The sequence below is a fragment of the Falco rusticolus genome, chromosome 15 (genome assembly GCF_015220075.1).
Source record: "Falco rusticolus isolate bFalRus1 chromosome 15, bFalRus1.pri, whole genome shotgun sequence".
NCBI classification, from domain to species: domain Eukaryota; kingdom Metazoa; phylum Chordata; class Aves; order Falconiformes; family Falconidae; genus Falco; species Falco rusticolus.
The window spans coordinates 5668251-5726496 of record NC_051201.1 but is presented as its reverse complement, the minus strand read 5'-3'; the positions used below and the strand labels follow the sequence as shown (position 1 = coordinate 5726496).

Here is a 58246-nt window from a genome sequence, read left to right as displayed (position 1 = left end):
ATGTTTTCTAATAATGCCTTGTAATTTACCTAGCCTTACAGTATTTCAGACAATTTTCCACCAAAACCGCATCTAGTCACTGGTTGTCACAATTATGAAAAATATATATTTATAAACCTGTAGCTTCTCGTTGTCATTAAAGATTAATGATAGAAATTATGAGCACATGGTGAATATAAACGTCTTTTATTTTTTTAACTGACAAACCTTGAGTTGTTTTCTGTGAAGAATGAAACAGCTATGTTCCAGTTCATCCCTAGTGCGTGTATGAAGACATGTTGGGATGGACCTGCACCTCTGAAGACAAATACCTAATATTTGGGCCAGATTTTCCAGCCAGCTTGTCTTCAGGCAGTCTGCATTAAGGGTGCCCTCAGTGGAAGCTGCAGTATACCGAGTGATGCTGGCAATCTCATCTTCTGAAGGGTGACCATCTTTCAAGAAGATAGGATGAGATTAGCGGCGTACGTAAATGTCCGTAGCTGTTTTTATAGTCTTGTGTTGGTAACGCAGTTTCAGATGTAGTTTAGCAGTCTGTAGTTTAGAAGGGGATGCCTGTCCTTCAGCTGTTCGTGGCTTTACTCTTTCCTGGCTTTGCATCGTTACGCTTGCTAGTAACAGTTGAAACAGTCTCCAAATGCGATTCAACATTTAGCTGCCAAAAAAGCCTGCGTGATGTGCTAGAAAGCACAGTCACCAGTCTTTCAGGAGAGGAGGGGGTGGCTTTCATAGAGGGGAGAGATGAGGTATGTGAAAAGAAGGGTGATTTTTATTTTGAAAAAAATAAGTTTAAATTTTTCAGTGCTGAAGGACTAGGAGGAACGTTCCTAAGCCTGTGTGTGTTCATCAGTAAGTGCAGTCAAGCTGTTTCTTTAACCAGCACTTGGCTTTTCCTCCAGTGGTGACGCAGAATTGAGGCTATCTAGGTATTAGCTAAATTATTCATATGGACTCTTCCATATATTCTTTCTCTGTTAATTGCTAAGTTCAAAATATTTGTTTCTTGCATAGTTATAATGTGCTGGTTTTCTTAGCCTTTCACTGTAGGCAGCATCTTACAACGTCAGGAACAGCTTTCAGTTTTTCTTTAACACTTTTTAATCCTCTTTTATAATACAGATAAAAGCCATATAGCCATAAGGAGAAAAAACGTTATGTGTTTGTTCACATGTAATTAGAACAATTTATTTTTCTATACTCTTTCAGAAACATCTGCTTAGCTGTCTCATTATTGTTAATAGTAATAATATTTCCATGTGGTTTTTTTTAAAGGGCAAAGTAATTAAAATGTAGCCCCAGATTTCAGGGTTTTTTTTCCCAGAAGCAATGTGTTCTGATTTAATGTTTATCTAATCTTTTTGTTCAAGTAAAAATGAACTCTTAGCTCACATAAATTACAGAACCCAGAAGTCTTTTCTTAGGGTACCATAAATATTAGACTGTAATAATTAAAATAATAGTGTAATTTCCATTTTCTTTTTGGTAAGGCCTATGGTTTGAACTGAAAACTGCTGTTATGCTTGAGTGGTCCTGAAGTGGTGAGATTTTTGAAAAAAGGAACAGTTTTACATTGTTCTTTTAGTTTTGGATTAATTTTTTTCTTCAGTCTTACGTGGGACAAAATATGACTACAGTTATTAATCTGATTATTAATCAGAATTACATACAGTAGATAGAGTCTTTATTAATAACAAGTGTTAAAATGTGTGTAGTATTCATGTAGTAGTACTGCTGCTAATAGTGATAATAACAATCCCTACTTCTTAATGTCCCTCTCTGGGCACTTCTTGAAGTCTACCAACAATTTTTGGTCTGAGCGATGATTGCGTTGGCTCGGGACGTACTGAGTGCCATGGCTGTCTCAAACAGGAGAGCCCCTGTGACCCGCAGACGTGGCACGAGCGAGGAGGATGTGGTACAGGGAGAAGGGAGGTACGGCGAGGAGGGAGGGCGAGCAAGAGCCTGGCCTTTCAGCAGCAGGGAGCTGCGGAATCAGCTCAGGTTCTCAGGCACCCTCATCCCAGGAGCTTGTGCTTGTGATCTAGCCTACGGTTCCCAATCTTTTCCCTGACCTCAGCGCGACTGCCTCTTCTTCCTTGCAACTCATCGTGTATACAGGAGCAGGCAGAAAGGAAAAATGGGGGCTGTCTGTGCTACCGCTGAAGAGCGGCCCTTTGCAAGACTGTGTTAAGGTTCCCCATTGGAAATACTGCTTTAGATCACATAGAAGCAGGGGCGTGTTTTGAAGGACCATGTTGTCCTTCAGTTGCTCTTTAAACCTATGGAAGATATGGGAAGCAGACAACAAAATTCCTATCAAGGTTTTGAATGGCTGAATTTTCTTTTTCATTGTCTAACACGCTTACCAGGCCAACCTGATGTAAGACCAGCCCCTTGGTTTAAAAGAAAGCTGAAAAAGTTCCCGTTGTAGATGAGGATGACACATTGCAGGGGAAAAAAAAAAAAAAAAAAAAAGAATGAAAAAAAGCACCATGCAGTGGTGGTGTTACACCAGTTTTATCACCGGCGTTGCCTTACCAGTTGTGGCACAAATGAGGGATTGTCAGCACAGACACAAGTTGCCAAGAATACTTAATTCTCTGTCATTTTCTCTTGATACAGACCTGTGCAGTGAAGGAGGGAGAGGGGTGATGGCTGAAACCCAGGAGTACTCTTGGGTCTTAAGAAGTGCAAACTCATCCTCCTATCCTGTGGCTTGATTTTCATGGTTAGCGAAAGGTACAAGTGCTGTACCTCCATTAAAATACATCTCTAAGCAAAATAGGTTCAATAGCATAAATAATTAAATGCTATAAACAAATGACAAGTAAAACAGCCTAATAGCAGAGGATGTAGTGCATTAAAATAGATCAGGTCTGAAGTGATTGAATTATGCTTTGTCAGGAACAAAGGGATATCGTCAATATTGAGGCAAACACTAACCAATCCAGATAGCACAGACTAAATTATCCTGCCAAGGACTCTTCCTCTAAGATTGTGCCTCAAGTAGCATGGGGAAAGTGGAGAAAATAACATTGAGGATACTCCCAAGCTGCTCTCAACGTTTGTCTGTGCCATCTGCAGCATGTCTTGCTGGTAATTGATGCTGATGGACGTTGCTCAAGAGTCTTGTAGTACTGTCTTACATCCGTGAGCTCACATTCCCTGGAAAGGGCTTGCCAAAGGTGCACAACTTTCCACCAGCCCGGGCACGATTCCCCCCGCAGAGGCTCGTTTGCAGAGGTGGCCCTGTGCCACGTAGGTGGCTGCTGCGGTCTCCCCAGGAGTGGAGCAGCTTTGTTGAGGTGAAAGCAGTTTCACCCCTGCTTTTGGTGGAAGAACGTTTTTCCCAAAGCTCCCGGTCGGTCTCCGCTGTGCTGTTGGAGGCTCCCATTGACCTAAGGGCTGGCATCACGTTTGGAGCTTGGTAAAACTGCAGGCTGGCCGTGCGCACCCCGCTTCTCCACCAGGCCAAGCTGCAGGTGTGCTGCGAGAAGGGGGAAGAGGAGACTGGGGGAAAAGAAAGATGGTAAGGTGATGGGTACAATTTATTTTAATTTTTGGCTTAGATTTTATGGAGGTTTAATACGGGGCTTAAGTGAATTCCTTTGTTATGCTGTGAGGAGTGGGTTTTGAATTTTATGGAGGTTTAATATGAGGTTGAAGTTAATTCCTTTGTTACGTATAGTGCTGTGAGGAGTGTTTTTTAACCATTTGCAACGAAGCAAGCTGTGCTTAGGGGTTTTTCTGATCCTGAAGCTGACCGAGGCGATGCGCTGGAGCTGGGAGGTCACGTCGGGGCTGCGCAGCGGAGCAGGGAACGGCACCAGCCGTGGCCTGTGGGGCGCCACCGTGTGGTCACACCGTGCAACAGCGGCTTTGTAACGTGCAGTGACCGAGACGGGCTCTGCGCCGCTGGGCAGCTGGAGCATCCCACCCGCTGGGGCTGGCGCTGCTCATCAGGCACCGTGCTTAGGGTTTGCCTTCTCTTCCTCAAAATATGCAGCGCAGGAGGCGCGACTTGCTTTGCCTCTTGCTGTGTGATGTCTCCCAACATCACAGCAAATGCCACACGTGCCCAGCTGAGGAGCTGAGGATCGTTTTTGATTGATTTATTGGTGCGGTTCTGTATTGATGTGACTAGGCTGATGTGGCAATAGATGTTAACGCGCTTTATGTGTCAGTTTGGCACAATAAAACTCTGCGATGGGAGCCATTACTACAACAAAATTCCCGATAGATCAGTATGGAGAAAAAGGATCCTGATCCCCAGGACATCAACTGTCCGGAGACACCAGTTAAGGGGAGCGTTAGAAACTGAGATCTTCTGTTCATCAGGGCTGCTTTGGTAATTGTCTTGCTGCTAATCTAGTGACAGTGAAGTTGACATTGCCCTTATTTTATGCTCATCAAAACACCACCAAGTGTTATTTGTGTATTTTTGTTCTTTCAGTTCTATACAGTTTATTTTCCCCCCCTCTGGTGAGAAGCAACAATTGCATGATGTGTATTTGTACACATGACGGGTCAGGATTTGCAGAGAGGGGCAGTGCTTCATCGGTTGAAAACCAGAAGAAATTGTAGGTATGCATCTTTTCAGGACTGATGTCGATAAAAATCTTAGAAAACTAAATACAGACTGAAAAAATTAGCCTGAGTTTAGCTTATATGATTCAGTTAGATAATTTGAGAGATAAAGGGGTTGGTACTTGTGGAACAGAAAGGAAGTGTTGGCAAGAGGAAAGGTGATGATATAATTACCTCTAGGAGATACAGAGACATGTTTGTTGGTTGCGGGAGAAGTATGAAAAGCATAATTTCCCGTAAAACCAACCTCTCTGCTGAGTCTGTAATGTTTAGTATCCAATAATTAAGAGTGTTAAGTTCATAAGCTCAGGATCAAGACTTTAAGAGTTCACAGATAAAGTGGTTCTTTTGTAAACAATCATCTCCTTTATTAATTTTCTGTAGGAGCACACAGTGGTGAACAAGTTTGATGTTTTCCCCTATGATTTATACAAAAGCATTTAAAACTGTGTCATAGACCAAAGCCAATACACATTCACTCCATCTTTTTATTTTGATGAAAGGCATTCATTACGGATTCATGATGGCAGGTTTTGCATTCATGCTCTTACAGAATCGGGCTCCACGCAGTGCATGGTGGTCTACCTGAGGCTTCCAGCTGCTGCTGAATGTAGTGAATTTATGGATTATTGGAAAGCTAGGAGCTCTGCTTGGGTGGCACACAACAAGGAAGAACACATCCTTTTGGCAGCACAATTCAGGTAGTGGAGTGGATTGCAGAAAGATACAAATATATTTACTCCAATAGACGTCCTTTGGCCTAAATAACTACAGAACGCCAGAGCTCTCTGCGTAAACCACACAAGAAAAGCACTCAAGTATTATTGTTCCTATTTTAATTTGAATTGGGAAATTCAATAAAGCACTTGAAGTTCATACAAAATCCTAAAAGAACTAGAGATAGCGAGGTCCTGGTCCTCCTCTTTAAGCAAAAGAAATCCATTCTCCAGTTGTACACCATGAAAGAAGGGTTGAATCCAGTCTCAGATGGTTTCTTCAGAAAGTTGTCATTTATCCATACTCACGTGTAACCTTACAAGCTCGACTGATAGACGAGGGCAAAGCTTGAGGAAGAGATCAGATTTGCCAGTTTTTACTATTCCCCAGGTTTCTTAGGGGATTACAGAAATGACTGTTTCATCTTTCATTGATCAAAAGGAAAGAATACAAGCATTTTAAGGGAAAAATTATATCAAAATGCATTACAATGCTCTGGACTAACCTTTCAAGGGAGATCCACAAGGGTCATATATTACATGGCAATGAATGAAGGGCCTATGCCTCTAGTAAAACTGGAAAAATAGGGTGGAAAAACCAGTACCAAATTGAAATCTTTTCATGCATTCCCATCTCCACTTGCCTGCAGTCATTCTGATTTGAAACAAACTTTCTCATTCCCTTTGAAAAGTACGCAGGGAGTCTGTGAGAGGTCAGGATCAAGCTCCCAGCTCTCTGGGCTCTGAATGTGGTCACAATAAATACTGCATGATACTGTGAATAATGGATAAGTACTGACAGTTTTTAAAGCATTTACACTAGGTTTACTGGAGCCTTTTGTTTATAAACCACTGCCAAGTTAGGACTCTTGTGGAACAGTCAAATTCACTCTTCCCTCTTAGTCATTTTGCTGTTTAACTCCTATGGAAAAGATAGTTTTATCTTAAATATACAGTGGAGTCTCTCTTGGCAGGCTTTTTACCTATGACCTTACGTAGCAAAAATTAGCTCCTAGGATTTTATTTTTTTTTTTAAAACCCAATTACTTTGGCATCCCTTCAGCTAGTAAAAGGCAGCCCTACATTTTAATACATAAGAAAGGTTTCTGTATAACCTGCAGCGTATTTTTGCCCTGTAGGAGGGCTGTGCTTTTGAAAGGAACTTCCAAAGGAGTATGAATTTTGCCTTTGTCATCTTATACAGATTAAACATTCCCCTTAGATCTTAGATCTAAGGTCTTCCTCTTAGATCAACTTACAGATACTTTGCTTGCATGCCTGTTTTGTGCTTAGCTTCTAATCACCATTTTAAAATTGTGGAAAAAAGTTTTAGACCAAAACTTTGCTGTACTATTATATTTTCCTAAAGCACATGTCCGTACAGCTCAACCTTACCCTTAGATGTCACATCAACTTTGAGTGCACATTTGTGGATTCATTAAATATTAAGTCTAATGGAATCAGCTATTTTAGTTTACTTGTTTGCAAAGTGAAAGTTTTCATTCCATTCCTGTGATGTCATTACAGCAGCGTGCCTACTTCATTTTAAAGACAGACATAAGTGGACACATTCTATGTCAAGCTATTACCGATCACACAATTTTCACAAGTATCTACTCTTCTGAAATCACCACAGTCGCTAGGCACAAGATGCCAAATTCCTTATTTACTTGTGACATAGGTAATGTTTACTAGACAAAAAAAATACAGCCTAAACAATCCCCTCTAGAACTTTGACAAACTACCATTGCATGAGCTTTGCATACTAGGAAAGTATATAAATCAGAAGACAAGTACCATACCTTCTGCCTTAAAGGCACAACTGTTTGATTACACAGTAAAATGAAGAAATAAAACAAAGGATTAATAAATTCTGTAAAGAAGTAAAAATCATGCAAAGAGGTAGTTGATACGGCTTCTCCTTTTTTGGTGTCATCTTTGCAACTACAATTAGGAAAAGTATTAGGAGGTGAAGGAGACACTGCTTTTCAGTATCTTGGAAGCAACAGAAAAGTATTTCAGAGAAAGCTGTAGTCCAGTTATGAGAACAGTCATGTGCCTACTACAGCATTACCATATTAAGGCTGTTGTTACTGAATTTGATTGTCAAATGAATCTTGGGAAGTATATGTTTTAGCAAATAAATTTTGTTTCCCAAAATATTACAGGTAACGTCCTGAAGTTACATAAATCAGACAACAGAATAAAAAAACTTGGCAGGTATACAGATGTTAAATGTTTTTATCACTGCAATTATTTATGACCTTGTATATGTGATCAGAAGTGGTATTTTTCAGGTTGCCAAAGCTGGATATTCTGCACTTCACTGATTGATGACAAACTACACTGAAGTATTTTATATGGATTTATTTCATTATTCCAGCTCAGTCCTCAATGGATTTTATGTATTTCTCATAGGCATCTTCATTCATCAGTTCATCAAGTTCAGCAGGGTTTTCCACAGTCATCTTGATAAGCCAGCCTGTAGTTAGGAAATTAAAATCAGTTGCTAATATCCTACAAGAAAGATTAATTCCTGTTACTGTCTTAGAAAAGCACCCCCAGTAGGCATGCAAGCTCTGCAACACTGGCAGAATCAACAGGCTTTCTTGTGCAGGGAAAATAATGTTTCAGTACTTTAAAAAATAAACAGCCTGCCATAACAAATGGCCTTTGGAGTCAGACCAGTTGTCTAATTTAGTACTGTCTCTGACAGTGGCATTATGGAGACACTGTCTAGGAAGAGTAGAAGAGCCTGACCTCTCAGTGTCATGAGCTGTTACAAGATCAAAAAAAAGAGAAATGCAATCAAGGAAAATATCAGGCACAGTCAATGTCTGAAAAGAACACACTGTAAAACAGCTGTCAGCAAAGACAAGACTACAGTAGTACTTCCATGTTAAATTTTATTGGGCTTGAACTGTAGTCAATATATTCTCTTTAAGCCTCCACACCATTAAACTGGAAGACAACCGCACAGCTATTTGTGATAGCAAGGATCCAGGTGGTATTCATTACTGAAAGATAAAAATGACATCTTACCATCTTGATAACAAGATTTATTGACAAGCCCTGGATTATCTGCAAGGGCAGCGTTAATCTCGGTCACTTCTCCTGAGAGAGGAGAGTAGAGTTCACTAGCAGCTTTCACACTTTCCAAAGCTCCAAACTCATCTGAAACACAGGATATGATTGAATGCTTTTAAGAGGAAAATATAAAGCGTTTTAGTTTGTTTTTTTTTTAGTCAGGCATTCTGGTGATGACCTAGCTGTTCAAGAAGTTTCTTGATGTTGAGCAAGGAAAACTGTCAAAGAAATCGAAGTCGCCAACTTTATGACAAAGATCAGCAGTGTTAAGTTTAATGTTTACTCTCCTCAACTTTTCTGGGGAACTTGTATAATGTTACCTAGATGGCTCCTACAGAAGAGACAGAGATTTCTTACACTTGGCTAATCCTTTGGCTAAAGCCCAATATATATATGATGTGAAACTGTGTTAGAAGGAAACACATCCAGCTCTTGCTGCAAGATACCTAAATATGCTTTTTATCTACAATTCAAACCTTTTTATACATAAATTGGTTACGAAATAGACAGGCATAATTTCAGGACCCCCAGTTTTTCTTCAGAAACACTATCAAGTGTTATGTTTGTGCTCCTTGGAAAACACATAATTATTCAGAAGCACCACGCTGGAATCACCCTGCTGCTCTTCCCTTGTTTCTGATTTGTAGGCACTTATGGAAGTGGTGCCTCGTTAGTCCAGAGCAACTCTAAGCCACAAGCAAACACGACAGAGGCTGAAGGAACACGGAGCTGTCAGAAGAGTAGATAGGCATCAGCACAAGGAATCAGAGAACAACATGTTCTGGGAAAGCTTGGAATTAGACTAAGGGCAGAACGGGTAGAAGAGAGGAAGAACTAAATGGAAATGAAATTCCTTCAGCTAAAACAAAACCACAAGTTTGTTAATTAAAACCCAAAGCAGAAAGGCCTCTTGTCTAACATTCACCATTCAATGGGATGCAATAGATTTGTCCAAAACAGTTAGATACGGACCTATTCCACAAGGGGGATGGGGAAAGAAAAGCCTGCTACTTTATCTCAGTAAATCTACCTTTTTTTTTTTTTTGCAATGTCTGAAGCTAATGACAATCTTTTCTTCATATACTACTAGCAAGACAGCTCTCCATGTAAATACAGGAATAGGCTTTTCCTTTTACCTATTAATGCTCACTCTTCTTAACATGGACCATTCTTAATCATTTGTTATGTAATTTAACAATTTCTACGTTGCTCAGGAGCAAAATCCTATGATTACAGTTGATACCCCAAATTACTGAGTCTGTATATTTACAGAAAAATTAGAGCTTGATATCAATTATGTGTTTCACTCATTTCACGAGTTGCACAATGTAACTGCAGAATTACAAACAAGCTAGCCTAAACACTAGCAAGTCCAAATCAAAGCGCAAATATTTTAAGAACAGAGTGTAGATAAAATTACTACCAAAGTATTTCAAATATTTGATTTTTAAATAAATGTCTCCAGTTTAATAAGCAGGTATTTTCTGCTATCCTGCATGATCTGACAGTGAGTGAAAACTTGAAATTAAAGCAGTCTCTTGTAGAAACTCCTGAATTTATTTTGCATCTAGAAGATTTATCATGGTATTAATGAACATAAAGATTACTTCATAAAAATCAATCTTTGCAAAGGGATGAGGAGAATAATTACTTCATTGGCAATGAAGAGCAGAAACTTACCATGTTTACTCAATTTTGTCCCAACTTCTGGAAGACTACAGTAAACAACATCTCCTAATGCTTCCTTAAAAGAAAAACAAAAGCATCAAAGTATACATTAAAGAAACTACACAGGAGAGGTCTGATACAGTAACTCTAGAATCTGTTAGATAGGTAATGTCGTCTCAGATTTAGTTCTCATTCTTTAAGGACTATGTATTTTTCACTTTTTCTTTTTAAAAACCTTCAACTTCAAAAGAACTTTTTATTATCATGCCCCAAATGCTAGATTATTGTTTATCTATTACAGTGTTAATAGCCCTCAGGCTGAATTACAAGGTTTATATACAGATTTCTTCAGGCAGAATGAGAAATAACATCTGCTGATCTTATTAGCGTCAACTAGAGTAACAACTGTTTTAAGGACAAGTTCCCAGGGAATTGAGGGAATTACCTTTTTGTTACCAAGCAGAGGGGATTGACTTCTAGTGCAATTTGAAAGAAAACAGTGATTCCTCCCCAGAGACATGGACAACTGGCGAGCTATTAGCTACAGTTTGCCCTTACGACTTAATAAGGGGGTCTGATCACCATAAGAATCAGCTCAACCAGAACCGGCTTCTGCCTCTTCACTAACTCGTGTACCCTGTCTCACAAAAGACTAGGGCTCTTACAGAGTATTAGTGTTATCTACAGAAAACCGAGATTATGGGAAATACCGCTTGTCCTAAAAACATCAGTTTCACTTCACCGATAGCTTCTCACATTAGATTTTCTTAAGTTTCAGGTACAGCAAGTCTCTAACCTCAATTTGCCTGTGACTATTGCAAATCAAGTACTTGCACAAGAACAAAAGACAACAAAAAAGCCAAAGGAATTCCTATCCTAGAGCAAGAAATATATGCCGCGTTCTACTTCTATTCACAATTGCTCTTTAGCCAGAGGGGTTGCACCATATTCACGTTCGTGGGAAATTTGGCCTGAAAATTGCACGATATTCTCTTCACATAGCCATGGATTCCTCAGGCCTGTAAGAACTGAAGTAATAAAGAAGGTTTTAACTTCTGCTGAACCACTGAGTTTCTTCTCAAGTTCAGCTCTCCCTAGGCTCAATCTCAAGTGATTAAGAATTTATCAGAACGCTGAAGGAGCATTCACCTCACAAATTAATATGCTAGATCCAAGTCCAAAAATCACGTTCAGCATATAGCATATGCAGTTAGAACAATAAAAACCAGGAACTGTCCAAAGAGCAAGGACAAGAGCAGATATGCATAAATAAATATTGCAGACTTGGGTAAGGGGGGAAGAGATCAATACCTGTGCAAAATTGCTGATTCCTACTGTTCCAATGCCATTTTCAACAGATATCCATTCATGCTTGTCTGTGAATTTACGGGCTACAACAAAACAAACTTGATATTTCAGAAATAAGTGACACGCTGCTCACTTGAATACAACAACACATTTGCAGGCTTAAACTGTGTTTTGTTTTGGTTTACTGAGTTTAGTTTTGTTCGTTTTTCTTGGAAAATGTTAAAGAGCACACACAATTGACAGAAGCGCTTTGTTCAGCTGGTGGGTTCGTGATGTGGTAGATGCTCACTAGGTGTTCTGCTGAGAGCATGACTAGTTCCTGTGCAACCATCCAGAGACTGGTACAGTACAGGAGCAAAAGGAGTAGTTCCATTTCAAACAAAAGTATAAATCTAAAGCAAGTATGTGTACTTTACTCATAGATACGCATTTCTATGATAGCATAGTGGCTTTTCAAGCATCTTTAGTGTTTGCTCCTGACAACCACTTTATTATTTCTGGGAAGGCCAGTGTTAATGACTCTAGAAACAGTATCAGTGTCACAGCACCTCATTCAAAGTACTTAAAGCCATCAGCTGAAGTACAAAAAGTTGCAGCAAAACAGCCGATTCCCTTACCTCCCCCAACATTGCCTGAAGAGTCTATTTCTCCCTTTTTAATGTTGCCACAGATCTATGTAAAATTAAGGCAAATTCCTAAGGCAACTCATACAGGCAACTGTTTCTTAAGAGAACTTGCTCTCCGTTATACTGTAAGAACACCACAGTAGTTATTCTGCATAGTTTTAAAACAAACATATTGAAGACTCTGTTAAAGTCTTTTCACAGCAATCTTACAATTCTCTATATATTTTGGATCTGTAAGAGTCAGGACAACTTGTACTGGCTTTTATTAGAAGCAATTCTTTTTACAAAGTCATACAGAGAAACTTCAAAAGTAATAATTAATAGGCAACGTTTTTCTTGCTAACATTTTACCTGGAGCTTTTCTTACTCTGAGCATTTTCAGCCTGCTTTCTCCGTTTTCTCACTTCCATCGTTTTCCCATAGATACACATCATGCCCCCCCCCCCTTTTTTTTTTTAATTATTTATTTATAATTTTCACTTTTAGCATCTATCCAATCAGGCAAGGGATGCTCTGGAAGCCAGAGGAGGTAGCTTCTTAAACAGAGCTCCCTGTGTGAGTAGTGCCAGAGTAGCACAGCTGGACCTTCCTACAGCTGGAGCTTCCTTTGGAGTTTAAAATTCTCCTCTCGGGCACTTTTTCTAGGCTGGCCTCCTCATACCTGCTACAGAAACTACACTTCTGCAAATCCTGGTATATTTTCTAAACTTGTGCATGAAGGAAAAACAGAAGTTCTCCCTGTAGACTGCTATAATCTTTCCATTGCAAGCCAGTCGTTTCAGCCGTAGTTGATCCTCTTTATTTATGTCTGAATACATTTAAAAGAGAAGCAAATCTCAGATAAAATGGTTTGTCTCTGAAGATGGCCTAAGTTTTACAGGCCTCAGTAGAGCAATATATGTTTGTGCAAGTACAGTACAAAAAACTTCTGACTGAAATGCAAATATTAAGTATTTTTCCATGAATTATCACTCAGAAACCCCAGAGAATTTCAGCTAGCATTATTTATACCTACAAAAATCTCTCAGGACACATTCTAATGAACAGAACAAATGAAATGTCTTAAATCATTTGAGGTCAAGCCATTAAACCCATAGAAATTTCACTGGGAATGAGTAATGAACCGTTAAGAACAAAGAATGACACAGAATCTCCAATAGAAGCTGAACACTTGTGACATACACAGAAGCCAACCAGTATGTTTTTATGTAGGACAGTTACATTGTATCAGATTTTTTTATAATGCAAGGTGGAAAAAAAACCAAAAAGACCCCAAACCAGATGGCTTGCATGATCAGTTTGGAACACGGCTGTAAAATGTTCCCAGGGGTTAGAAGAGCACATCGCTTCTTACAGGGCAAAAAAACCAAGTGAAAAATGAAAAATTCTAGCTGTGCAACAAAACCCACTGCAAATAAAGTAAAGGTCAAATTAAAAACAGTTAATGAGTAATCTCTAAATTTGAACTTTGGGCTTATGTGATCAGCCCATTAAATAAATCTTATTAAATGAATACAGAATGTCAAAGCATACCAAATCTCTTCTGTGAGCATACTTTTTCAGAAGAGCAACTGAATTTACTCTAGCTGCATTCATTTCAACGTGACTTGGGTTTCAGCTTGACTAGCACATCGCAAATTCCGACCTTGGTGTAGTTTGGCCTGCCTCTATTAAATATTCCGTATCTGTGTACCTGAAGAGTGAAGGAAAATTCACACCTCCACAGAGGCGTACAACCCTTTTTCCTCTCTGCCTAAAACAAAAGTGTCGTTTATGTTATTCCTTCAAGTTCTGTCTATAGAAGAGCAGTGGGTTCAGTTAAGAGCGAGAAGAGCGAAAAAAGCTTAGCTCTTGACTGACTTAATTTGCAGATAATGCCTAATGAGCGTCATTGCTGTCACCTGCAGCAGAGGCAGTCGAACAGATAGGTCAGGACTGTCTGGAAGGAAATTTACGACCTGTTCTCGGCGGCGGTCATTACTTTTATAGCACGTTCTCCTCCTCTCCTGCCTTTTCAGCGTTTCTGTTGGCTGCAGTACGGCAGATCCCGCTTTGCTGCCTGCTGCGGCTCACCGCCACCGACCGGGAGCTCCCCGGCAGCGGGCACGGCCACAATTAACGGCGCTCCGGTGCAAACCACACCGAGCCCGCGCTGCGAGGAGCCGGCGGGGCAGAGCGCAGCCGCGGCGCCCCCAGCCCCCGGTAGCCCAGCCCGGCGGAGCTGCCGCTACTCGCGGTTGCCGCTTTTTTTCGCCAGGTTCACGCTGTCCCCGCTCGGCCGCGGCGCGGAGCCCCCGCCTGGGGCTTTGCCGCACGGCCGGGGCTTCCCGCCGGCTCCCGGGGCGGCCTGCGCCTCACGGCGGGCGGGACGGCGCCGGCAGCGGGGCAAGGGGGACCGGCACGGCAGCGCTCACCGCCCCGGCGGGGCTCCAGCCATCTTGCGAGGCTCCTCCGCGCCCCCCGCCGGGACACCCCCGCCCCGGCGCGGCGGAGAGGCTGCAGCACCCCGCGACGCCCGGCCGCGACCCGCCTCAGCGCGTCCGGGCGCTGGTGCCTGGCTGCCCGCGCAGGGCGCTGCCGGACGCGGGAGCGGGGTCCGGGCCGGCGGCAGCCGCCCGCCCGGGATCCCTCAGGCGGCAGCGGCGGCCCCCCTCAGCGCCCGGCCGCTCTCCCGCTGGCCGCCGCCCGCCACAGCCCCGCCGCCCCCCCAGGCGCCACTCACCGGACAGCACCAGCGAGCTGGTGGCCAGCCGGCGGGCCGCGGGCAGCCGCAGCGGCGGTAGCGGCGAGAGGCGCGGCGCCAGGCACGGCCCGACCCGCCGCAGCGCTCGCCACGCCATCTTTGCCGGGGGCGGGCGGCACCGGGGGCGGCCGCTACAGCGCGGGAGGGGCGGCCCCGGGCTCCGGGGAGCCGCTCAGCAGCGGGGGCCGGGCCCGCGCTCGGGGCGGGAGCGGGAAGGCAGGCGGGGCCGGGGCGGCGCCATCTTGGCGGGGCGAGGTATTAGCCAGAGGGTGCAAGGGGCGCTCGGTGTTTATTAAATACGGATGCTGCGTCTACAGGAACGGCACGTGGGGCTCGGCATCGGGGGTTTAGCGCTATTTCTTAGCTAATACTCCCGCACGACACGTCAGCGATCGCTTTTTGAGCGAAGGCCACAGCGCAGTGGTCTAAGTGGAAGCGGGTGGCGCGGCCGTGAACCTTCCACACGACGTGACTTTTGGCCGTGGTTGTCATCCACGCGTTGAGCGGTTATTCCTGTTGGTCACTAGTGACCGGCTTCTCTTCCTTCTTGCATTTAACCCCAAAGAAACTGCAAAGTTTCATCAGCATTAGGTCAACAATCTCCTCTTCTTCTGAGGCCTGGAATAACAGGAGAGGGAAGTTACTGGGGCACCTGGAGCTGGCAGTATGGGCTCTGCTGGAGCCAGAGAAAATCTCTGCTGGAGGTGAAATAAGCCATCTTTTGCCCTAAGCACAGCACGAGTGACTGCCAAAGCAAACCACTGTGCCCGTGGGTTTAGCAAGACCAAAGTCCCAGGTGAACATGGGTGAGCGTGGGCATTACAGAAGTTTTGGCTCTGTCAGTACCCATGGAAGTCTTGCTACAGGAGTCTGGAGTTCGCCTTCCAGCTACCGTACAGCTAGTGATGTATGCAATGAGCCCCACACCATTTCTAGATGAAGTAAACAAGAAAAACTAAACACATCTTGTTTTCTGTTGGCCATATCCTTTGTTTTGATCTCCCTCGACTTTGAACTATAGAGAAATTTTGGACAGTACTGGAGTACTAAGCTGGCTTTCATATTGTGCTATCAATACCTTGAATGGGTCAGGCACTCAAAGTGACATTTTTAAAAGGAACCGTATAGTCCTCACGGACTGTAGTAGCAGGTTTGGTTCTGATTCCAATGGAAGGTCGGGCATGAGTCTAAGGCTTTTTGTCTGGATTTTGTATTGTGAACAGAAGGCCACAGATCAGATTCTTTACTGACCTCGGAACAGGGACTTGTCTGAGCAGGAATGGACAGTGCAAATCTGGAAAATCTGAAGTATGCTTTATGAGTTAATGTTGACTTCTCAAGACCTGAATTGAGTTACATGAGTTTCATCCAATGGTGGCCTACGGTGAATCCTGAGTAAGAACTGCACAATGAATGCTAAAAACGGCAGGAGAACTTAGAGGTAACACACCCTGGTCGTGCTTCTGCTCCTCGCTACAAAGCAACCAGACTCACCTAAATGAACAGATTCAGTACCACAAATGTCATGAAAATTATGCAGGATCCAATTAAGAACGGAGCCTAAATCGGATGGTAGTCCAAGACCTGTAGCATTCATAAGGTAAGACATCATATTTTGATTGTAAAACAATATGAACAAAAAAAGCATACATACAAGCAGTTAAAACATGATAAGGAGTTTGTCTCGACATGCTTGTGGCTAAAAAATTATGCTATTTGTATTATACAAACATATATAAAAATTTTCTCTTTTACTCACTTTCCTGGGTTGATATGATATAGTACAAAGAAGACAGAATGTTTTTTATATATGCTATATGAATATGGGCAATCTTTGGGTTTTTTTAAGCATTTGCATTTGATGGTAATGGTATGAAAGTTTAATGTGAAAAATGACAAGCCTCGGGATCTGTTTATCCACAGAACAGCTGAAGCTCCATCATGTCTCAGATTTCAAAGTATAGGCAAAATCTCTGTAGGCTTTTATTTTATTTTATTGTACACTTTACAAAGAAGCCAGTCAGACACTTCACAGACACATAAACTAAGGGTTGTGTAAAAATCCCAAAACCTAATTTTCATGTATGGTATCATGTAGGAATATATGTTCATGATTAACAACACGAGTGGGATATAGAGGTGGAAACCTTTGTGCCCAATTACTGATCTTCAAAGCTACCCGTACCCTGTTGGATCCATGGTCTAAATACATTCACCAAGGAGGACTTCACAGTCAGAGATGTCAGAGAACTAGCTCAATCCACAAAGAGCTGTTCAACAGATACTGTAACATCTGAAAGAACTTAATGAAAAAGTAAAGAACAATAAACCCAAATGTAACATAAAGTTCCCTGGTGGAAGGCCTTGCCTTTCTTGGGAGGCTGATGGGTGTGCATGTGTGTTCAGGTGGGTGCAGGGCATTGCTCACATTTTGTAGCTTTCTAAGGAAATTGCTCAAAACTTTCTGCAATCAATAAGTAACATATCTAATTAAAATGTGAGCACCTTTCTCAGTGAAAGGTTTGCTATGGATCTACTTGTGGTCAAAATGGAACATGAGATACATTTCACTTGGTGTCTTTTTCTTGATGAGGGAAAGTGCTGCTATAGGAACCTGTGCAGCTTGCAAAGTTAGATTAATGTCTAGCAGTAACTGAAAGTTTTCTATTTGCTGGGTCATAGCATATTTGATAGCTGAGCTGCTAATTATACAGTGATAAACTTATTAAATTAGAGGTGGTACCTCCTCATAGTTGAAGATTCCCAGCTGAAGACTGACCATGGTCTCTGCTGAATCAAAGAGGGTTTTGTAGAATAGAGCTTCCAGCCAAATATCAAGTTTGTCTGCAGCGGAAAGAAGTGTATCTTGTGTCATGATCAGATCCTTGCTGAAATACCAGCTAATGACTGCCTGTATTCAGAGAAGCCCTCCTAGCTTGTCATCTAGAGCCATGAAGCTTTTTTCGGGGTTTTGGTGTTTTATTTGTTTCCGAGCAGGGGAAACACCGGACAAGGTCACAGAGAAGACTAGCCTAGAGCTAAGAACTGGATTCACATGTTCTGAATGTGTTTAGCTATAAGACCTTTTGTAGTGGATGTGAGAATGTCTTCTATCTGCTCAGCTTCCCATCCCACTACATATGTAAAAAATCTTCAAATACATGACCAAATCATGAAAGTAATTCAGCCCACCTCCAAGGAGCAGATTTATCCTTGCATGATGACCAATTAGTCATAGTCACAAACACTGCTTTTCAGTGCACAGATCCTTCCAATAGGGAACCTACTGAGGCAACTGCTCTCAGGAAACCAAGATGCTGTTTTCTTCATTTGTATTTTGTGGGCTACTGCGTCTAATTTAACTGGGGGCCTGCGCAGTCTCACGTTTTTCCCTATCCCTCTGCCTCCTTCTTTCACAGCTTAGTCGCTTGCATGATGTGACAAACAGGCGGGTCATGGAACTGATCTGATCACTTATTTACCTGTTAAGTTTGTGGCCACACCACTGCTATAGACTATCAGTGCTGGAGGGAATGATGAGGATGTGAAATCAGGCAATGTGAGACTGCAGCAGGTCCCGCTTGTCACAAGGATGCCCCTTTGCAGGGACAGTTTGGACACAACATTTCAGCAAGAACACTAATTATACATAAATGGTTGCAGTCAATAATTCTTTAGTCTCATTAGAATTAAAATGTAATTTATTTGCTTAATATGCATTCCTATAATAGGCGAAAAGAATTATTTCCCACTAAAAAACTAGCCAAACAGAAATGGCACTTGCTGCCCCTCTCCCAATTTACGCTTTATTCAGAAAATTCTTTTTCCTGTATTTTGTTCTGTCACCACCTTTTTATACACAAAGAATCCATTTTTTCATCCAATGTTTGATTTTTTGAACTAAATTTCCATTTGCGAAGAACAGACAAGGGGATATTTTAACTTCTCTTTCACTTATATGGAAGAATTGGGCTCCAAGCTGCTAACCTTAAGATTTAGACAGGCAGCTTTATGCAGTTTTACATTTCAAAGCTATGTTGCTTTCCGCATTCAGAAATAATTCATTGAACCTGACAGTACCTGGATGAAGACTGCGGACAATAGAAAGCACAGTGGTACTCACAGCAACAGAGTAGGCAAGGAACATGATTGCAATAACAGTGATGAATCCAGAGATATCACCCATGCCCTCCTTAGAGTTGAAGTGATCATGTTTAGTTTAGGGTTGAGCCTCAGGAGGTGCCACAGTTTCACTGTGGAGAGAAGCACTAGGAACGCAATCAGGTAGCCAAGAACTGCATCTGCTCTTGCTGTTTCGTTAAAGCTTACACAGCTGTCAGAAAAAAAGAAAAGAGGTAATAGACTGTGCACACAGAAGCCTTTGAAGCGGATAAATGAGTGTGCTAGGAAAGCCAGTCACTCTGTCCTTGTTTTCAGTGGAGAGCTAACAAGTTCCGGCTTGACATGTTCCTGCTGTACTTCCCGCTGCGTACACGCAGAAAGCTCAGTTGTATATAGCGGAGTTTTTATGTCAGCATTAGCTAAAGCTGAGAGAGGGCCTAGGCTGTAGCCCAAACACTGCTTTTTTTTAGCAAGTCGCAGTTTAAAGGCAGCTAATGCAAACATACTATCGAATTCTGACTCTTAGAAAGGAAGACAGGTTCTTCTATGCATGTGTAGTTGAGAGGATGGGGTTGCTGGTGCTCTGCAGCTAGCAGGATGCACTAGCTGTGACAGGACTAGCTAATTTCCAACGAGTTGTGTAAGAAGGTACCATAAGGAATGCAGCAAAAGATTGGAGGTCAGGACTGTTATCTGTGACTGAGGCAAGTCAGTCTTAATGTTAGCTGAAAAAAAGCTTGGTAATACTTACATTTACCCTTTATAAGGGATTAGCACATTTTTTTTACTTAGTATTTTGCTTTACAACAGAGGTGACCACAAAAAGCTTTTATAAATAGTGAATGCTAATACAGCACATGACGGTATACCTACCTGTATGATAATCTGGATGCTGCGTTAGCAAGCATGTAGCTGTTGGGTTAAAGGAAGTGTTGCTCTTCCTTCTCATTCAGCATTTGTGAGGCTTGTACCTGGAACATTGAGTCCAGTTTTGGGCTCCCTGCTGCAAGGAGGACACTGAGTCCAGTGAAGGGCCACTGAGATGGTTGGGGTCCAGGTCCAGGACATACGAGAGAAGGATGTGGGAGCCCAGTTGTTCAGCTCTGGAGAAAAGAAGCTAAGGAGGCCTCCAATTGCTGTCTCCAGCTGTCAGTGGTTATAGAGTGGATGTAGTAAGACACTTCGTGGAGGTGCACCAATGAAGGGACAAGAGACAACAGCCACAAGCTGCAGCAAAAGGAATTCTAGCTGGACAGAAAAAAACCATTTTTTATCCCATAGTGGGAGTGGTCCAGTGTTGGAACAGAGGTCCAGGGAGGCTCTGTGGAACCTCTGTCCTTGGAGATACTCAAAATTCAACCAAACAAGGCCCGAGCAATCTGATCTAACACCAAAGGAGAGGTCCTTTCCTTCCTAAATCATCCAGTGATTCTATCACCTCTTTCCTGTGTGACTGTTTCTTAACAGATGTTACCATTTTCTATTCTGTATTAAATAAGCCATTGTTGTCCCCTAACCAGTGGCTTTTTACAACAAAGAATGAGGCAGATTATGTACAATCTGGATGGATGTCCTGTAGCAGAAAGGCTTGTTCGTTCAGAAGAAGGTGATGCAGATAGAGAACTATCAGCTAGGCTTGGGAACTTGGTGCTTGAGTCTGCTGGATTTTATTAGAGCAGTATCAGAAGAAAATCCTATTGCTGATGCACACGTAAGTCCTGAAATACTTACATGCTTCATGAATATAGCCATGAAGGGTAGCATTATCTAGCACAGACAAGCTGATGTCTGGGAAGAGGAAAAATAGATTTTTTTTCTGCATAAGTAGCACCAACAAACGATGCACTAAATATCATTAGCACTTACTCCTCTTTGTGTTCCTGGTAGTAGCTGATGTCTCTGGTACCAAGGATCGTCCGCTTCACAAACACTGACAGGGCACTCCAGCTAATCAGTATAATGGCCATCTCCAGGAGGTTCCATTTGCTGTGGAAGTATCTCCATCTCAGAGTCTTCATCAGTTTTCCCTGTGAAAAGAGGAGTTTTACTGTTTCAGTCTCGTGACTCTGTATTGTACAATACACCTCTAAAGATTAGAGCTATCCCCTCCACAGTAGACTATTGCACATTGATAAAACTACATCTTGCACTAATTTCTCATTATCTTTCTCAAAAGAAGCATTCCAGCCAAATAAAATGTTACCTTCCTATTGTTTAATACAGTTCAGGTCTCTGTTTCAGTCTTCCATTAGTGCAAGTCAGCAGCAGCACTACTGAAATCAAGCACAGTCCTAAAGTTTTTGTAAGTGAAATCAAAACCAGACACAAGATGATGCTGTCAGCCAGACTTTCCATTGGGCCTCACCTGTACTATCATGTAGTACACAATAAAGAGGAAATATATTACTTCTGCTGCGACCACAAAGATGTGGAGACTGTTGGTGTATGGGTAAAGCCGGATGCTTTGCAGCTCTGCACTTGTGAAGAAGGCCCCTGAAAAACAAACAATGTTCACTTCGGTGCTGTATTAATTACGTTATTCCTGTTTTCATTCAAATAACTCAGTTCACCAGTAAGACTTGAGTATTCACATTCACATCAATGTGAGACTGTATCTAACGATCAAACTAAGATTTAGACTCAATTATGTGACTAGCGTTGTAAGTGTTCTTTGAAATTTTCCTCAAATAGGAATTTCAGACAGCCAATAGCTTTTAGAGTGCTAGTGGTCTCTTGTATGATAGTGTGACACTAGTCCCAGGAGGGCTGAGTTTGGATTGGGCTACAAATGCAGAAATGAAGCAGGACGACCTGGAGATGTAAATCTGAATCTCATTCTAAACAGAAAATGAGCTCAGTTTTGTGGTCTGGTTTGGGTGTTTTCCAGTACTGGGGCAGACCCGAGGGAGGCTGCTACTCAGATTAAATGTTTTTCTGTGGCCTTCAAACCAGAGTTTAGTTTCACTCTTTTCTTTGTTGTATCCAGATTATGTATTATGTGATTACACAGCTATATATTAGAAGGCTTCTGGAACAAAAAAGACAGACTATTATTTGTACATTTTGTCTTAAAATTGTATGGATTCGCTGAAATGATTAGGAAACATCATTTTTCTTGTTCCTGTAGTGTCAGTTCTGTAGATGAAGTTTCAGTATCCTGTTTTCTTCATCAGCAGATGACCACAGCATCAACAACATAAGATATTCCGTTATGGTCTTTTATGCTGTGATGCTACATTTTATAAATTTTTGCATTGATTCTCCTCATGATTTGATTTAATAAAACACTTCTGTTTACTGAATAAAGAACTAGGTTAACATTGGCAGCATATAAATCTACCCTGTGTAGGTGCATTGCTTGCTGTCTTCAGAAATTAGTAACTTAAAAAAGGTTCGTACCTAAAGCATTGGTTTCAAACATCAGGCTTATAATGCAGAACAGGTTCACGTTGGCATTGTAGACTGTAAACTCAACAAACACTGCTCTTGTGAAGGTGTCTAGCCAGATGTTGTGAAAAGGTACTGGAGAATTCTGCCAAAAAAATGTATAGCCAATGATTCTACTCATACTGGAAAGAGACAGTATCACACAAAGGATGGGAGTGTTTGGATATTATCACAGAGAAAGAGTAAATCAGAGGTGAGATGTTCAAGAGGACATCTGGTCTGTCAAGTCTGAGTACAGGGGATATCTGTACTGTTAGTTGAGGTGGTAATTTTCTTTTTGGCTCCTCTGGAGAAGCAGGTGCCAGATATTGGGCAGATGCCTCAGGTGTCTGATCTTAAACCTTATGTGGGTTAGGAGAAAAAGGTTCTAATGTTGGATGCTGGTTGTTACCTAGCATGGAGCAAGATGAAAGGAACATAAACTACAGTGATGGCACTACAGTAGTATCTACAATATTCGGCACAATGCACAGCAGGAAAACTTGGGGTGCAATCTGAAATGAATCTTAAATAGGGTAGAGGGAAGAGCATCACTGATACCACAGCAAATACACTGATAATTCACAAGATATAAGTGGTACCTGGAGGCGTTCATAGGATCAGTTCCCAGGTGAATCACGTATCCCCCTCCCCTGTAGATGGCAAGTTTGCCCCAGCTGGGCTGCCCTCTCAGTTTGGACTGACTCTGGTACTGCCATGCTGAGCTCAAGTCAGAGGAGTTGTCAAAGACTGAAGTATTCCAGTGTTCCCCATAAACTGACGTATCTTCTGTTTGTAGGGAATATGGAGCATGGCATTCCTGAATTACATGCTGGAGTCTGGGAGAAATAGGGCAGGTGTCTCCTTTCACTCTTACTTGGCGAATTCGAGGACTACCCACCAGCTTGGAATTGCCATCTGTAATGAATCCTAAACAGGAGATGCAAAAGAGCAGCACTGGCCATATGACAGAACTACTAATAGTATTTATTAATTTCATTTATGATTCACTGATGCATTAATATTTTGCTATAGATTCTTTTCTCAAAAACACTGTAACAAAATAGTCATGAAAGTTAAGCCCCTGTGTTGATTTGAGCTGAGTTCTTAGATAACATCTATAGATAACAAAGTTCACTATCACTACCTACCTGTATTTTATACAGAAGGAAACTGAGGCCTGGAGGAGAAAAGTGACTTGCTTCAAGTCACACGGCAATGTAGCTGTATGCATTGTTCATTTGGCCACAGTTGGTCAGAGTCTGTCACGTGCAATAAACAACTCTGCTAATGTATTTCAGTATTTACTCTTAAATGTGAGTTGGAAAATATTTATTAGTGGATATGGCTAGATAGAAACACGGTGACGTTGCATAATTAGCCTTCGCATTGACCTAAGTCATAATGCAAACTGAGCAGTCCCATGGAAAAGCTTTATAGTGCCACCTATCTGCCGTTCTTTTGAACGTGTAAAATTGAGGTATAGATCTGAATATCTGGAATGAGTAATGTAAAATGTGAAAAATGTAACATTATAGTGCAGAACTTTTGATTATATTAAATATAAGGAAAATATCAGAGCACATTAAACTTGAGGTCAGGCTGTGGGGTTTTTGTTATCCACTAGCATTCATATTATAACAATCCATACTAGCCTTATATACTCACAGTCACTTTCTCCACTCAAATATGCATGTGCAAGTTAGAGATACATATAAAAGATAATGTTTCAGAATCTGACAAGCTGAAATGAAACAGTGTGACTCTGTACCTTTATATGATCCATAAAGATTTTTGACTAAGGTAGTGTTTGCCCATGTGAAAAAATCCCGATAACTGTAGACATCATGAAATCCATCTGTAAAGCTGTTCTCAATGTGTTTGTTTAAGTAGTAGGAATTGGGATCTCTCTGCCCATAGGCCACTAGTAACAGCATCCATAAAAACCCCAGATAGGCTAGAAAGAAACCAAGAAGAAACAGCACATGTGAGCTCAGAATTCACACTGCGGTTCAAAATAGATTGCACGAATGATTACTGTTGTCATCACTTATTAGGTTAAGGACATGTTTTGCTAGGCTCCGACTGACCACTGCTAATGAATTTACACAGGCTACTTCACTGCGCTGCAGTTTAAGCATATCACATTTGGAGTAAGTGGTTGAGAAAATAAGCGGGAAAGCTGGCTGAACACGAATAGTAATGACAGCTCTAAATAAAATGAGTGGTTTAACTTTGCTCCAAGGGGAGTTGAGGTAATTCTTTCCATTGTTTTTAGAGGAAATAAAACTGGGGTATAAAGCATCATCCATCTGCTCTTTTGATTTCAATTTATTTAACTGTTGACCTCCTTCTTGTACTCTAACTTTTCTTTAACCTCTCATGCATGTTATGTGTTTCTTTACCATAAAATCAAGCCTCAGCCACACTTTTACCTCCAGTTAACATTGCCACCCCCTTTTGGCTCCAACTGCCACTGAACAGCCTGTCTCTACACACACATGGCTGGCAGAAAGCTAAAGATATGACAATATTTGCACTGATGTAAAAATACTTGGGAATACTACTGAATAAAACAAGATAATGTACATATGGATAATACCTAGGATTTCTCTGATGAGGGCAAATGCTTTCTGCTCCTTGATGCAACTGACTTTCATTTTCTCCACATCAGCTGCAGGAGGTGGCCGGTAAATATTGCTTCTACTGTCCCGTCGGGCTCCAAAGAGAGGATTTGGATCACCTGTGAGTGAGAGCAGTGAGCCCTGGAATTAGTTAACAGATTGTCTATGACCTGCTTTTTGTTTCTTTGGACATTATAAGGAAACATTTCTATTTAATGCTTTCCCTTTAGAAAGACAGGGGATGAGATCTAATCAGTATTAGTAAAGCAAACAGTGGGGAGGAAGGAAGCTCACAAACACAGTGTATTAGGTTTAGGACCAGGTGTAATCCAAGTGTGTCTCTTTAGGCTGAGCATCTCAGGAGGTGATGTATTCAGGGCCTGAGGCTAATCAGGGAGGAAGTTACAGATCAGGATTCTTTGCTGTGCCTTAGGACTCCTGTCTGCTAGTGTCAGCTTTTTTTAGGCATAATTGTGATTGCAGAAGCCAATCTGATCTAATCCAGGCTTATGGGAGCAATACAGGTAATTGTGGTTGTGGAAAAGTATATAAACTGAGAACTTTCATGTAAGATTTTAAAGGAGGTGGGAAATTTCCTTGAGAGTATTACGAATGTTTGTCAGATAAAGATCTACCCATCTCAGGAGTGCATTTTGTGTTGGGTCCTGTGTTTGTTTTTACTAGGTTACAGGTTTTGTTGCAAGCCATGCCATGAATACCGAGATGGCTACACAGAGCTAAAACAGGCCTCCTTTTCTATCTCATTTTTCTTATGTCTGACATGAGATATAAAAATATTTAAGCATGGTTACTGCATACTAATAGCACTGATTCATTAATTGCTATTATAATGGCTTCAATCAGTTTGCCACATACTCTTTTCCAGATGTTTCTTGAATGATGATGGACTGAGAAGTAATTGACTATGCACTTGTATTCTTGATCTAGTATGAATCAATATAGGAGAATACATCATTTTTCCTGATGTAGCCAAGCCAGGGATGGAGAGAAGGAAGGGGTCAAATACCAGTATCCTGGCAGCAAATAGGTCCTCCAGTAACTGCCCCTCCAGGGGCAATCTTGCAACAGGGCTAGGGGAGATTGTGCATGTATATCTATTTGCAGCAGTAAAAAGATAAACAAGGAAGTATTAGTGTTTGGATGCAGAACTACTTCTTCTACATCTTTTTGACCTTGTGGTCTTTTCCATTAAGTGTTCTGCCAGATTTATCCAACCTAAACATATAGTCATCTTCACGTGTTCTCTAACTGGCATAAAATTAGTTATTTAGGTTTGTTTCCACTTCCATCTTGATCATGGGAATGCTAATAGATAGACACATAGTCACAACACCTGTGGATGTAGTGATTTCTGCTAACCTTGTCAGCTAGGATTCAGGTATATAAAGATAACCAGTGAAGTTCTCAGTTGAGCTGAGTCACACATTTGTGCATAAAGCACTCCAAAAGCTTGGAGAACACTTCACTTACTTTAATAATCTCTCACTTCACAGGTAGTTACCTGGTGCAGATAAAGGCCCATCGATAGCTGTGTCTTCTTCATCCTCATGTTCTACCTTCTTCAAAACCAGGGCAAAAAAAGCAGCAAATCCCAGCACCTGCAAAGAATTAGCTATAGACTCACCATATGCCCATTTCATATAAAGAAGTCTGGTTTTGACCGGGATCCCTTTGGATCCAGGCACTGCAGGAGAACAGCTGTGCTTTGGCTTTGTTGAACTCATGCAGCTGAAGCTCATAAACAAGAGAACAGTGCACAGTCCAGCCAGCTAAACTGATTTTGCCACATGACAACCTCATCATCTATTAAACCCTAGCAAAACAAGGGAGATGAAACTAATGAAGTTAAGGTCAGCAAAAGACAACAGAACTCTGTAAACCACCTACTAGCTCTTGTTTTTATGGCCGAGACTTCTCATTTTACATATTAAATCCTGTGGTTCTTTAGAACACATTACATTGTCTTCCTGAAATGATAGTAAAATGAGTTCATGTTGGCTGAGGATCTCACCTTTAAGGGCTGTGTGATGAAAAGACTTTCCAAGAAGGAGATGGCCATGGAGATCAGCCACTTGATGGAGTTATCCTTGCCGTAATGCAGCCCATAGAGCATGGTAAAGAACCCAGATACGCTGCTGGTGGCTGCAACCAGGAACCAGGCAATGAACACAAACCACCAGGGCAGCCCTTTGGAAGAAGAGCTTTTCTTGCCATCACCGGAGAAGCTTGGAGTAAGGGACCACCTTGGGAGTCAATCAGAAGAGAAAAAAATCACTCTGCAGTGGAACAGAAAAGTCAAAATCACAGTCTTTGGGTTAAGCAGGGACAGCAACATCTTATGATTTAAAATGTCAATCAAAATATTCCAAGTTCTTTGAACTAATGCAGTTACGTAGAATATATGGATAGCAAAAAGTACAGTAAGCAAAAATATGAGTAAGAGTGCAGAGATCAGCTGAAATAAAAGCAAATATGATGGGCTTATTTACTCCTTAGTCATACATAATTGAACCTCTGGTAGAAATATTGACAAATAAAACTGTGAGTGCATTTTAATTGCTGGATACATCTCCTGTGATCACCATAAAGGCCAGAGATATAATTAGTGCTATTTTTTTCAATACTTCCAACTTAATTATCATATTTCACTGAAATATTTTTGTCTGCTTATTAATTTCTCTTTATCCATACATTTTAAGAGACTTCTGATACTTTGGAGCTCAGTGATTATCTCAGCCCTTTGGTGTGGCATTGTATTGTAATATTCAATCTTGGAGGCAAAAATGCCAACGGGCGATGATTGGTCATAATTGCTTTTGTGTGTGGTTCACAGTGCATTGAGATTTCTTTGTTGCTCCTACAATAGTATAATAGTAAAACGTGTTTCTACAACTATAATAATGGTTATCTAGCACATATTAAGCAGTAATTTGGCTTCGTCATCCTGACCAGTTTTGAATTCACAACCTGAATTTACTTAGATCGAGATGAGAACTAGGTTACCTCTTACTGATGGACGCTGATGAGCAGATCCGGTTCTCCAGGAGGTTCTTCATGTGCTGAACCTGATGAATAGCTTGTGTGTAACTCTGCGGCATCTGAAATTTATGGGGTCCCAGTAGTTCCAGCTCTTTCTCTACATGCTGGAGTTGAATGTACAAGCAGCGATTGTAATCACTGTATTTCAGTCGCTCACTCATTCCCTTCTCTGGAGTTGGGCTCCTTGTTTTTTCTGCAGGCAAATAATTATTAATTTTCAAAGAAAATCAGCATAGCTATTCCTAGATTAAAATATTGTTCAGTACAAAGGGTAGCAGAACTGGAGCTCAAGATTATGAAAGTGTAGAGTAACTTTTGAAGGGACATGTAAAAACAGCTTTAGTACTAGAGCTTAATGCTCTTCTGTTGGAATGGGCTGGAATTGTTGCCAGAAGGCAACTTACTTAAACAGAGGTCCTAAAACCTTAAAAGAGAAGTCAGATAAGATCAAGTGTTAATTTGTTCATAGTTTACCTGTGCAATTAGTCACTTGGTAGACTCATTTGAAAAGCCAAATGTGAGTCTTAATGAAATCAATGGGATTGTTTACTCAAACGGTCTTGTTTAATTGAAAATAAATGATTGCCTAAGTTAAGAGTCAGACTGAAAGGAACAAGGCACAAGGCCAAGAAGAAAAAAAGGACAGGGCAAAAAGACTGTGAAACAACTGATATTTGTGGGTCTTTATGCTATGAGATACTGATCCTGCTCCCAAGCCAGGCTGGTAGCGAACATTTCGTTCTACAGCATACGAAGTAGAGACTTCATAGTGTCTTTATTCAGTTGGGTGCTCAGTGGTGCACAGTGAAAGGACAACAGACAAGGGGCACAAATTAAAACACGGGAATTCTGTCTAAACATTAGGAAAAACTTCTGTGTTGTGAGAGCTGTTGGACACTGGAATGGCTTGCTCAGAGGATTTGTGGAGACTCCATCATCTCTATTGAATATTGGAGATATTCAATATCTCCAGGTGACCCTGCTGTAAGCAGGGTGGTAGACTAGACAATCTTCAGAGATCCATTCTGACCTCAACTATTCTGTGATTCTGTAATTGCCTTTGAGTCAGAATGGAAGAAGAGCTTGGGTTATCACATCCAGCATTACCATCATTTTCACTACAAAGGTTTCAGTAGGCATGTCACATTGTGCTGTTTACCTTGTATATCCATAGCACCTAATGTGACAATTATAGGGTCATCCTTCTTGCTGTCATCATAAAACTCTTGCCCAGCTGTGTTTTGCTGGCAGACGATGTCCTCGATCAATGCCAAAAATGTGTTGATGTTAGCTGATTTTCCAAGATCTGATACTGAAGTGAGAGGTGGAGTCTGCAGGGCTTTAAAGAGTGAGTTGGCAATTCTTCTTATGTCCTAGAAAAGACAGCAGCAATACAGCAGTGTCTCTGGCTGCAGTGACTTAAGCTGATGTGATGTGAAGGCACCACTGGCTGGGAGCTGCACCAATTGTTAAAATCTCCAGAATGAATAAGAATAGCACATCCTACAGTGCTGGATGTGACAGGCAGATTTCAACGAGACAGGATTCGAAAATACAGTTTACCTGCCTGAGGACCTAAGCTGAGAAAGACAGGATCTATGAGACCTTTTATCTTCACTGTCTTCCTTAATGTTTGCTTTAACCTTGCTTTAGTCACTGGCCACAGTGATTTTGGTTGCACGTAATTGTGCAAAGGCTGGGATGTACATTGGCAGATCTTAATGAAGTCGAGGATTCCATGTGGGTGGGTGAGTGCTTGCCACCAGTGCAAATTAGCTTTTGGCTTCAGACAAGCTGAAGGGTATCTGACAGGGATTTCTGCTGTGAAATCAGGGGTGCCGGGCAGTGCATGGCAGCAGAGGGCAGTGCATGCCAGTACTACTGGGAAGTAGCCACGGGGACTTGCCTTTATCACAGCCTCTGGAGTGAGTGAGACAGCCTGGGTGACCTGTGGGGTGGGAGGTAGGCTGGGGGACACTCGACCATTCTTTCCCAGCTTCTTCTCTCTCCCCTGCGTGGCTGGCCGGGATCGTATGTTCCTGAAGATCTGCACAATGAGCAGGTTGATGGGGAACATGAGGAGTGAGCTCTCAAAGCCAATCATCACTTCCTGCCACGTAAACTCGATCTTACCTGTCAAGATCAAACAGAGGGGAGGAGTAAAAATAACCCCAGGAATCATCAGATCTCTTTTTTGTCTAAAGGCCCATTTGTTCAACTGTCCTGCTTCTAGATTCTGCTGTCTCTCTATTTCCCTGCCCAAGCAATGGTGAGGATGGTTACCCAAGTCCATTTTCTGCTCGGCTGGATCCTTTGGCACTCCCCAGAACATGATGCTGGTCAGCATGGTGCAGAGAAGCAGTGAGAAGCAACATGACACACGCTGGACTCGTGTGAAGGAGCTGCGTGGGGAGCGGCTGAAAACCGAGTACCAGATGTGCCCATCCTGGAAACCTTTGGAGGTCTTCATGAAAAACAGATTGCTGGGAAGGAGGAGAGGGAAATCAAATGGATACTTAAAAAGGAGAGGGATAAATAAAGCTGAGTTCAGGGTCCTGGCCTGTTCACACTTCTAGGGCCTATCAGAAGAAGTAGTAACTATGAGAACATACCAAGTATCGTGGCTTGATTTGCATGGAATGGTCATAGTTACTTATGTCCTTTCCTTCTGGCCACACCGTGGAGGGAAACCTAACCATGAGCAGTGTCTATATAAATTGTCAGGGGAGTTACACATGAGAGAAAATACTTGGGTTTCTGTAGGTCTTGTCAGGCTATTCTTCTTTAACACCAGTATTTCCAGTGTGGTATTACTGTTAGGGTAATGATCAGACTTCATAACCATCCTTCCTCTTTTCCTTATTCAGAACCCTGTGAGGGCAATGGAAAGACCTCCCTTGTTTTCATTTTTGTTTAGGGATTTGATCTGTTTTGCGTACTTGCTTTTCCAGACTGATTGCTATCAAGAGTAAAAAATTCCATAAAATAGAAGGTACCTGAACTGCTTCATGTCCTGTTCTGTAGCTACTGGGAACACTTTATCTAGGACACACTCTCCAATATCAATGGCTAGCCATGAGTTACAGAGGAAGGACCATTTATGATCCCATGCCAGATCATGGACCAGTACTCGATTCACATACCTGTTGGAGAAACATACAGGGCACAATTACATGTGAGTGGTGTGAAGTTCAGAACCTGATTTGACTATGGAGGTCAAACTCTGGCCTTTGGCTTCTTCTAAACTTTAAGGCAGAGAGTACTTCCCATCCTGCACTGGGCACAGGATATGGGAAGCACTCCTGGTCCTGCAGGGTAGGTTATGATTTGATCTATTGATCTGCAAAAATGAGACATTAACGCTCCTTTCCTTTCTAGCACTTTAGAAAGGATATTTTTCAAATATTAGAAAAGCTGCTATCATTATAATATAATATTTGTGGTTCTTTGCTTCCCGTGATCTCCAGATCTCCACTTACCAGGATGGACTGTCCCCTGAATTATCGTGCCACAATCTAATACTCTGCAGTTCCCCAAGAGGGAAGAAGGTGCAGAGCAGAAAAACATCCACTCCTCCACGTTCGAAGACTGATGTATCAGGATCAGTCAGATGGTGTGGCTCACTCTCTCCTTCCAGTCCATAGAGGGTGAGAGTCACCTGGAGAATAAGATGGCAAAAAGAAGACTTGTACACCTCGATCCTATGTATGATTGTTCCTCTAGCATACTCTTCCTGCTTTCATCAAATCTAAGGACTTTCTGGCTTAGACGTTGCATTTGAGCTGTTCTGTTTAATAGCTTCAGGTGCTCCGTTATTCATCCAGTTCCCTAAATGAGTGCATAAATTGTCTTACCACTCAGTGCCATCGATACCTTGGAGGTTGTGCCTGCCCCACGGCGGTGTCCTGTAAAAACTGTCACAAGGTAACGATACTGAGCAAAGGGGTCATTGTCTTCCAGTACTGTGATTTTCACCTGCAAAGTGACACAACACAAGCAGCGCGTGAGCTGTTCTGTAAGTATGGATTCCTTAAAGCCATGGATAGGACTTTTTCATCTTGTGAACAGTGCATATACTTATCAGTAAACAGAGAGTTACAGGGAAAGGAGTAGGATTGCTTGAAGAACTCCTATTAAAACAGGCTAGGCAAAGTGGGAATTAGCCTAAAATACATTCAGTCTTTATTAGCTGAAGACTTACTTTGGCATCATCCTGGATATCTTTCCTTCGAGCCCAAATAACTACAAGCACGTATATCAGAAAGATGCATCCTACAGTTGTCACCACCACAGGGTTGTCCACAAATGTAAGAAATAGCTCTGTAGTTTTGCTAACATCTATGGCATTGGGTATGACAAAGAAGGAGCTCCCAAAGAAGGTCAGGTGGTTACAGAGGCAGTGTGTGCTTCTAGGATTTGTTTTTGGTCCTACCTGAAAACCAGAAAAAATTTCCTGAAAAAACATTTGGCTTCGAAGTATTAGGTAACTTACCAAGCAAATGAAAAGACTGTGCTGAGATTGCTAAATTCTTGTGGAGAACTGCTATACAGAAAAGAACTGTTCAAGGTCCAATAAGGAATATTCATTCTAATATCTAGCCAGAATCAGGCATTATTATATAATACAGCCTTGTCAGAATGTTTCCATTTCTTCTTACATAAAAGCCCATCCCAAGCAACTGAAATGGAAATGTCATTTGAAGCTTAGTCTGTTATGACTAATCTTCAATTTATTAAAACATCTCAGAATGATCTTGTTTTATGGTGTGAGTTCAGTGCTATCATTTTACTACAAGATGGCAGTTATAAGGGCTGGCTTTGAAGTATATAATACAAAGTTTTGTTTCACTCTACTTACATGGCATCCATAGCTGTTCCAGCTCCCCTGGTGCTCATCCCAAAATACACAGCGGGATGCAAAGCAAGTGACAGCTATAGTTAGCCTGTCATAGACTGTGGAATCCATTCCCATGTCTTGTAAAACCATGAAATAGTAGCTTCCCTCTCCAAAAGAGAGTTCTTCTGAGCTAAGAACCCAGGTGTTTGTCTCACCTTGAACATAAATATTTTAGTTTCAGGAGATATATATATATATATAAAAATGCTAATTCAGAAGTATGCAGCTGTATTGCGTATCATTAAATAAACTGAAGAAACAGGTATGAAATAATTCTTGGCAACCCATTGTTCAAAGCATCCCGCTCCTTGCTCCTGTTAGTGAACACTGTATACTAGAGTTTGGAACCTCGAAGCATGACAGATTGAAACTTGTTTGAGAGGTTTCTTTCCAGTTAGATGTCTGAACTCACGGTCACAGCTCATTCTGCGAATATATGCGTGTGCTGTGAAGTTGTGCATGAGAACTCCCCGTACTGAGTGCACTTCACTTGCTACGGGTGGTGAAAGTGTTTTGGTAACACAAGCCCAGAATGCACAAGTTTGTGAGTCACTAACAAGTTATCTTACCTCCAGTAGTTTTCTTATAGAACAGATGCGTTTTCATATCATAGTTAGTTTCATTTGGGCGATAACCGTATCCTAAGTAGAGTATTAGTGGAATGTCATGTTCAGATTCCAGGTGGATCACTATAGATGTGTTTTCTGAGGTAACATTAACTTGGAAAGTACTAAAATTGCCCAGATTCAACAGAATCTTATCTTCCTGAGTTGCTGAAAGCCTTGGTAACATTATCTGTTTTTAAACAGAAAGACATAGTTTTAAATACAGCAAAGCATCTTGCTTCTATTATCTATCAGCACAATATAGCCACATGGTAGATAATATTTTTTCATAACACAGGGAAAGCATGTCCAGCAAAAATACCGGCTTCAAAGTATTTTTCTTGATACTTTTAGCTAACCTCTGAAAAGAAAAGACAAATATTTATTATGTCATTCACCACATCACACATATCCCTCCATCACAAATGCAGGCACCACGATCCCATTATATGATGCAATGAACACTACCACCATTTGCAGTCACCTCACAGAAGATGATAACATAAATGACAGTTCATTATCGGAAGAAGGAAAAAATGGGAAAAGAGGGAGAGGGATAGAAAATAGTGGGTTTACCTCAATGTTCTCTTTGAGATTGCTGACTGGTATGGTCAAGCCATCTAGACCAGTAAGACTTAGACCTCCCACTGTTCCACTGATGTCAAAATTGGTGTCACTGGAGGAAAAGGGATTCACGGCAAAGCTCACCATCTATTAGCAAGACGTTGACAATCAGACAATCGAGCTATTGGCAATATTTCATTATATTCACACTCTAAATTGCTGAATAGTGAAAGCTTGAGCTCAGACCCAAACAATACTCGACTTAAAAGAAGCCTCCTTGCAGATTTAAATAAGAAGCTGCCTTATCTCTAAGGTAGGTTAAACACAGACCTTGGAAGTCATTTTGATTCTGAAATATGGTATGTGTACAACAATATTTATTGTTTCCATTCTGTGTAACCCTTTTGCCTTTTAGACACCAGATATCAAAATGTAATTGCATAAGTCTCTTTCAAAGTAACTCCACCAAAGTTAGGCTGTGGCACCCCTCTTGGAATTAGGAACAGAAGTCTGTTTCTATTATGATAGCAATGCACAGAAGAGTATGTTAGAGCCGTCAGTCCAATGAGAGGATTCAGGAACCTCTCCTAATACTCAGGTAAAATGATGGATGCGTTTCCACTGGTTTTGGCGGGCTCTGGACATTTTATAGGGGAGCTGGAAAAGACACAATGAAAAAAAATACATTTTTTGCAGGTATTGTAGGGGTTTCCTGAGAGTGACAAATCAACCAGAGAGGCCTTTAGAAAATGTATTATAAAAAGCACAACAGTAATATGCAATCTAGTGTTTTGAGGAAAGCAAAACCACATCCTAATTCAGATGAGGGATGTGTTATCATCAGGACATTCGCAAGCCTTTTGTCTCCTGCAGCATCTGAGTGCCTCAAACTCATTTATTTCTAGCTGGGATGAGATAGGACTGCTGCAGGTAAATTTTAATAGTGATGTGGACTCTGGGCTGTTGCATCCTCCTCAGAGCATGTAAACAAACAGCAAATAGATTTATAGGTATTGATTCATTCCATTGCATTCTCTAACCAACATGCAAGTATGAATCAAGAGCGTACATGAGGGGTTGATGGGATGGGGAATTTAAGCATTCAGTCCTCCTTAGCTGGCTGAACCAACCCTATGCAATTGAAATAAATGGAAGCTTCTTTGACCAAAAATATTTCAAATTATTTTCTTGGCATGATGCTGGCATACACATTTTCTTGTGTATTCATTGTAAAAGGAGAAAAGATTCTAAAAGCACTAGATCAAGAATGTAAGTTATATATCAGATTGAGTCAGATAAAATCTGTTTACTTGCCCTTATATCCACTGTTTCATCATCAACTCCTGAAACACTGAGAGAGGAAGCAGGTGGCAGAGTAAAGCTGGCAGAACTGGAATTGGAGATGTTAATGGATGTGCCATCCATGGTTTCTGTTTGTAATCTGTCCAGTTAGGGTTGAACACAAGCAAAGCAGAATAAAAGGAAATAGGCAGGGAAAAAAAAATCAGACCAGAAAAAAACCCCATCAATAGCATGGACTTCTTATCTAGAGAAAAATCTTTCTCACTTCACGAGTATAACTTTGTTGCAAAACTGTTCCTAACTCTGTCAGTAAATACTTAGTACATTAATCTGTCCCTGACATAGTACTCCACATAACGCTACCATAGAATCATCAAAAAAGGGGGGGAATTGGTGTATCTGGATAGGCAGTGGTACCCAACTAAGTGTACTTTGACGAAAGATCTACCTGCTTTCTGCATGAACATGCTCTTGATTTGAATGCACAGTTAAATGTGGATGAAAACCAGGCTCTTGGGGAACAATTTAGGATTGATTATAGGGAATGGAGAATGCTTATCAGGCTCCTTGTGATTATATTTGCTTCTGCCAAGCTGGTTACAGTTCTATATAACATGTCATTATTGGCAACTTGGAAAAGAAAAAAAAAAAACTTAACTGGCATGACATGAGTTTTCCACAAAATTTCAAGGGTAAGAGACTAGTGCCTCATCCAGGAAACAGTAGTAAACACTGTGTTGGCCAAAGAAGACACGGCATGAGAATTTCTAAGGTGGCATTATTGAAGCTAATTGGAGTCCAAGCTATTCTTACTATCAGTTTGTAATGACAGCCTCATTGCACTCTTGAAGTTGTCGTTATGCTACGATATTTAGTTGGGTGGTTCCTTTTAAGGACGATGTAATGAGTATTTCTGGCAAATTTGGTTAACTACCCTGAGCCTAAGTGGGAGGACAGGGTTAGTGTTACCTGTGTATGTACATTGTAGCAGAAGGAGTGGTAAGGACTGTTGGTTCATCATCGGGTTCTTTCCCAAACAGAAGGGCACTCTGTAGGTTCTCAACTGTATCTAGGAGCTGCTGTGACACTGAACTCTGGAAAAGGATTAGAGGAAACTTGCAACAAAGCTCCTCAGAATCACCTAGTTGTACATTATTTGCCTTTACTTCCTTTTAGGAAGATGTTCTAATTTTCAGTGTCTGACAAAGCTGGCAAACTTGTTGATGTGCTGCTTAATCTCAGAGAAAGTTCTTCTAATTATCAATTCAATTTCTGTAATTCTCATTAAAACATTGCAGACAGCAAATATCTTGCAGCTTTTATAGCCTATTATTTGTAATTTCTACACATTGAATTTTGAAGCACTACAAACATGCCATCAATTTGATGCAATATATTAATGCACTTCTGTACATTAATGCCCTTTATCTGCCCACTTTAGTTACTTGGAAAAGCAAGACTAATTATGGATTAATTGCGTGTCATTAGTGTGTTGTCCTGGGGGAGTTTGAGCAGTTCATAACCTTTTCTCTCAGGTTACATTTATTTCATCCCCTGCTCCCTTGCAGTGAAGAAAGTTAAAGCATGTTCAGCCCAGGAAGCGCACAAATGCAACAGTGACAATGCACATATAAATAGGAAAGGACGGGACAAAATAAACATGTTGCATAATTCTGAATAGAAAATCAGAGTGGGCTTTCTGAAAAAGTGTAAGCAGCAACCAGAGCTGATTCCAGCTTTGAAGTAGCAGAGCCAATAATGAATATTGAATACTTCTGGCTTCCTTGAATTATGAGGAAAAAGGAGCTGATAGGATCAAATCTGAAAAAAAATCTGTGTGCTTGTCATCCATTAGAGGGCATACACTGTGTTCTCTAGGGCTCTGTCCTGCTCAGCTTTAAATGTAACAAATCTTAAGAGGCCTCAATCATCTTCATTAGCAGAATGTTCAGTCTAACAGGTCTAACTGGGGAGAAGTCTCCTTCGATAGTCAAGTCCATCATGGTGTCACAATGAACCCTACCCAATGCCAATTTAAAAACAGGAGCGGCAGCAGAACATTTAAAAAAACTTTTAAAGCTTCTTAAAAACCTTCCAAAGCAAGCAAGTGTTCACACACAGTCCACTACAAACTGGACCAAACCAAAATTACCTGTTCTGCCTCTGGCACTGAAGTGTTCGCAGCTCTGATTTCTACAGAAGCTTTAAGAACATTGCTCACTGCATTAAATAGATAGTTGGCTGTGTCCTTTAGCTTCTGATCATCTCTGCTGTCCTCTGTGTTTACAGTGAGCAAGGAAGCACTGACATCTTTTAGAGTGTTGCTAGCTTCCACCTGCATGGAAAACAAGGTGAAAAGTTTATATGTGTTGGGACTACAAATGACAGAAGTGACGCTTGTGTCATTTAGTGAGTGTTGCAATGTGAGAAATCTCATGGGACTGTTTGTGGCTAATGCTGTTTTTACTATAATTATTTGTGCTGGGATAATACATCACATGCCAATAAAGATGATATACAGACCTGAAAAATGCAGCCTGCTTTACAGATTTAATCCATGAAAGAGATGAATAACATCTAAAGGAAGCTTCTCTGTCAAACACTGGGCAAGAATACAGTTTAGATGTACAGTAATATAGTAAATTAAGTTATAATTTTGGGTCGTGTGTCCAATAAATACCAGCATATTGTCAAGTGCATGTGCATTTCAGTCTTTGTTTCCACAGACCCTGCTGGATTACCAGCAAGTAATAATACCTTTGGCCTTGTGCTGTGCTAAGTGCCAAAGGAGAATGTTTTACAATTTTTATTTAGTTTCCGAATGCAGCCAGTGATTGCTTTGTGATTGTGAAAGCACTGGCCAACTTTTAGCCCAGGACAGTGAGGGAACCAAGCAAATTCATCGCAAGCGTGGACATATCTATTCCCACAGTCTGAAAATGCTTAGCAGCCTTACTGTAGGGTGAGTGCTGAATCTGAGCTATGCTCTTGTCTTGCCAAAGTTAACCACATACTGCTGAAATGGTCCCAAGCCATTGTCTGGCTGCAACTGTATAATACATCAGAAATCAGGACAGCTCTTTTTATTGCCAGCATATTTGGGAAACTTCTCCAGTGACAGTTTGTTCTGTCCGCCCATGTGCTCACTCCTTATGCATAAATAGCATCATCTACTAATAATGTCATGCTGCCAGATAAGATTCAAGAAATATGTTTGTGAGGCCAATCTGAACATTTGTGCCCAGTTCCTGTGGGTGCTGACATGTTCCTGCCTCACTGACAGCTTGCCTGTGTGCATTTTGCAACAGTGCATGGATCATGGACAAATGGATCTGGGCAATTCTAGAAAAACCCTCCTGGACAGTTTTTCTTCAGGATTCTAAGAGCATTTTACAAGATAAAACATGCATCCAAACATGCCTCTGACTAAAAGTTAAAGTTTCTCTCTTTAAAATGTTTCATAAAAAGTAACGGGCCATATGGTCATAGCCCGGATTGTAGAGGTTGCTGAAACATTATCTGTGACTCCAGCTTCTCTTACTCTAAACAGCAAAACGTGTTCCCTTCTGGTCAAAATACAGATGCTGGTACAGTGAAAAAACGGGTAAGAACAGATAACTGTAAAGCACTGAAGCTCTTACAAGGTCAGTGGGGTGCAATAGAGTCTATACTGTTAAATTGCTTCTTACCTGTGCCGAGACAGACAGCTCTTCACTCCTGTAAGTGATTTCTTGCAATACTTCTGACATTTTAAGAGCAGTCTGCATTGATGTTACGTTAACAACAGAGAGAGTTGTCAGCATCAGCCCTCGGAGCTTGGGATGAAAAGGGATAATTAGGCAAAGGAATAACATGCTAATTAGAACTGTGCAAGTAGTGCTGTATATTGGCAGCCAGGTTTGCTGTAAATTATGTGGTAGAGTAAGACTCCACAAGAGGGATCATTTGAACTGATACTAGGTCTACTGACAAGATGCCACTTGCCTTAGTAACTGTATAATCATGACTTTTATGTTACCTCCCAGCAGAGACAATTTATACACTTAACAGCCATTAATTGCAAGGAGAGTTACTTGTAAGAATTTGTACTAATGTACGTGAATTACTGTATAAATGCCATTTCCAGAGAAAGTAGAGCCATGTATGACTGATGTTACTCAAATAATGAATCATAATTGAAGGATACATTGCATTTCTCTAGATCTTTTCATCGGAGGCACTCAAGACACTCAAAGCAGTGTACAAATAAAAGCTTGTAACTGAAACCTAAGGTGGTAGCTGAAATGAACAAACTAAAATTATCTGCCATCTAGTACTTTTTGGGAAATTTAGGTATTTACCCACAGGAGAGGCCATTTTATTAATACTTAAATTGTGGAAAATCAGATTAATTTAAAGTTTCAAACCACTGTCCAAATTAGTTTAAAGTAATGTAATAACAATTGAGAATGAATTATTTTACTGATGGATGACAAAACAAATTATTTATGTGGGCAAATAGTGAAAAATAGCTGAAACCTGTGCCAAACACTGAGACAGATGCTAGAAACTTGAAACCTCCATTGATCCCAGGTGGTGATATATGAGCTTTTTATTACTTGGGAGCTGTCAAAGAATATGAAGACTCCATTATATTGCATTGTACTGAAAGACAACATGTGTCTGGCTGACCTCTTTTCGCATGTTCATCTGTAAAGATACGTTTAAGCTTTCCTCTTGGGTCTCCTGATTAAGGACAGATGTCACTGACTTATACAGCTGGAAGAGACTCATGCTGCTGTTCCCGTCTTTTAGGATAGTGTTTGCTTTCTCGGATACAATAGCTGGCAGGGTCAGGTTCCCATCGATCATATCTGCACGTCCAACCTGATGAAGAAATCAGATATGCTTAACATTGCCAACGCTGTTATAATTATCTTTGAACGGCTTCCACGATCATCTTATTGACAGCCTAGCCAGAGTGGGACAGAAAACTTTGTGTTCCTAGTTTTTATTGGTTTATTTTTAGTAGATAAGGATCTCCTTACTGGAGCAGTAGGGCAGAAGCAGGAGTTTTCTGGGGCTTACACAGAGGAACTCCAGACTAACTAAATACAGCTTATGCTTCCCAATGTCCAAATAGATCATCTTTTAAACTTCTGCCTTATAAAAAGGATAGTGAAAAATTCTTTTGACTACCTTGAGTCCACAGAAAATAGTTTCTCTTAGATAGGAAAATTGTGATTATGGCACATTCAGAAGGAAGTAATACATATAAAACAGGAAGAAGCTCCAAAAGTGAATTGTGGGTTAGGTATCATCTTGAGAGTTTTTGAAAGAAAGTAATTCTACTGTGTACCTTCACAGAAGCATTAGTTTGAACTGTATCACCAAAGTTGTTGCTAACAGTAATTGTCATATGTAAAATGAAATTATTTTCCTCTTCCCCGAGTGGAAGATAAACTGGGAAGAGTTCAGGATCCGGGCCACAGTCCAGCAGAGAATCTGAAACAAGAAAGAGGGGGTCACCTACCTGCATCACACAGACACCTCCTATTCTCTAAGAACAGGGGACTCTGGGCTTGCCCGGTGCAGGCCTGATTGACTTTTTAGTCTCCCTGGGGAGCAGAACGGGTTGTGCCTTAGCAGTAACAGTGCTTGCTAGAAGCACTGAGAAGCAGTTAGCCAAACAGTTCACCTCAGGACTTACTGGAGTTCACATAGAAGCAGTACGTGAGCTGCCTGTTGTGACTGGATTGGCATGAATCTGCCAAGCAAGGAGTGCTGCAGGAGACCGCGAACGTGGCGAGCACGGATCCCTGCTCGGGAGACACAGCACAACGGGGGATCTCGGGTGGAGGCACGGTGCTGACAAGGTATGTCTCCTCCCCGTAGCTACACTGAGTCATTGCTGGGAGTGGAGAGAGCAGAACGTCAGCAGTAATCCTGCCCTGGCAGCACTGATCTTCAGACATTAATTTTATCTACGTAACAATGATGCTGTTTGCTCAGGCACCAGAAACATCAGTCTGGGCCTAAATCAGAAGTGAAATCCTGCTATTGAACAAGCCATAAGAGGAGAACTATTAAAAACATGGTAGTGTTCACGCTATAAAACAAAGCTGTATTATTTGATCAAGCATTTAGCATAACTTCATTTCAGATGAGCCTTAACAAAGTTATTAACAGCCTGGAGTAAGGTAACTGAATTATTCCTGCTGTGCAACAGCCCAGAACAAACTTAGCTCTTAATTATTTTAAAGAACACACATGTAAAGTAACAGATCTCAACTTGTGGACTAATGTAACTTCATATTTGTCAGTGAGGCTATGTGTGTGTAACATCAGTGTGATGTCACGATGGCAGAGACTATCTTCAAGGAGTCTGAAAAACCCTGCTTGCCCCTACCTGTTACTTTAATCTGAAAAGCTTCTCCCTGTGATTGCAAGAAGGAGCTGTTCATTTTCAACATGGATGTGTTGCTTTGAAGCAATTCCAAAGAGTTCTGCCGGAAACCAGTCAGGCCACAGGCTAGAGGGAGGGCTGTAGACTGGAAAAAATCAGACAGAAAAGACAACATGACTGTAGAGGCTCTTTGCTTTGATTTCTGTTGTGATTTATCAGGAGCAGGTTGGCAGTTTGGTGCCCTTCATTATAACCCCTCCCAAACCAGGCACCCCTTTGTCTTGGTCTTCACTATTATTTTCAAAGTGTTTATTTGACAAAGTGTCACTCTGAGGCCACGTGGCTTGCCCTCGAGATGGATGTTTATTTTTGTGTGTGCTGTTTTTCTGATGAATCCGATGCTCTCACCTTGGTTTGGAATGTGTTATCTAAATACCAGCTGTAATATATGGTCTGGGAGTCCTTCTGTCCAGAGACACTCAAAACAACTTCACCACTAGCATTCACTGGCTTGCAGTTTGCCTCACACCTGTAAGGAATTAAGAGGGTAGCTACAGGTAGTAACTGTACGAGATGTCATAGTCCTTGATGTTGATTGTTTTACTGTCTTTTGACGAAAATCTGCAAAGCCCTGCAAAATGAGACAGGTGACACATGACCCACAAGCAGTGAAATACTTAATTTTAAAGCAAGAGATTTAGGAACCTTCATCTCCATTTTCAACATGACTGAGGCCCAGAACCTGCAAACTTTTTATGTTGCAAAACTGATTCAGGCTGTCAAATGAAGCCTGCTTCTATTTAAGCTCCTGAAATTATTATATTAATAGATCATTGAAATGCCACTGCTCTTTAATGAGGCACTGGAGTTTTGAAGAGCGGGTGTTTTAAGGTGATAATGTGTATCTTGGTGTCTAGTAGAAGTTTCGGACATATCTTACAGTTTTGTAAGGTACAGGTTTGTGTATGGAAATCTCCAACATTGAAAAGATGTAATGGGGTCAAAAACCCTAAATGGCCTTGGGAAGAATATTATTGAGTTTATAAAAGGATTATGTTCAGAAATGTGGACTGGAAAATGCAGCAAGGCCCATTTTGTCTGTAATTCCTATGATGGTAAGGTATAAATAGATTTACAGTTATAAGTATGTTATCACTTTATTATAATTATTATTAGTAACTGTGGCCTTCGACTATGTGTGTGCAGTAATAACATCAACCAGTGAATACTAGGGTTTAAAAACAGACCTGATTTCCAGTTGCAGTTCTTGTTTTGCAGTCACATAGAGACATTGCTCATCCTGCCTCTCTTCATTGCCATGGTTTCGGACTGTAACCCTGACAGTCACTGCTGACTTTGGAGGAGGAAGGCAGGAAGGTGGGATTTGCACTTCACTTTGGTTGGTTAGGATTGTCTGTTGCTGCACACATTCTTTCCACGCTGGCCAGCAAGCTCCTGCACAAACATTTCCTTTATAATTAGGATATTCGTAACATCCCATGTCTCTTATAAAGGAATTTCCTGCCGTAGATTTCAAAGAACTTTACAGAGCTGACAAGTTTCCTGAACCCAGTTTAAAGAGTGGGTAATCAGAGTTCAGAGTGGAGATTGGCTTTTTCAAAGTAATATATGAGGTCAGGGATAAATATGGGGATAGAACACAGATGTCCTGAATCTCAATCTAGTTTTCAGCCACAAATGTTTTGCATCACATTTAATCCTAATTATTGCTGTTTTATTGAGACACATGTACCTTTCAAATGCCTAACTAGGTAAGTCACTTGGGATTAGTTCTTGGCTGCGAGGGTGAGAGGGCTTAGGACAAGTAGATCTTGAAAAATTGAAACATTTGGGAAAAGACAAAACTGAGTACTATGCCATATTGTATACCATAATTAGTTTGGTGTTAAAACCAGGGTAAGGTAGAAGGACATTCTTCATGTACAGTGAATGGCAAACGTTAAAGCCAGAGAGTAAACCATCTTTAGTCAGATTTTCACCACTTGATCTGACATGACAGTGAGCTTGTTGCTCACCAAATAGAATTTGGTGGGAAAAGTTGAGGAAATGCACATACCACAGGACCAGAGAAAACTGGAATTATTGTTGTTGTCTGACCAGCCAAGCGTAACAGTTGTGAAAGGATCCACGTGGCGACTTGGTTTAATATATATTTTGTATTTTCTTTTGTGATCCTAAATAATAAGTAAATGTATCAGTCAGGACAGGAGCATGTACAAACACCTATGTATCTTGCTTCTTTATAATGAAAAAGGTCTGAAATTTTAGACCCCAAGTCACTGTGTGCAGCTCAGTTTAAACTATCTCCCTGATCAGTGGTTGCATGGAACTAGAAGCTATGGGAATAGAAGCGGATGGCACAGAGAAATTTGTGGCAAAATACTTCCAAACGTGGGAGTGGCTTAGGAGCACAACTCCCCTTTTCAAAACTAATGCAGGTATTTAGGAAACTAGTTCATACTAATTTTCCACTTCTGGACCAAGACTTTTAACCCTTGAACAATCATTTGTCCTCCAGTACACCTTTTAATACATGCCTTTTTTATTTGAAGTGGATACATTATGGCTATAGGTAAAGAGAAGGAGGCAGTAGCTGAATGTAGTGGGTTTGCATGGCAAGGGTTTGGTGGCGGGGGGGGGCTACAGAGGTGGTTTGTGTGAGAAGCTGCCAGAAGCTTCCCCCATGTCCGATGGAGCCAATGCCAGCTCGCTCCGACATGGGCCTGCTGCTGGCCAGGGCAGAGCCCATCAGCAACGGTGGTAGTGCCTCTGTGATACGTATTTAAGAAGGGGGGAAAAAAATAATCTGTGCCAGCAGAAGCACAGAGTGAGGAGTGAGGATATGTAAGAGCAACATCTCTGCAGCCCCCCAGGCCAGGGCAGGAGGGGCTCCAGGTGCCCAGAGATTCTATGGCAGCCCCTGGTGAAGCCCACGGTGAGGCAGGCTTTGGTGGGTACCCGGCATTCAGCCAGGGTCAAACCACCACGCTGAATTTGTCTCACTGTGCAACAAACTGTGATAAACTTAGTTTTGAATTAAATTTCTATTCCTTTGATGCAATATATTCTCACAGGCAATCTGTAAAGCATGATGCCTTCTTGTGAAGCAGCACGTCTCCTATAGCAGACATCTATCTGCTAGTGTTACAGTTAAAAACTAGACCTCTAAGTTGATAATAAAATATTCTACCTGGCAATTTTATTATTTAAATTTATGCAGTTGCTAGCAATTGGTGTATCATTAGTTTCCCAGTTTATGGTAAACTGGAAATGTCTTCTTTGCAAAGTAACTTAAATATTCCAATACAGGAGCAGAAAACATGTAGAAACAATACAAAAATATAATAAACTCTGCTTGGAGGATAGCCCCTCAGAGAGTTTTGCATGAGTCAAGTAGATAAAATAAAAATTCATCAAAGCACATTTCAACTTCCAAAACTGAATCACTGTGAAAACTTAATTTTCTCTAATCGTGAAATTGTTACTTGCAGGCCTTTTATGAATCGTAGATTGAATGCTTGTAAACACATTTGTCTCAGAGACTTTTGGTGTATGTTTTATGTTAAACCATATGGGTCACAGAAAATCTAGTCCATAATCTAGTATGCTACAAATACTTCTTTTCAATATCTCATGCAGCACTTTTACTGGCAAGAAACATTTCTAAGCATTTAAATTTTAAAGGAAGTTCCTTAAATAATACTTACATTTGTCTTTTGGGTATTTGTTTTGGAGCTGCCTTCTTCCTTAGCAGAATCTGTTTAATACAAAACAAAGCAGAATATTTTAGTGCTACCTGTAGAGCTTTCGGAGATGCTCAGTGAATATGACTCAAATACACAGGGTTTAGCTACCAACAGTCTGACAGATAGGGCTGTAACAGACTGAAATTGTAACAAGCTAGTCACATCCTACAAAGGAGGTGATCCTGATTCTTCAAACATGATGAAGATGGGCTGAGAGAGCTGGGGTTGTTTAGCCTGGAGAAGGCTCCAAGGAGACCTTATAGCAGCCTTCTAGTATATAAAGGTGGCCTGCAGAAAAGCTGGAGAGGGACTTTTTACAAGGGCATGTAGTGATAGGACAAGGCAGGGTGGCTTTAAGCTGTAAAGAGGACAGATTTAGATTACACAGTAGGAAGAAATTCTTTACTGTGAAGGTGACAAAACAGTGGAACAAAGTTGCCCGGAGCAGCTGTGGGTGTCCCATCCCTGGCAGTGTCCCAGGCCAGGCTGGACAGGGCTGGGAGCAACCTGGGCTGGTGGTGGGTGTCCCTGCCCATGGCAGGGGGTGGGGCTAGATGGTCTTTAACATCCCTTCCAACCCAAACCATTCTATGATTACAGGAAATTAAAATTAGTTCATGGAAGGTGATGGAGTTTCATCGATGTCCAAAGAAAAATTAAGGGAAAGCACTGGAAAAGGCTTCATAGGATTAGTACTAAAGTCACTTTATTCCTGGTATAATCTGATTTTGTAAATGTAATGATGAGCCATCTAGAAGCATTTACTGACAACAATTTATGATACTGCTGTGATGCAATTATTTCCTGGTTTCAGAGCTATGTCCTGAGCCATAAACTTCACTAATTATTTCTAGGACAAATAGCAAATGTGCAATGTGTAACATATACAGAATGATACTATTTTATGACTACTTGAAAGCCAGGGACTCTGCCTTCATCAGGAATAAGCCTTCACAAAAGTTTACAGCACAGTTGCTGGAATGAAAGCAATTACTAGATACAAATCATAAACACTGTGTGAAATGCTGTGATTGCAAAAAGACACTTATGTGGTCAAAACCAGCACTGGCAGATTAATGCAGTTACCTTTTTTGTGAGAACTGTTTGCCAACACAGTGATGAACCCAAGATCCAGACTCATGTTTGAGAAGGCATTCATGGCCACCACTTTCACTAGGAAAGTACCTAGAGAAGACAAATGGCCAGTTAAGAATACCAGTGGGACCAGTCCATCTTATTTGAGGTCTAAAATCTAATTCATACAGAAAATCCTATTAATTTCTTTAAGAGCTTTGTTTTTTTCTGATGACTTTCCACTGCTGAAAGGCTTTTCAAGGAATGGTCTTCCCCTTTATCTTAGCTTTTTAATAACTCAGCTGTCTTTATTCTAGCGCTTGCAATGCTGTTCTTTGTCAGCTGGCTATGGTATTACCACACAGGGAACTAGAGGTGTGCAAATACTGGAGGCCAAATGAGTTTATGCATCTTGAGAGAGCAGATGTCTTGTTTGAAAATTTCTGCCTGAAAGGAAGGGATGTTCAAATGGGTATAGGGAGACCCAATAAAACTTGTAATATTTAATAATTTTAAAACATAAAATGAAATCATAATTAGCTTGTAGTGTTCCTGCTTTGGCATGGGATTTGTATAGTTCATTAAAGGAGGAAACTTTTTTATCTTCCGCCACTGAATTAACTCTTAAGGGCAATCTCCCTAACCTACATTTTAAAGGCTTTGATTTCTTAATAATGGAAAGAAAAAATTACTAAAAAAACTTTTTCATAAGTAAGTCCAACAAAAACTACATGTTGGACACCAATGCACAGAGAAGCTTTCCTTTTCTTTGTCATCTCTACTGAGAACTCAGATTATTAATTACTGCAGTGTAAAATGCAGAGGATTGTAAACTTGAAAAGTTATGCATATGAACAAACAGTAGGAAAACACTTTGTGATTCAGGAAAATGTGATCATTTGTACTTGAATCAGTTTGTGTCATGAAAATTAAACCCTGGTTCACTATGTCTTTTCTATTGCAAAGATCAGGTGGAGCCTTGCTTTCCGTCTCCATATGGACACTCATTTGCCAGTTAATTTTTTTTAGCTCCCTTACAAGTCAATGAGACTGTGCTGCTCATAGTGTTCTGCAGACCCAGTTTGAGCAGTTAGAAAAGCTACCCAATTCACCTGTAATTGTCCCCTACCCCAGGATGCTGTGACTGTATGTGAACTCCTCTACTCAGCTGTGTCTTGGAAATACAGATGTCAGCACGCTGTACCTTCAGAGTGCACGGGGATGATGTATGTTCGAGGTTCCCCATGAGGACCATCTTCTTTATGAGAGTGAGTTTCATTACATCCAGTCACCTCAAACTTCAGCTGATCTGGGGCACCATGAGACACAGAGACATTCACCTCCAAATTCTCCCCCAGGTGCAGGGTGTGAGAAGCTAGTGCAGCCTGAAGACCAGATACTGGCTCAATGAAGTGAACAGCAATACGCTCAGAGATCTCCAATGCAGTTGTGTTGCTGGATGCTCGGATTTCCAGCTGATGTATCCCTGGGCCCAGCAGCTCCTGAGAGGCACTGTTGAGTGTCAGATTGTGAGGAGCGATTCCTTCCTTTGCACTGGATTCAGTGAGTGTCACATTATCTGCTAATATAATGTAGGTCACTCCGTTGCCTGCAAAAAGACAGTTCAAAATTTCTCACAGCTTGTGTAATAGCCCATCCAAATCTAGTGGCTCTGTGCAGCATTTGGGTATGTATAAAGGAGTCATAAGAACACTGTAGCAATGCAGTCATTTTTAGTAAAGTCACTCAAGGTGGTTTTGTGCCCCTTTAGATTCCCTATGGTAGTCTATCTATCGTGTGTTTTCTGCTGGGACTGTTAGGATAGTCAAGAGAATTCAAACATACACTACTGAAGTTTATTTTTTAAGGATATATGTAGATTCCAGGAACTTGAAGAAAAAATGAAATGTACGCCAGCAAACGTGACCAGCTCAGCACAGGATCCTTTTACCCTCAATCCGAGAAGCATTTCTGTGGATTCCTAACTTTAAATATGGAGATATTCTTACTGGCTTCATGTGGATTTGTGTGACTAAAGTTATGCTCATGCTTTGTCAGCTTTGTGTAGAGGGAAAAAGGGTTTATACTTGGTTTTGGTGTAATAGCTCTGAGAAAGACCCCCTCCAATAGAGCTGAGAGCGTTCAATTGCAGCAATGCAACAGTTAGAGGGAAAGCATTCACTAAAAAGGTGACTCGTTTTGCATAATGAAAATCCTGCTTCTATCGCATGGGTGGCATAATATTTAGCCTACCATTTAAATCACGAAAAGTAATTACCGTCACCTCCATTGAGTTCAACTTGAATCCACAACAACTCCCCATACAGTGTACGGCAGTGAGAGCTGTTCCCAGATTCATACTGGCTATAGCACCCGGTAATGCTTAGTTGATCCTCCTTATCCTGTACAGTCACCCTCTTCTGTGCCATCACGTGCCATTCACTGGTGGTGCATTCCACAAAAACAGTAAACACTCCAGGAGTTGAATACCTGTATGTGACGTTGCTGACCAGTCTAGAATAGAAAGAGAACAGCTACTTGTTGTGGAAGACTGTCCTGGGAAATCCTTAGCCTTACGTGGGAACAGTGGTCACAGTTCCCAGATTTCTGACCTGACTCAGCTCTCCTGCAATCGCTGTAATCCCTCATTTATTTACAGAGACTTTTTAGGGTTGGAGATTGTTCCTTTGTTCCAGCTACAGCGTCATTAAGGTTGTATATCAGGGGTGGTCATTCTCAAAGCGTACCTATACGGGTGGATACATTTTGCTGTAAAGTAGGTAGATTACAGTTCAATAGCATGTGGCATTAGATCTGGTTTGTGACTCGTTGGCTCTGAGCACAGACATGTGACTGTGCATATTAGAACATGTAACAGTGACCTTAATTCTCTATTCTTTATTTTATTCCTGATTTACCTTCTCCTAGATATATCAGTGGAAGCTGAGGCTCCTCAGCATTTTGTCAGAGCACTCCCTTGCTCTATTTTTTTTTAATGTGCAGCTGCTTCTGTACTTGCCCACGCTAGCAAAAATGTCTCTTCTTGACTCCTGGGTCTGGTGCAGCTCTGGTCATGATAGCAATAAGAGATGAATGGATATGAAGATATCTGTGGTAGTTGCTGTTATTACTAACAAGCACAGCAAAATGATGAAAAGAACCTAAAGATACCCTTCTTGAATGACATGCACCATGGAAAGCAAATAAGTGATATTCCTGACACTGTTGTCTCTGAACTCTTTCTGTTCTTATCATGGTACCACCTAGCAAATGCAGACAAAGATCAGGATATATCATCCTTGATAACACTTATTTTTCATTAGCAGTTTTAATGAAGACAAAGGTTTCATTCTAACCAGATTTCAAAAACATGCCAATGACAAGATCAGACCAGTAGAGGCAATTCCTGTAAGAGTATGTACCAAACTGGACACAGAAAACAGATGAGCATGACCGTGAGCCATTTAGTAGGTGAAGTAAAAGGGCTTCCCACAAAAAGAGCAAGCCTCTGCTTACAGCCAGCAAATGTATCTTACTTAAAAGCGCACTATCAAAGAATTTTTTTCAAGTTCTTTACAGCTACAGGCCTGTGTCTGTAGCTCTGAAAGAATGTTTACTGTTTCTAGTACGTTACTGCTTTTTGGGTTTCATTCTTCTACTCCTACTTTTCTGGTTGACTCAAGAAGGATTCCATCAGTAAATGAATAAATTTCTAGAGCCATTCTCTGTCTGTCATTCCTAGAAGTAGGACAAAACCTGATTTTTAAATCCAGCAGAAAAATGTTTCATCTTGAGAAGACACAATTTTTATGCAACTAAAGCAAAAGAAAAACTCCAGCTGTTGTATTATTTTAAATGTTATTAAAAAATACTCTTTAAACTTAAGAAGGTAATGCTTGCCTGGTTTTTTTGCAGTTACTGATATGTTTTCAGTAATTTTCTGTCTTGGGTTCGGGAATAAATTCTCTTAGTAAGAAGTAGGAATCACTTGTCATCATAAGCAGAAGAAAGATTGTGGTTGGCAGCTTGACAAAAAATTGTGTATTAATTTCAAAACAAGTTTCTGCAGAATCCAAGTATGATCTATTATTAATCAACTTAATGTTTAACATCTCATTTAAGAGACTTGGAGCATTCAATAAAATGCAAGCAGTGAAACTGACTGGTTATCTGATGATACATGAAGGATGTATCTTACGTTAGAGGGTAGTAAGGATCAACAGTGTGGCCATCTCCAGTGCTAATGATACAGGAAAGGTTGCCAGAGTATGGAGAGAGCAGCCAGTTCAAACTGACCATGACATTTTCAAAGACAAAGCACGTATCTGTTACAACCAGCTGCAGACCTGTAAAACATAATGACAGAATTCAATGCCATCGTCTGTCTACATTTCTTGCATCATTCAAATAATTGTCGTCTATTGAAAGCAGGCCTTCTCCAAAACAGAGTTGATACTGATGCTAGTTTGAGTGCATTAGTGGTGCAACAGGGAGCTGATTCTTTCCCATACCTACTGGTTCAAGATTCTTTTGGAACATAATTTCATCTAAGTGTGTTTTATGTGATTGAATTTCCTAGCTTTGTATCCTACCAAAACCCCTCAGGACAGGGAAGCTACATTTTTGTCCCTATTTTTAGTGGTCACTGCTCTTCCAGGTTTTTCACTGAGGATGGAGCTGTGATTTTTAAGATAAATATCAATGCTCACAGTGTTGCAGCAAAGAGCAGAACAGGCTTTTGGTGTTGACAGCCCCCTCCCACTTACCTTCCTTGCAGTGGTATTGAATAGACAAATAGCTTCCAGAAGCTGGACAAGGATCTCCAAAGAAAGTGCCATCTGCTGCCACCTGGCAGGCCTGGAGACCGTGACACTGGCCTGGAAAGAAGGACCATTTTATATGAACCAGTGGGTTTTGTCTTTGACTGTCGTAACAGCTCGGATGAGAGATGATTAGAGGGAAAACAAGGAGAGAGGGAGCAACACCAGGTGCCTGATGTCTAGACAAACTCCCACGTCACTTTGACTTGTGTTGCTTATTGCCTGGTATTTCTTAGCACCATTCCACTTTACTGGAAAAAAGCTGAGTTAAAGTGGCTAAAACCCCCAAGTTACGTGTTTTGTTTCATTTTGGCTAGAAGCCCAAAGAATCACCATAGAGACAGGCCATAGCCACTGTTCAGTCTGGCAGGCAGCAGAGCCACGTAGGTGCAGCAAGCTGGGTACTCAACACACAGCAGGCAGCAGCAGATCCCTCCTGTCCCCGTGGGTGCCAGCCTTTTCGCCCTTCCTGGTTTGGAGTTAGGTTTGTATGGATGTGTTCTCTTCCATCTCTGTCAAACCTAGGGTATCCCATTGAGTTCATCAGGGAATCAGCGTGGCCACATATTTTCTTCACACAGTGAGAGAAACGCCCTAATTCTCCACTTGCTCCCACTCTCCTCTGAATCTTTGCTCCTCGCAAAGTCCCTCCTTTCCATCCAGCCTCTTCTGGGAACCTCCTACATCAGAAGTTCTCTCTGATTCCCTTCATTTTAGCAATAATCCACTTTCCCATTCACTAACTCTACTGAAATACAAACTAAAGTATTTTAGGGACCAGGAACTTTGGCACATACTCTATGCTTCCAACAAGCAATGCCATAAGATACTACCTGCTACTTCATCTCTGACACTGATCCAGCTACAGCCTTCATCTGTATCGTACTGGAGAGGAGTCTCCGATACACAGTAGTGAGGGGTCTTCCGTCCATAGAAGCTCTCTCCGATTTGAATAACTTCTCCTGATCCGCACTGTACAGTGGCATTGTTATTTTCACAAGCAATGCTCTGACCAGATTCTAATAGGAGAGAAAAAAATATTTCTGAAAAATCCTGCTACAGTTGTGAATAACCATTTTTTTAGTTTCCATTTCTTCTCTTTTCCCTTTTAAGCTGAACAATTAATAAAATAAAATTTAAAAAAGAACAAAGAATAAAATATTTTCCCTTTTTTAAAATCCAAAGTAATAGATTTCTGGTTTTTACTGCTTTAAACAAAAATTTGAGAATATTTTTTTAAAATAAAAAATTTTGAATTAAAAAAATAAGCTTTTTTTTTTTAGGAAAATGCTTAGCATTTATTTGATCTGCAGTACTGGAAGGTTTAAAGTTACTCCTTGCTTCCAAAAGAGCCTTCTGGCAGTGTGTGATTTGCATGATGTTCAGGTAATTGCTCTGGAGAATAGTTTGCATATTAAGTATGGGACCTGTTCCCATTTCTGCTACAGAGACACCTTTGTTCCTGTGTGATATTCGACTGACTTCATTCAGCAGGACTGCTCAAATGAGTAAGGTCATATCTCTAAATGTGTACACCTCATTCTTTGATTAATCTGGGACAGTTAATTATCTTTCAGAATTCTTAGTATCCTGTAGTAATCAGGATACTTAATACCCTGAAGAGAAGGATGCAAAAGACTGCTGTCTTTTGGGAGTGTTGCAAAAGAATGTTTTTGTTTCAGCTGTCTCAGGTTTAAATACATTGTCCTCCAGTTGCTGTTTTGATCGTTCCCCTTAAGTAATTTGATTAACAGTGCCAATGTGTGCACACTGCAGTAATTGTGTGCTATTGTTATTTAAAGGCTAAATCTAAGCCTGGCTGTAACTATAGCAACATGATCAGTTTACAGATTAGAGCTCTCTAAATAAGCCTGAAAAATAATTTGTTGTTAAATTCTAATACAGACTATCATCTTGTGCAAATTTTTTTTTGTTCTAGAAATAATAAGAAATAATAATAAGGAAAGATTTTATTTGTGTCGAGAAACACAGATAACCAGGATAGATGGCCAAAGAAAGGATGAAGACAGAACACTCTGGTTAGTGGTTTGTACAGATAGACCTAGTTCATAGATCAAGTAGACAAGTTATCAGGAATGAGAGATATTAAATTCAACTAGTGGTACTATTTGGAGGTACCAACACATTTAATTTGAAGTTTCAAACTGAACGTTACTGCAAACCAAGCCTCACAGTAGCTGTGTGTGAAGGTGTTAAGTATCACTATGCCCATTTTACAGAGACAAACTGAAGCACACTCAGGCTGTGGGAAGTTCCAGGCATTCAACACCTAGAGAAACTTTTTCTTTGGGATATTGGATCTAATTCCTTGCATGCACACGCAAAGCTGCTAAAAGTGGAGTCCACTCTGTTACCGAAATATGTATGTTTATTAATGGACATGGGCTGTAGATACTGAAAACAAGGCTATAGTTGCCTCAGTCCTGGGTAATGAAGTGATGGATGTGGTGTAGGACATTGTTTTTCATTAATGCAAACGCTCTTTGAATTTAATAGTCTTTAAGTCAGATCCTATGATAACAGATGATAATTTCCCTATAAACAGACATTTGTCTACTGTGGTTGTAATGGAAAAATAATTTTAGTCTGTTTTTGCAAGGAAAATAAGCATAAGGGTTTGTGCTGTCTGCCAATTTCATCTCCCCCAATCATTTTTAATGTTAGTCATCTTCAGCCAGATTTGATGTATAGATATAAAATTCAAAACACCCTAAAATTCCATGAAAATCAATAGCTAGGTAGAAGAGAAGGAGCTACATCAGTGCCTCCATTAGGAGTAGGGATTACAACCTGATGTTTATCTGTTCCATGGTGTGGGATTCAACTGGCCAGCACATAAATCTGGAGCTCTGGAGCACCTGCAGGACTGCCGGGGAGGGAGCTGAGGGAGTGAGAAGTATTTGCAGAGGTGCGACATGCTGGGGAGATGGGAGTGAACTGGGAGTGCTGAGGAGGAAGGTAGGGAGGGGATGTGGAACAGAAAATCAGGACAGGAAACAAAACGTTATTAGTTTTGCTGATTGCTGGAATGACTTGTTAATTATGTCAGAAGTAGTACAGTACTGGACCAAGGCAGCAGCAATTCTAGGGTTTGTGGAAACCTGTACCTGCATACTGGATTCAAAGACTTTTTGTATTAGTGAGTCTACAGCCAAACTGTCCGTCCGGCGCTTATGACCTTTATTCTAGTTACAGTTTAAAATGCCTGGCTGGTGTGCAAAGTACAAGAAACACAAATTCCCCTCGTATCTATATGTTGAATGAGGTGATATTGCCAGCATTTCTTTCCAGGACTGTTTGTTCCAAGTCACAATGTAAGGGACACAATGTCTGAAGAGTTTCTGTCTGAGCACTAAAATGCCACCAGGTAGTACAGGTTCTTGTCTGCTTCTTTACCTGGGGAAGCCCTCAAACTTCACCTCATGGAAGGGTTTGAGAAGAAACAAGAAAGACTTGCTCTCACTTTTGCTTACTCCAGGCTGCTAGGAGTGGTGTCTCTTGGAAGCTTGGCTGTATTTTTGCTTCAGTTACAGATGGAAATTATTTTGGCACGTATTTCTGATTAAGAGTATTTTTATAGGGCAGTTATGCAGTTCTCATCTAGCTCAGGTACTATGGTGTTGTGAGAGTTTATTCTTGCAACCATGCTATGGGAGGCACTACTCAAATTTAAACTAGCTAGCTTATGTCCACTGTAGACATGGACTGCTACTCATTTAGGTTCACCCTCAGATCCGTTTCTATTTTGCTAGACCTCTATTGGGAACCTGGACCTTGTTTGGCTAGTTTGAGCACCTACATCTCCCAGTGATTTCAGGATTCTTCCGTTCTTTAGATCAGATCTTATATCAGCACACTAGAAAAGGAGTACCTGCTGGGGTTATATGGCCTTTTGCTTGTTCACTTTTAATAAGCTTGATTAAGTTATTTTGCAGCCACTTTGAAAGCAACCAGGCAATTTATGGACAGTTGTGAATATGGCATGCTCACTTCTCAGTTTCAGCTATTGTGTATCTTACCAAACTCGCAAATGAAGTCAAATTCCTGGCTGCAATTTTCAGTCACACCCCACTGATACTTGGCATTCTTCAGGATGTACCCACATGTGGATGAGAAGGTAGATGGCTGATCCTTGTACCAGTTACTGTAGCTTATATTTGAAGTGTCCAGCCAAATCATCAACCCTGTGAACAAAGCAATTGTGTCCCCAGTGTTTATTTTCAACTGTAATACAATTACAGAGCCAAAGCCTGCAGAGCAGGACTGTAGCCCTGCTCCTGCTGAAGCAGAGGTGGTTTAGTCTGAATAGGGATCTTCAATTATGTTTTATATTTAACTTGATATAATCATTAAAAGAGACACTACCCCTTCCCCTTGTGCTCCCAACCTCAAGATTCCACCATTTCCCTTGCATCAGATCTTGCAGCATTTCCTAGTGTGATGAATTGTCTCAGCTTGCTCTTCCACTGGAGACCTAACCCAGCGCATTTTTTTCACTGGGTCAGCAAGCTGTTCTAATTCACCATGCATTCACACAGCTACAAGATCCAATGGAAAGGGTGACAACAGGCAACTGGGAAGTGAACCAGGCAATTTAAACTTCTTAATATAAATCTGAAGTTACAGCAACAAAAGACAGTAGCTTTTCAGCAGATGTCTACAGAGAAACTAACTGTGTTTGTTACCATGTCAAGTAAGCATCATGGGCTGATACAGTTTTCAAGAAGACATGATTTCAAAATCACCTACCGTCAGTAGTTTGATTCAGCAAGGAGTTTGAGATCAGTCCTATCCACCATTCCTGATCCTCAGCAATATGTTTTTGCAAGAACTCTTGAGTTTCCTCAGTTTCAATAAAGACAAGGTGCCCTCCTCCTCTCTCACACCAGCTCTGGGCACTTGTGAAGGTACGCTGGAGCCTAACAAACTCATAGCATGAATGGTTGAAAGCTACCTGGTACTCTGAGCAAAGGGTCCCTTCATCAACGGTTGCATCGTCCACAGCCAAACATCCTGCAAGAGAAATTAGAACTGCGATCCCAAGCCACATTCTCAGCTCAGTGCCCTGTGTGGCACTCATCTTGCTTATCAAATCACCAGTCTTTCCCCTGCCTTCTTCCAAAGCTTGAGATCTCGTGCTTGTCATGTCATCAGCATTTCTCCTTCCTCCTTGCTGCTTGCAACAACAGCAGCGATAGAACATGGAACAGATTGCTTCTAATATATAAAGGCAATTGTGTCTGAGGATACACACAACAAGTGCAATGGCCATTGTAAGGCCCATTGTGTAAATATCTCATTCCACGTGAAGTCAGTTTGAAGACAAGACATCAGAGTATTGCTTTTCTCATGAGCAGAGAAGATAAAGTTGATAGATGCTGCTGTTGAACACATGGGAAAGTGAGATAAGGCTCCTACATCAAAGGCATCATTGTGTGAACATTAAAGCTGGAGGTCTTTACAACAACAGAGATACAATAGTAAGAATGAGAGGAGAATTAGGGAAATGAGAAACACAAAGAGTTACGAGACGGGAAAACACACAGTGCTCCTCTAGATATATTTTATTGTTTTGGATTGCTTTATTTGTAATAATAGTTGTTTGTTGTGCTTCTTTTGGATGCTAATGCAATGTCTAATTATCATATCATATTCCTACTGCCCACCTGTTTACACGCACACAGGTTAATCTCAGCTGTTCCAAGTAAGCTTCATTTTGGGTGAAATGCTCCCATCATCCCTTACAAGCTAAGCTGCTTAACTGTATAGAGCTACAGTATTTATACCTGCTAGGAGGTAGAGGAGGCCAGAAGTTAAAACTGTGATTTAGAAAAGATGAAAGTATTGCCTTAATCATCAAAACTACTTAGGAGCCCTATGTGCACATTCCAAAGGCTGCTGATGGACTTTGGGAAGCCAGCCCAGCAATACTTAGGAGCTGAAATCCCAAAGTGCTTCTGAACTTCCTTACAAAAAGATACCCGTCAGGTTTACAAGGCCACTGGATTAGCAGAAATAGAGTATAAATAAGGATCTTTAGCTATTGTGATCCCCCTGTCTTTGGCATTAACCCCACTGAATTTGAGGCAATTATTAATTTATAGCACCATAACCTGATGCTGAAAGAACATGCACTCATATTTAGACATGGATCAGTGAGCCAGCTCCTCATCACAGAGGTGCAGGAAGCAGTGATGTTTGGTGGAATTCCCACATTCCAGAAATGCCACCTGGATTGTGCCGTTGAGCTGAAGGTAGTGCACATACCACGCAGTATGCCTGCCCAGCTCTAACTCTAAAGCTTTCTTGCAAACTGAAGTATGCATCCAGTAAACATTTAAGAGTGATCTTCAGTCCCAAGACCTTTCTGGACCTGCGGTTCATAGTCACCCTGCCCAGCTGGATAAAGCAGAACTGTGATCAGGGGGTTTGAGATAAAGGCCATGGAAAGTGTTTAATGGGTAGGACAATTGTGGAGGAGGAGAGGAAAGGGGAAGAAAATGCACTGTGATGGAGGGACAGACACTATGCTGGATATCTCTTTTCCCATTACACTTGAAAATCAAGACTTGCCGCAGCTATGGAGCCCTTGGAGCAGATCCCACATTAATTTATGACTGATTAACAGAGAGGGCTTATGCAGCAGCTGAGATGTGAATATTCAGACTGGGTTTCCTAGCTCAGGAGAAGTCCAATCCATATTCTGATTAGCTGATGGATCTGGCCCAGTCAGTGCCCAGACACCCATCCCCTTCCTGGAAAAGACCATATAACTTTGATTATCAGCTGGTTATGTCAAGGATGTCTGCAAATTAGGAGTCCTTTTTGGGCCTACATACAAAAC

The 58246-nt window shown here is 41.1% G+C and overlaps 2 protein-coding genes across 2 annotated transcripts; both read right to left on the bottom strand.

Moving 5' to 3' along the window:
• Window positions 1-7526: 7526 nt before the first annotated feature.
• Window positions 7527-14848, bottom strand: GCSH (glycine cleavage system protein H). Its single transcript, XM_037409124.1, has 5 exons — window positions 14715-14848; window positions 11370-11449; window positions 10071-10134; window positions 8346-8477; window positions 7527-7785 (listed from the first exon to the last, which is right to left on the bottom strand). The coding sequence occupies exons 1-5, from the start codon at window positions 14830-14832 to the stop codon at window positions 7688-7690; spliced, it is 492 nt and encodes a 163-aa protein (XP_037265021.1). The 5' UTR covers window positions 14833-14848; the 3' UTR covers window positions 7527-7687.
• Window positions 14849-15002: 154 nt separating this feature from the next.
• On the bottom strand, window positions 15003-56686 carry PKD1L2 (polycystin 1 like 2). Its single transcript, XM_037409437.1, is given in 45 exon segments — window positions 15003-15378; window positions 16213-16319; window positions 17479-17552; window positions 17555-17579; window positions 18859-18917; window positions 18920-19068; window positions 20724-20884; window positions 21223-21350; window positions 22257-22417; window positions 22886-23213; window positions 24055-24240; window positions 24886-25026; window positions 26415-26526; window positions 26940-27171; window positions 27947-28160; window positions 29127-29340; window positions 29874-30100; window positions 30251-30450; window positions 30964-31110; window positions 31447-31625; window positions 31841-31942; window positions 32169-32399; window positions 32826-33019; window positions 33434-33659; window positions 34046-34180; window positions 35348-35474; window positions 36305-36429; window positions 37488-37670; window positions 39025-39150; window positions 39992-40201; window positions 40674-40819; window positions 41025-41225; window positions 41724-41865; window positions 42129-42249; window positions 42968-43175; window positions 43798-43915; window positions 45449-45498; window positions 46574-46672; window positions 47766-48170; window positions 48846-49075; window positions 50760-50907; window positions 51328-51438; window positions 52215-52400; window positions 55422-55586; window positions 56152-56686. Coding segments are annotated over 45 exon segments (7704 nt in total). The 3' UTR covers window positions 15003-15242.
• Between the last annotated feature and the right edge of the window lie 1560 nt (window positions 56687-58246).

Excerpts from the sequence above, each read along its gene's own strand:
- GCSH (XM_037409124.1), bottom strand. The coding sequence starts at position 14,832 with ATGGCGTGGCGAGCGCTGCGGCGGGTCGGGCCGTGCCTGGCGCCGCGC. Across the intron at positions 10,135-11,369 it reads GAATCAGCAATTTTGCACAG|GAAGCATTAGGAGATGTTGT; the intron begins GTATTGATCTCT and ends TTTTCTTTTAAG. Across the intron at positions 7,786-8,345 it reads TAAATCTTGTTATCAAGATG|GCTGGCTTATCAAGATGACT; the intron begins GTAAGATGTCAT and ends TCCTAACTACAG.